This window comes from Symphalangus syndactylus, chromosome 3, assembly GCF_028878055.3.
Source record: "Symphalangus syndactylus isolate Jambi chromosome 3, NHGRI_mSymSyn1-v2.1_pri, whole genome shotgun sequence".
Classification (NCBI taxonomy): Eukaryota; Metazoa; Chordata; class Mammalia; order Primates; family Hylobatidae; genus Symphalangus; species Symphalangus syndactylus.
The window spans coordinates 105,429,249-105,492,456 of NC_072425.2; the positions used below are offsets into that span (position 1 = coordinate 105,429,249).

The window sequence follows — 63,208 nt, forward strand, 5'->3', positions numbered from 1 at the left end:
CTGAATCTTCATAAATTGCTGGTAAGAATGTAAAATTATACACTATGAGAAATAGTTTTGCAGTTTCTTAAAAAGACTAAACATGCAACAATCACAAGACCCAGCAAGTACACTCCTGGGCATTTATCCTAGAGAAATGAAAACAAATGTTTACACAAAAACTTACAAAGAATGTTTATAACAGCTTTATTTGGAATAGTTGCAAACTGGAAACAATCCAAATGTCCTTCAATGGATAAACAAACTGTGGTATATTCGTACTATGGAATTCTTCTCAGCAATGAATAGAAACAAAATATAAATATATGCAACAACTTGGATGGATCTCAAGAATATTATTCTGAGCAGAGAAAGTCAATCTCAAGGGAGTTAAAGACTCCCTTGAGATTCCATTTGCATAACATTCTCAAAGTGACAAACTAAGGGTACGGAGAACAGATCAGTGGTTTCCAGTGGTTACAGTAGGGGGAAATGTGTGACTATTAAGGAGTAACATGAAGAACTTTATTTGCTTCGATGGAACAGTTCTGTATCCTAGTTGTGGTAATAGTTATTTGAATCTATATGATAAAATGTTATAGCACTGTCTCCCCGTAAAAGCATATCCAGCATTATACATAATACCCAAAAAGTAGAAACAACCCAAATATCCATCAGCTGATGAATGGATACCCAAATGTGGTATATCAATACAATTAAATGTTATTTGACAACTTAAAAAATTGTGCATCCATATTGTGTATGAAAAGAAAAAGAAAAAAATGAAGTACTGATATGTGTTACAACATGGATGAAAACATTAGGCAAATCTATGGAGACAGAAGGTAAATTAGCAATTGCCTAGGGCTAGATGGTGTGGAATCAAGACTAACCACTAGTGGGTGCTGGTCTTCTTTTGGAGTTGATGAAAATGTTCTAAAATTAAATTGTATTGATGATTGCACAACTCTGTGAATATACTAAAAATTATTGAATCATACACTTTAAATGGATGAATTCAGTGGTATATGAATTGTTTGGCATGTGTATATGAATCATATCTCAATAAGGCAGGGGTTTTTTTAAGAGAATGTATATAAAAATTGATGGAGAGCCAGGTGCAGTGGCATATGCCTGCAGTCTCAGCTACTCAGAAGACTGAGGTGGGAGGATTCATTGAGCCCAGGAATTCAAGTCCAGCCTGGGCAATATAGTGAAAACCTCATCTGGAAAAAAAAAAAAGGAAAGAGAAAAGAGAGAGGAGGGGAGGATAGGGGAGGAGGGGGGAGGATAGTAGAGGGGGAGGAGAGGGGAGGATAGTGGAGGGGAAGGGAGGCGAAGGGAGGCGAAGGGAGGTGAAGGGAGGAGAAGGGAGGGGAGGAGAGGGGAAGGAAGAAAAGGGAAGAATAAGGGAAGAGAGGAAAAAAGCGTTAAAGGGAAGAAGGGAAGGGAGAAACTCTGGTGGAACCTGAATAAAGTCTGTACCTGGGCTGGGTGCGGTGGCTCATGCCTGTAATCCCAGCACTTTGGGAAGCCGAGGCAGGCAGATTGCTTGAGGCCAGGGATTTGAGACAAGCTTGGCCAACGTGGCAAAACCCCATCTCTACTAAAAATACAAAAATTAACCAGGTATGGTGGTGCACTCCTGTAATCCCAGCTATTCGAGATGTCGAGGCATGAGAATCGCTTGAACCCGGGAGGCAGATGTTGCAGTGAGCTGAGATTGCGCTACTGCACTCCAAACTGGGCAAGAGTGAAACTCTGCCTTGGAAAAAAAAAAAAAAAAAAATGTCTGTACCTGAATTAATAGTATTTTACCAACATGAGTTTTCTGGAGAGTACGTAGAAATTCTCTGTACTATTTTGCTGCTTCCTGCAAATCTTAAGCTATATCAAAATAAAAACGTTATTTTTAAGAAAATGGTACTGCTTCATGCACATAAGTAAAGGATATTTGAAGTAGGATGGAAACTTGGAGCCTTAGGGCAGTGAACAGAAAGATAGTGTGGTTATTAGAGTAGGAACAGACAAGTAGGTCAACCGCCCCATGCTTCCTTCTGCATAAAGCAACAAGCAAAAGTGGTACCTGCCTTTAGGCAGCAGTAACAAATGTAGGGGCCTCAATTGGAAAGGAAGGACTAGGGCCTTTAGAATAATGGTCACTGTCAGGACAATGAGGAGTATCTAGCCCAGAGACTAGCTATAGGTACACTCCAACCAGCAGCCTATTCTGCCTCTCCCCAAAAGCAGCTAGCGGCAGTCTGCTGGTCCACTCCAGCATGACTTTAAGAGTTTCTTCCATAAGCAGACTGGAGTGATTAGATTGAGCTTTCTTAGGATGGCCTGGCAGGGCCTCCCAAATACAAAAATGCGCACATGAATAATTGAGGCAAGCCATCATCATGAGAGAGAGGCACCAAATATGGAAGAATGAACACAAAAAGAAAGTTAATAGAGTAGGCAGCACTGGACTTTAGAAACACCATCATCACTTCATTCAACACATATTTCTTGAGCCTCTCTAATGTGTACCGGACACTCTTAATTTTGAGGGACACTGCAGTAAACAAAACAGGTAAGGTCTCTACCATCACGGACATTGCAATTTACTGATTGAGACAGGCAATGAAAAAATAAGCAAAACAAAATATCTGTAGGCAAAAAGTATTTTGGACAAAAATAAAGCACGGTAAGTAATGGGTGGGGGAAAGAGAATACATATGAGGATATGAAGTGCCACTTTGGGTAAGGTAGCCAGGGAATCCCTCTCTGCTGAGGAAATGAATGTTAAACAGAGACCTGAATAATGTGCCAGAGCAAGCTCCTATCATCCGGGGGAGACCACGGCAGCAAGGCTAGGAACAAGTGTATGTACTTAGAGGCTTTGAAATGTTGACAACAGCAGGGAGGCCAAAATGTTTGGAGCAGAATTGGAATGAGGGAAAAAGGTCAGAGAATGCACAGGGGGCCCTGTCATATAGGCCATTCTAGGCCATTAGATTTTTTATTTTATTCTAATTTAGGCCATTCTAGGCCATTAGACTTTTGATTTTATTCTAAGTTTAATTAATACAGTATGTTCCAAGAGACACAAGAGAGTATTTTCACCAGCAATTCTTTTAAAGGAATCAACTAGCAGGCTGGGCACGGTGGCTTATGCCTGTGTAATCCCAGCACTTTGGGAGGCCGAGGCGGGTGGATTACCTGAGGTTGGGAGTTCAAGACCCACCTGGCTAACATGATGAAACCCCATCTCTATCACAAAATTAGCTGGGTGTGGTGGCAGTTGCCTGTAATCCCAGCTACTGGGGAGGCTGAGGCAGGAGAATCACTTGAAGCCGGGAGGCAGAGGTTGCAGTGAGCCGGGATGGAGCCATTGCACTCCAGCCTGGGCAACAGAGTGAGACTCCATCTCAAAAAAAAACAAACAAAAACAACAACAACAACAAAAAAAAACAACCAGCAATCATGCAAAGTAAAGGTTTCATTTTTGAAATGAATCATTCAGTAGATGAGTAGAATAGCAGATGGGACACCAAAAAAAGAGCAAATTAGTGAGCTGTACAGAAAAAAAAAAAACATTTTCTCAGAATACAGGGCACTCACAAGAAAAAGATGTAAAGGAAGAAAAGGAAGACTTAAATGACCCATCCAGGAGATGCAAATTTATTTAATACAAGTGTTGAAAGAGACTATTAGAAAAGTCCATTTAGGAAAAATGAAGATGGAGCAATAATATTCAAAACAATATAAATATAAACATACGCTTGAATTTTCATTACAAACTTTAATTTATAGGAAACAGAAAAAAACTCCGTTATCTAATAAAGATACAAATACTTATCAAATACCCATTCATTATAATATTTGGTCATATACTATACCACAAAAGAAATCTCAACATTTTCAGAGAACAGTCATGATACCAATCATGGTTTTGGACCTTATTGCAATAAAATTTAAAACAAATAAATAGATTCCTTTTTTATATTCCATGAATTTATAAATAAAAAAAATTCTAAATAGTTTGAGTTAACAAAATCAAATGCCATTTTACATCCACCAGAATGGAAAAGGGAAAAAAAAGACAATACCAAGTATTAAAGAGTGTGGAGGGGCCTGGTGCAGTGGCTCATGCCTGTAATCCCAGCACTTTGGGAAGCCAAGCCGGGCAGATCACAAGATCAGAAGTTTGAGACCAGTCTGGCCAACATGGTGAAACCCCGTCTCTACTAAAAATACAAAAATTAGCCGGATGTGGTGGTGTGCACCTGTAATCCCAGCTACTCAGGAGGCTGAGGCAGGAGAATCGTGTGAACCTGGCAGGCAGAGGTTGCAGTGAGCCGAGATCGCACCATTTCACTACAGCCCAGGCAACAGTGTGAGACTCCGTCTAAAAAAAAAAAAAAAAAGTGTGGAGGGCAATAGGAATTCTCATAAGCTGCTGATAGGAATTCTCATAAGCTGCTGATGGGAATATAAGTTAGCACACCCTTTTTTATTTTTATTTTTTTCATAGAGACAGGGTCTTGCTCTGTTATCCAGGCTGGAATGCAATGGTGCAATCACAGCTTACTGCAGCCTCAACCTCCTGGGCTCAAGTGATCCTCCTGCCTTAGCCTCCCAGTAGCTGGGACTACAGGCACGTGCCACCAAACCCAGCTTTGTGTGTGTATGTGTGGAGATGGGTGGGTCTCACTATGTTTCCCAGGCTGCTCTTGAACTTGTGGGCTCAAGTGATCCTTCCACCTCGGCCTTCCAAAGTGCTGGGATTAGAGGTGTGGGCCACGGGGTCTAGCCAGCACAGCCATTTCAAAGAACAATTTAATATTATCTAGTATAGTTGGAGATGATTGTACCCTAGACTTACTTTTAGGTATACATCCTAGGAACTCTTGGTAAAGAAGCAAATGGACACTTGAATAAAAATATTCCTTAAGGTATTGTTTCTAATAATAAAAGTATAAAATCTGCTTAAAGGTAAGTCAGCAGCTAAGCAGATTAATAAAGTAACTTCATAGAAAGCAAATACTGTATGGCCTATATATATATCAACCTAAAAATAGTGAAATCTCACCAAGTTAGATACACTGTAACACTTACTTAAAGATTATAAACAAAAAACAATATAGTGCATTATCTATTAATAAATTCACAGAATAATACATATAAATTCTGGAAAATGATTACCTTGGGAGGGAGGGGGAAATGGAATGGAGTAGTTTAGAGGGGACTTCAATTGTATCTATATTTTATTAATTTAAACACTGGGGTGGGAACAAACATTTTAGAATGTAAGCTTCTCTCAAGGCTATTGACTGAATAGCTAAATCCACCTTTACAAAGACTTTAGTATTGGTATCTGAATACAGTAGTTCCCCCTTATACGTTGGGGATATATTCCAAAACCCCCAGTGGATGCCTGAAACCTTGCATAGTACTAAACACAATTGCTGTTCCTTGCAATATGTTTCTTTTCATGTCTTCTACCCACAAATTTAATACCTTTTCCATCTTAACTAAGCACTTACATCACACACTGTGGTCATAATTTTCCAGGTTTGAGGTGCAACAGCAAAACCAGCATGAATTTCTCTTTCCTTCTTCACAATTTCATGGATAGAAGATTTTTTCTTAGTGTAGATCTTAGCGACCTCAGCATATAGTTTTCTTTTGTCCTTAAGTTGAGACCTTCAACATTTTCACATAAAGAAAGCAGTTTACAGCATCTGTTTGGCATAACCAAATTGCTAGATCACTACCCTTGCACTTTGAGGCCATTATTAAGTAAACTAAGGGTTCCTTGAAAACAAGTACCATGTTCCCACCACAGTTGATGTGAGAACTGAAAAGGTTACTAGGTGGATAAGGGGCAGGTAGCATATACAATGTGGATAGGCTGAACCAAGGGGTGAGTCACATCCCAGGCAGGATGGAGCAGGACAGCTCGAGATTCCGTGATGCTACTCAGCATGATGCACAATTTAAAACTTATGAATTGTTTATTTATTTATTTATTTGTAAGATCTTGCTCTATCACCCAGGCTGGAATGCAGTGGCACAATCATAGCTCACTGCAGCCTCAAACTCCTGGCTCAAGCAATCCTCCCATCTCAGCCTCCTGAGTAGCTGGGACTACAGGTGCATGCTCCCACACCTGGCTAAGACTTTTTTGTAAAGATGAGGGTCTTGCTTTGTTGCCCAGGCAGGTCTCAAAGTCCTGGCTTCAAGCAAACGTCTTTTCTCGACCTCCCAAAATGCTGGCATTCCAAGCATGACCCACGGCACCCAGCAAAATGTTCAGAATTTTTAAACATCTGAATCATTATATATCAAAATTTACAGGATGCAGCTAAAGCCATATTTAAAAAATTTTTAACTCAAGAAACTGAAAATTAATGAACCAAGATTCAACTCAAAAAATAGACAAAAAAACTAGAATAAACCCAAAGAGAATAGAAAGGAACGTCAAAGCCTAAGAGGAAAATTTAATGACTTAAAACAAAAGAGAACCAGAGATGATCAACAAGCAAAACTTAATTATTTGAAAAATATTTTATTATTATTTATTTATTTTAGAGCTCAATCTCACAAGATTGAAGAATCTTTTAAAGTAGATAAACCTTTGGTCATACTGGTGAAGGAAACAAGAGAGAAGATAAAAGTAAACAGTAGCAGTCAAAAAATGGAACGAGGCCAGGCGCAGTGGCTCACACCTGTAATCCAGCACTTTGGGAGGCTGAGGCGGGCAGGTCACTTGAGACCAGCCTGGCCAACATGGTAAAACCCTGTCCCTACCAAAAATACAAAAAATTAGCTGGGCATGGTGACATGCACCTATAATCCCAGCTACTCAGGAGGCTGAGGCAGGAGAATCGCTTGAACCAGGGAGGCAGGGGTTGCAGTGAGCAGAGATTGCGCCACTGCACTCCAGCCTGGATGACAGGCGAGACTCCGTCAAAAAAAAAAAAAAAAAAAAAAAAGGAACGAAACTATAGATACGGTGAGCAGTTTTTAAAATTAGAAAATAAACTAGCTGGGTGTGGTGGTGTGCACCTGTGGTCTCAGCTGGAGGCTGAGGAGGGGATATCACTTGGGCCTGGGAAGTTGAGACTGCAATGAGCTGTGATCAAGCCACTGCACTCCAGCCTGGGTGACAGAGTGAGACCCTGTCTCGATAAAATGAAAAACAAAAGGAAAAGAAAAATTAGAAAATAATATAAGCAATTTCAAACCAATAAACTTAAAAACCTAGAGAAAATGGACAATTTTTCAGAAAATATTATTTTTTACTAAAAAAGACGTAAAGACTAGAATAGATAAGTAACCATTAAAGAAAATAAAGCCGACCAGGTGCAGTGGCTCATGCCTGTAATCCCAGCACTTTGGGAGGCCAAGGTGAGTGGATCACCTGAGGTCAGGAGTTCGAGACCAGCCTGCCTAACATGGCGAAACCCCGTCTCTACTAAAAATACAAAAAATTAGCTGGGCATGGTGACGTGCACCTGTAATCCCAGCTACTTGGGAGGCTGAGGCAGAATTGCTTGAACCCAGGAGGTGGAGGGTGCAGTGAGCCGAGATCACACCACTGCACTCCAGCCTGGGCGACAAGAGAGAAACTCTGTCTCAAGAAAAAGAAAAAAGAAAAGAAAGCCATAATCAAATCCCCATCCAACACAAGATATGAGGTCCAGATCTGCAAGGCTCAAGGAAAATTACCTATAAATTTTTCCACAAAATCAAAGAGAAGAAAAGATAAACGGTTATTTTATAAAGATAATATAATCTCGAAACAGAAACAAGGCAAATACTGCCCAAGAAATAAAATTAAGAGGCCAATCTCACTTAAGAAAATAGAGATGGATTCTTATCTCTATTAACGTTATATGCCAAGATTATTCACTATTAAAAAAAACTATATATGTAATTTACCATGCTAGGTTAAAGGTACAGCAATATGATCATGCCAAATAATGTAAGTAAAACTTGGGGCAGAATTCAACATTTATTTACATTTTTTATTTTATTTTTTAGGTAAAATAAAGAAACTTACTTATTAATGTGTCCCGGGAGACATCAGTAAGCGAATGTGAAAAACTCCGGAAAAGGGAAGAAGTTGAGCAAGGGTGTGATTTCATGTTAAGTCCCAGCCTCAGCCTGACCCTAGGGGAACTCTGGAGCATAAACTACTCTTAAGAGTATACTCTTCCTGGAGGTAAGGAAGCTGGACTTTTGGACTCCCAAAGCGGTCAGTCTCTGGCCTCAGGCCAAGGGAAGTGGTAGAGTAGGGCAGAAGGTCTGATGGCCAAAGGAGACATAAAACTCCCAGACACTGCTGGCCCTCCAGAGGGGCTGAACTGACTCCAGTCCAGGTCAGATGTCATCTTTTAATTGCAAAGTGCTTAGCTGGGGACTGAGCCCACGGAGGTGTTAAAAGATACCTACGAGGATCTGGGTGGCAAGCCAGCTTCCATCACAAGCTCCATGTCCAATACTGCCTGCTCCCCGCTGGTATTATGGGTCTTTCATCACGTTCTGTTGCAAGAAGAAATCAGTAATATCTTTGGAAGTCCTGAGGTTCGCTTTTCATCATCAAGAGACACACCATCTTCTCCTAGTAAGTAGAAGTGGGTGTCTCTGGAATGCCTCTGTAAGATTTAGCAGCCATCCTAGTGGAAGATGACCTGGACCATTTGAAAGCTGCACAGGGCCTTTAGTTCAGTGATTTTCTGAGACAGGCATTGGCAGACAGATGTGGCAAGTAGATTTCTAGAGGCCAGACATTTCATAGAATCTATCTAGGTATTCCTAAAGTCCATCATTTGGCCAAGCGCAGTGGCTCACACCTCTAATCTCAGCACTTTGGGAGCTCAAGGTGGGAGGATCGCTTGAGTTCAAGAGTTCAAGACCAGCCTGGGCAACATAGTGAGACCTTGTCATTACAAAATAAAAAAAATTAGCCAGGCATGGTAGCACACGCCTGTACTCCCAGCTACTTGGAAGGTTAAGGTAAGAGGATTGCTTGAGTTGAGGCTGCAGTGAGCAATGACAACACCACTGCATTCCAGCCTGAGCAACAGAACAAGACCCTGTCTCAAAAATAAGTAAGTAAATACATAAATAAAAAATTTTTAAAGTCCATCATCCTCTTCCTTGGTCTTTGGCTGGATTTTCACAGAAGAATTAAGCCAGAAGTTCTCAAAAGTCCAGGAATCATTTGTTCAGTATTTAGTTTAGTGGTGTCTTCATGTATTCATTCTCTAATGCTCTTCCTTTCTTTATGTAGATCTGAGTTTCTTACCTATATCATTTTCCTTCTCTCTAAAGAACTTTTTTTAACATTTCTTGCAAGGAAGGTCTACTAGCAACAAATTCTCCCCTTTTAGCTTTTTTGAGAAAGTCTTTATTTCTCTTTCACTTTTGAAAGACAATTTTACAAGGTACAGAATTCTAGGTTGGTAGGTTTCTTTTTCTTACCCCTTTAAATATTTCACTCTATTCTTGCTTGCGTGGTTTCTGAGGAAAAGTCATGTAACCCTTATCTTTGCTCTTCTATAGGTAAGGTATTCTTTTCCCCTCTAGCTTTTCCTTTTCAAGATTTTTTCTTTATCTTTGTTTTCTGAAGTTTAAATATGAAATGGCTAGGTATATATATATAGCCTATATACATATATATATATATACACACATATATATAGGCTATATATATACACACATATATATAGGCTATATGCATATATAGGCTATATATATACACACATATATATAGGCTATATGCATATATAGGCTATATATATACACACATATATATAGGCTATATACATATATAGGTATATATATATAGGCTATATACATATATATATATATTTAGGCTTTTATCCAGCTTGGTGTCCTCTGAGCTTTCTGAACTGGTGATTTAGTGTCTGATATTAATTTGGTAAAATTCTCAGTCATTTATAGCTTCAAATATTATTTCTGTTCCTTTCTCACTTCTGATATTACCATTACGCATATTTTACACCTTTTGTAGTTGTCCCACAGTTTTTGGATACTCTGTGTTTTTCCCCCAGTTTCATTTTCCTTTGCAATTTCAGTGTTGGTTGTTTTCATTGTCATATACTCACACTCAGAGATTCTTTTCCCAGCTGTGTCCATTCTACCAACATGCTCATCAAAGACATTCTTCATTACTGTTACAGTGTTTTTGATCTCTGGCATTTCTTTTTGATTCTTCCTTATAGTTCCATTTCTATGCTTACACTATCCATTTGTTCTTTCATGTTGTCTGTTTTTTCCCATTAAAGCCCTTAGCATATTAATCATAGCTTTTAAAAAATTTCTCCTCTTATAATTTCAATGCTCCTGCCATATTTGACTCCAGGTGTGATGCTTGTTCAGTCTCTTCAAACTACATTTTTTGCCTTTTAGCGTGTCTTGTAATTTTTGGTTGAAAGGTGTACATGAGGAACTGGGTAAGAGGAACTGTGGTAAATAGGCCTTTGCTGATATGGTGGTAAGGTGTTGGGGGCGGAAAATGGTTTTACAGTCTGAGTCTTTATGTGAGCCTGTGCACTTAACCAGCGCTTCTCAGTTTTTCCCCCAACTTAGGTAGAATGGGATGACTAGACTAGAGCTGTCACCGGGTATTTTTCTTCCTTAAGGTAGGTTAGGCTCTAATGAAACCCTAGTAGGTTAGGTTTTCATGAAATAGTTTCTTCTGAGGTCACACCTTCTTAAGAAGAGTAGAATGCAATGAAGTATTTCAGAATGGTTCCTTTTTCCCTCCCTCTACCAAAAGCAGGAGAGGATTTTTCTCTGATACTCACTATGAAGACTTGTCAGAGCTCCTGGAAGTAAAATTCACAAAAGCATGGGAATCTCCCTATGACTGGCTTTCCCTGGGGTTCGTAAACTCTCAGACTTGACCAAACTGCACCACCAGCAATTGTAATTCAGGTGTTCCTTCCCTGGCATTGGATGGTCTGGAGATTTCTGCTCTTGGGTTTCTGCTCCTGTAAGTTGTGGTGATTCTTCATAGTTGCCTATTTCTCTAATTTGGGGGGTGGTAGATTGCCCCGTGACCTGACTTCTCTGATGGATCTAAGAAGAGTTGCTGATTTTTCAGTTTGTTCATATTTTTATTAATACTTGTTGTTAGAACACAGTGGCAACTTCTAAGCTTATATGCCCTATACTTTATCTTTTTAAATAGTCTTAGCATAGTAAGTGTATAAGGAAACTTCTTTAACTTGAAAAAAGGTATCTATCAAAAACTTAGGCCAGGCTTGGTGGTGCACACCTGTAATCCCAAGACTTCGAAAGGCCAAGATGGGAGGATTGCTTGAGGCCAGGAGCTTGAGACCAGACTGGGGAACATAAGGAGAGCCCATCTTTCCAAAAACAAACAAACAAAAAAAATTAGCCTGGCATGGTGGCACACACATATGGTCCCAGTTTGAGCCCCAGAGGTTGAGTCTGCAGTGAGCTATAATTGTGCCACTGCACTCCAGCCCGAGCAAGAGAGCAAGACCTCATCTCAAAACAAAACAAAACAAACACAAAAAAAATTTTTTAACTGCATTTAATGAAAGAACTTCAAAAACATTCCAGTTAAAATAATTGTTTCTCTTTTTACTAATATTCAATGTATCTTGGAGAGCTTAGTAATGCAGAAAAAAAAGGAATACAGATATAAATACTGGAAAAGGAGAAAGAAAACTGTCTTTATTTACAGAAAATATTATTTTCTACTAGAAAATACAAAGGAATAAACTAACAAACTCTTCAAAGTACAAAGAGAGTTCAGTAAGGCTGTAAGATACAAGATCAGTTTTTCAAATAATGTATTTATATATTAGCAAAACCAAAGTAGAAAATACAAATTTTAAAGTATCCCTTTCACATAAGCAACAAAATCATAAAGCATTTAGAAATGAAATTGATTTCAATTATATGTAGGCCAGGCACAGCATCTCACACCTGTAATCCCAGAACTTTGGGAGGCCAAGGCAGGAAGATCACTTGAGGCCAGGAGTTTGAGAGCAGCCTGAGCAACAAGTGAGATCTCATCTCTACAAAAAAAAAAAAAAATTCTTTTAAATTAAAAATATATATATGAGTAAGATGTTTCTGGAGAAACTATGAAACTTGGTTGAAAGACATAAAAAAGACTTGAATAAATGTGGTTATATTTAATATTTTATTAGAAGTCCTAACCAAGGAAAAGAGATAGAGAAAACTAAGTATAAATTATATAAAGAAAGATTTAGAATTGGTCTTCTTGCAGTAAATAATATTGATTGCTCAAGAAATTAAAGTGAATCCAAGAAGACACTGGCAAGATGTTTTCTTGGATTTTCAGCAACAGAGCCTAGATGTATAATTTACATGTAAAAATTAATATCTTTTCTATATTATATTGGTTAGTTACCAGTCAGAATATATATCAGAAAAAAAGTTACTTCCTATTTGTAGTGTCCCCCTGAAATTCACGTTAACCCAGAACCTCAAAATGTGACTTTATTGGGAAATAGAGTCTTTGCACATGTAATTATTTAAGGATCTCAAGATAAAATCATCCTGGATTTAGGATAAGCCCTAAATCCAGTGACTGGCATCTCTACAGGAGAAAGACATGAAAATTTTAGGGACACAGGGAGGAAGGCCATGTGAAGATGAAGGCAGAGATTGGAGTTATGCAGCCACAAACCAAGGAATATGAGGAGCCAGCAGAAACTGAACAGGGCAAGGAAGAATCCACTTCTAGAGCCACTGGAGGGAGTGTAGCCCTATCTATACCTTGATTTTTAACCTTTGGCCTTCAGAACTATGATAAAATAAATCTCTGTTCTTTTAAGCCACTGATTTTGTGGTAATTTTGTTGTTTTGAGACAGGGTCTCATTCTATTACCCAGGCTGGAGTGTAGTAGCACAATCACGGCTCACTGCAGCCTCAAACTCCTGGGCTCAAGCAATTCTCCTGTCTCAGCCACCTGAATAGCTGGGACTACAAGCATGAACAATCATACCTGGCTAATAGTTTTATTTTGTAGAGACAGGGATCTCACATTGTTGCCCAGTCTGGGCTCGAACTCCTGGGCTCAAGCAATCCTCCAGCCTTGGCTTCTCAAAGAGTTGGGATTATAGGTGTGAGCCACCATGCCTGGCCTGTGGTAATTTTTTATGTCAGCCCTGGGAAACCAATATGCCATGATATCACAAAAAAACTATAAATTACCTAGGAATAAATAAATATGCACAATCTTTGTCAAAAAAATAACATTTTTTACATAAGGACAAAAAGAAGAACTAAATAAATGAAAAAATACCAAGTCCAAGGATGGGAACATCCACCATTTAAAAAAATGTCAATTCTCCAAAAATTAATCTATAAATTCAGTGTACACCATGTCTAAGGTCAAAATGATTTTTCATACTTTTACCTGGTGATTATAAAATTTTATGAAACTGTATATTTTTCAGAATAACCAAGATTTAAAACAAAATTGGGCTAGAACAATAAACTCATTCAACCTAATGTGAAGTTGTATTATAAATCTACAGTGATTAAAGTAGTGAGTTATTGATACAATAAGTAAAACAGCTCAATACCAAAAGGGACAAAAATTCCAGAAACAGATCCATGAATAGATAAGAAAGCCAATTGCAGAATTACAAATGGCAAATGAATATCCAAAAAGTTACTTAGCTTCACAAGAATTCAGAAGAATGCAAATAAAAAGGAAAATAAAATACTCTTTTTTAATGCAAGTCTGGCAAAATATAAAATTTTTAAATCATATCTACGTGTAAGAATGAGGGGAAGAGCTATTTTCATATTGCTTATGTATTAAATTTGTATAACTACTCTGGAGAGCAATTGGCAGTACAGTCATTGATTAGAAATAATATGTGCACCCCAGCAAATCTAATTCTAAGCATTTATTCTATAGAAACACGTGTACTGTTGTACAAGAAACCACATCCAGGATTATTTATTGAAGAATTATTTATGGTAGCAAAAATTAGAAACAATCTGAATGACTATTCATATAAGAATGTAAACTAAATAGGGAATCCTTTCCCCATTTCTTGTTTTTGTCAGGTCAGGTTTTTGTCTTGCTTTTGTCATTGTCAAAGATCAGATAGTTGTAGATATGCGGCATCATTTCTGAGGGCTCTGTTCTGTTCCATTGATCTATGTCCCTGTTGTGGTACCAGTACCATGCTGTTTTGGTTACTGTAGCCTTGTAGTATAGTTTGAAGTCAGGTAGCGTGATGCCTCCAGCTTTGTTCTTTTGGCTTAGGATTGACTTGGCGATGTGGGCTCTTTTTTGGTTCCATATGAACTTTAAAGTAGTTTTTTCCAATTCTGTGAAGAAAGTCATTGGTAGCTTGATGGGGATGGCATTGAATCTATAAATTACCTTGGGCAGTATGGCCATTTTCACGATATTGATTCTTCCAACCCATGAGTATGATGGAATGTTCTTCCATTTGTTTGTATCCTCTTTTATTTCATTGAGCAGTGGTTTGTAGTTCTCCTTGAAGAGGTCCTTCACATCCCTTGTAAGTTGGATTCCTAGGTATTTTATTCTCTTTGAAGCAATTGTGAATGGGAGTTCACTCATGATTTGGCTCTCTGTTTGTCTGTGATTGGTGTACAAGAATGCTTGTGATTTTTGTACATTGATTTTGTATCTTGAGACTTTGCTGAAGTTGCTAATCAGCTTAAGGAGATTTTGGGCTGAGATGATTGGGTTTTCTAGATATACAATCATGTCATCTGCAAACAGGGACAATTTGACTTCCTCTTTTCCTAATTGAATACCTTTTATTTCCTTCTCCTGCCTGATTGCCCTGGCCAGAACTTCCAGCACTATGTTGAATAGGAGTGGTGAGAGAGGGCATCGCTGTCCTGTGCCAGTTTTCAAAGGGAATGCTTTCAGTTTTTGCCCATTGAGTATGATATTGGCTGTGGGTTTGTCATAGATAGCTCTTATTATTTTGAGATACATCCCATCAATACCTAATTTATTGAGAGTTTTTAGCATGAAGGGTTGTTGAATTTTGTCAAAGGCCTTTTCTGCATCTATTGAGATAATCATGTGGTTTTTGTCTTTGTTTCTGTTTATATGCTGGATTACATTTAATAAATGGTGCTGGGAAAACTGGCTAGCCATATGTAGAAAGCTGAAACTGGATCCCTTCCTTACACCTTATACAAAAATTAATTCAAGATGGATTAAAGACTTAAATGTTAGACCTAAAACCATTAAAATCCTACAAGAAAACCTAGGCAATACCATTCAGGACATAGGCGTGGGCAAGGACTTCATGTCTAAAACACCAAAAGCAATGGCAACAAAAGCCAAAATCGACAAATGGGATCTAATTAAACTCAAGAGCTTCTGCACAGCAAAAGAAACTACCATCAGAGTGAACAGGCAACCTACAGAATGGGAGAAAATTTTTGCAACCTACTCATCTGACAAAGGGCTAATATCCAGAATCTACAATGAACTCAAACAAATTTACAAGAAAAAAACAAACAACCCCATCAAAAATGGGCAAAGGACATGAACAGACACTTCTCAAAAGAAGACATTTATGCAGCCAAAAAACACATGAAGAAATGCTCATCATCCCTGGCCATCAGAGAAATGCAAATCAAAACCACAGTGAGATACCATCTCACACCAGTTAGAATGGCCATCATCAAAAAATCAGGAAACAACAGGTGCTGGAGAGGATGTGGAGAAATAGGAACACTTTTACACTGTTGGTGGGACTGTAAACTAGTTCAACCATTGTGGAAGTCAGTGTCGGGATTCCTCAGGGATCTAGAACTAGAAATACCATTTGACCCAGCCATCCCATTACTGGGTATATACCCAAAGAACTATAAATCATGCTGCTATAAAGACACATGCACATGTATGTTTATTGTGGCACTATTCACAATAGCAAAGAGTTGGAATCAACCCACATGTCCAACAATGATAGACTGGATTAAGAAAATGTGGCACATATACACCATGGAATACTATGCAGCCATAAAAAATGATGAGTTCATGTCCTTTGTAGGGACATGGATGAAACAGGAAAACATCATTCTCAGTAAACTATCGCAAGGACAAAAAACCAAACACCGCATGTTCTCGCTCATAGGTGGGAATTGAACAATGAGAACTCATGGACACAGGAAGGGGAACATTACACTCCGGGGACTGTTGTGGGGTGGTGGGAGGGGGGAGGGACAGCATTAGGAGATATACCTAATTCTAAATGACGAATTAATGGGTGCAGCAAACCAACATGGCACATGGATACATATGTAACAAACCTGCACATTGTGCACATGTACCCTAAAACCTGAAGTATAATAATAATAATAAAAAAGAATGTAAACTATAAGATACACCTATAATATTTTATCAGTAAAATAAACTATGGTACATCCATGCAATGAAATATTATGCATCAAAAAATAAAGTACTATTAATACTCAATAATACTTTATTATATTTATATATTATATTAATAAAGTACTTTAATAATACTACTTAATCAAAGAACAAAGTACCATTAAAGTACTTTGTACTATTAAGTAAAATACCGAATACTCAAGTTTTAATATTTAGTATTAGTATTTTAAAGTACTATTAAATACAAATATAGTACTATTATGCATCAAAGAATAAAATACTAATAAAGAATTAGAACCAACAAGGATAGTATGCATAGGTGACCACATGCTCAGAGATAATACTTAAATATTTATAAGAGTTTTATAGGGCCTTAATGATAGACAGTATTGATAGTATAATAAAAGAGTTCAGGTAGGTTTTATGCAAGTTCAAAAGTCTTAATGGTTAGATGGAAATATATTTACTTTAAAATTTTTTTTGAAACAGGGTCTCACTCTGTCACCCAGGCTAATGTGCAGTGGTATAATCATGGCTCACTGCAGCCTCCACCTCCCAAGGTCCAAGCAATCTTCCTACCTTGGCCTCCTGAGTAGCTGGGACCGCAGGTATGCACCACCATGCCCAGCTAATTTTTAAATTATTTGTAGAGATGGCGTTTCGTGTGCTGCCCAGCCTGTTCTCAAACTTCTGAACTTTAGTGATCTTCCCTCCTTGGCCTCCCATAGCACTGGCATTATAGGTGTGAGCTACTGCTCCTGGCCAGATTTTCTTATTTTAGCCATAGAAACACAAAATTTAATCAAGTGATGTTGCCAACTGGGTGAAGAGTTCACATTCTGGCCGGGCGCGGTGGCTCACGCTTGTAATCCCAGCACTTTGGGAGGCCGAGGCGGGCGGATCACGAGGTCAGGAGATCGAGACCACGGTGAAACCCCGTCTCTACTAAAAAAAAAATACAAAAAATTAACCAGGCGTGGTGGCGGGCGCCTGTAGTCCCAGCTACTCGGAGAGGCTGAGGCAGGAGAATGGCGTGAACCCGGGAGGCGGAGCTTGCAGTGAGCCGAGATTGCGCCACTGCACTCCAGCCTGGGTGACAGAGCAAGACTCCGTCTCAAAAAAAAAAAAAAAAAAAGAGTTCACATTCTAACCTGATTTAAATTGTGAGTAACTGTGATGATCAGTTTTATATGTCAACTTGGTTAGGGCAGTGTGCTCAGATAGTTGGTCAAATGTTATTCTGGATGTTTCTGTGAAGGTGTTTTTTGGATAAGATTAACACTGAAATTCGTGGAGTTTAAGTAAAGCAAATTACTCTTCATAATTTAGGTAGGCCTCATCCAATCAACTGAAGGTCTTAATGGAACAAAGACTGACCTTTCCCAAGAGACAAGGAATGATGATGGCAGACTGCCTTTAGATTGAGACGGTACCTCTTCCCTGAGTCACCAGCCTGCAAGCCTTCCTTGCAGATTTTGGACTTACAAAGCCTCTGTAATTGCATGAGCAAGGTCTTTAAAATAAATGTCTCTTTCTATGTATAAATACTCTGTTACTTCTGTTTCTCTAGATAACCCAGTGCAGTGATGATATGGCTAAAATCCAGAGATAAAAGATAGGTATGTGGCTAGCTCACTCTTGAGACTGGTGCATATCATCATGGTCACAGTGGTTCACTCATATAACAGTTTATATTCTCTGTTTGCTAGGAAACACCATCAAGCAAAGAAAGCAACCTCAAAATTATATAGCAAAATAAGCTCAAAAATCATGTGAGATAACATAAGTTTTCTTTAGTAGGTAAGCATTTTTCAACCCCAAGAATATTTGAAATTAAGTGTATAAATGTCAAGATAAGTCTGTATTATCCATAATTTAGTATTAAGAATTTTATACATATTTATTTTCTATATAATTGTAATTATTTAGATTTGGTCTAGTAGAAGAATAGCTTATTTGAACAACAGTCTTGTGATTCTAATTTTAAATGTATTGTTAAGTAATGTATTTAGACTTGTGATTTTAATTTAGTATCTTTTCTTTATAAACATTAATGGAACATTAAGAAAACTTAAGAATCACCCCTTTGGCCAGGCTTGGGGACTCATGCCTGTAATCTCAGCACATTGGGAGGTTAAGGTGAGAGAATCACTTGATCCCAGGAGTTCAAGACCAGCCTGGGCAATATAGTGAGACCTCGTCTCTACAAATACAAAAAAATTAGCCAGGCTTGGTGGCACGTGCCTGTAGTCCCACCTACTCAGGAGACTGAGGTGGGAGGACTATTTGATTTTTTTAGCTCAGGAGGTCGAGGCTACAGTGAGCTGTGATTGCACCACTTTACTTCAGCCTGGGCAACAGAGAGAAAGACCTTGTTTCAAAAAAAAAAATCATCATCATCACTTTAATTTATTTGATATATGAGTTATTTAAGTACTCAAAAAGTTTTGTTAAATCACACAATGTACAGCTTAAAAAGGAAAAAGAATATGTCAGTTTTTGTGAATACAGCTTGACTTAAAGAAGTCTAGGTAACTACATTTATAAATTGGACTTAACATTAATCAAAGACTCTTACAAGTGATTGTTAAAATTTGGTTTCATAGCCTATACCTTTAATAAGCTACTAATTTTTAAAACCGAAGATAACCTTTGAAAAGTATTTTCTTTTTTTAATTTTTATTTTGAGACAGTTTCATTCTGTCACCCAGGCTGGAGTGCAGTGGCATGATCTTGGCTCACTGCAATATCTGCCTCCTGGGTTCAAGCAATTCCCCTGATTCAGCCTCCCGAGGCATGTAGCTGGGATTACAGGCATGCACCACCACATCCGGCTAATTTTTATATTTTTAGTACAGACAGGGTTTCACCATGTTGGCCAAGCTAGCCTCAAACTCCTGACCTCAGGTGATCTGCCTGCCTTGGCCTCCCAAAGTGTTGGGATTACAGGTGTGAGTCACTGCACCTGGCTGGTAGAGTATTTTCTATGGCAAAAAAAATCATGCTTGGGGCACCAAAAAATTAGTTGACAATATTGCTGAATACACACACACACACACACACAATAGTACCATATGTTTCTACAGGAACATATTTTTTTTAATTACACATATGAAAATAAGAGTATGATAATAAGTAAGAAAATAAGATGATAGATAGGAATACATCTTAAGCTGAAAATAGTGTTTTCTCCTAGAAGAAAGCCAGGGAGACTATAATTTTACCAGTAACCTTTGAATATTTTGCAATGCAAGAGCATTCATGTATTGCTTGTGTATGGAAAAATAAAGAAAGCACTTTATCAAGTTATGTGTACCTATTTTGGGTTCAATAATCTGGGTCAACATACTTCTGACTCTCTATCTTGTCTCAAAATGAGTCTGTGTCAAGGGGGTTAACCTTGCTCTTTTTATTAGCAACAGAAAGCTAATCTAGCATTACAGTTTCCAACCACCTTTCTGCTTGAGGAGCTTCACATAACGGGCAAAACTAAAAGGTACAAACTAGATTCGGAATGCAATTTTGGCACTAATGTTGAGAATTTAGTTTTATTTGATAATATGACTGTGGCAAGGAGTGAAACATCTTATAATGGTTTAGGGAATATTAATGAGAGAAGCAAAAAAGCATGCTTGAAAAGGGACACTAGGGTGGGAAGCTATTGTCAATAGAGACCATATTTTCCAAATATAGCCAGGAGAAAACACTTGTTATTTTCAAAGAACTAAAGGTAGAAATCTTCTTGAGGAACTAAGACTCTTGTTTGTTTGCTATATGTTGGTGCAAAAGTAATTGGGGTTCTTGCCATTACTTTTAATGGCAAAAGAACATGCAGGCAGGTTCCGTGTGAAATAATAGCCTTTAAGGCATGGTCTAGAAGAGAAGGCAGAACAGAGAGAAAGCTGAAATCCTTGGCATAAACCTTTCATCCTAGGGCAAAACTGGGAGGATCCTAATAGTGAAGCTGAGTGTTCTTTTTTAGAGACGGAGTCTCACTCTTGCCCAGGCTGGAGTACAATGGCGCAATCTCAGCCCACTGCAAACTCTGCCTCCTGAGTTCAAGCAATTCTCCTGCCTCAGTCTCCCAAGTAGCTGGAATTACAGGCATGTGCCTCCACGCCTGGCTAATTTTGTATTTTTAGTAGAGACAGGGTTTTGCCATGTTGGTCAGGCTGGTCTCGAACTCCTGACCTCATGTGATCCACCTGCCTTGGCCTCCCAAAGTGCTGGGATTACAGGCATGATCCTTTTAAAATTATCCTTTTTGATTTTGTCTTGAAGAAAAAATATAGGCAAAATAAAGTGGCATTACTAGAGCTTGTATACAAAGGTTTGTGGAAGATGGAATATTTAATTAAAATTATAGCTACCTGTTGAAAACCTGTGCTTACAAAATTCTATTAGGTTGTAAAATCATGAGGTTTTAATTTTATTTATTATTATTTTTCCTTAAGAAATAGATCAGTGATGCATATTGTCTTCCTTGATAATGCTTTAGTAATTATTTGTTAGGATTACTACCTTGTTGAATTTTTTTTTTTTTTTTGAGATAGGCTCTCACTCTGTCAACCAGGCTGGAGTGCAGTGGCATGAACACAGCTCACTACAGCCTTGACCTCCCATCTGGGCTCAAGTTATCCTCTCACCTAAGCCTCCTGAGTAGCTGGATCTACAGGCACGTACAACCACACCCGGCTAATTTTTTTTTTTTTTTTTTGGTAGAGACAGGGTCTCGCAATGTTGCCCAGGCTGGTCTCAAACTCCTGGGCTCAAGTGGTCCTCCTGTTTTAGCATCCCAAAGTGCTGGGACTACAGGCATGAGCCACTGCGCCCTGCTCCTTGCTGAAATTCTGTGTGAAAACTTGCCCAGCACAGGAGACGGCCCCACTCCGAGCTGGAAACCAGAGCTTGTTGCTGAAAGTTCTGATCCAACCTTCCTTTTTTCCCATGTGTTAAGCCTCAGAAGAACAAGAATCTCAGGCTTTCCAGGTGAGACACCCAACGGCTGAGCAGAGCTGAACTCTGCAGGACCCTCCAGGTGAGCATCAGCTCTCCTCTCCATGGCCCACCAGTGTCTCAGGGTGGCTGCAACCAAGATCATTTATTTTTCCACATAGTCAGGATGTTAGGTACAATTAATCAAGCAAAGACCAATTGGGATTATTTACAGAGAACAATTTTCAGTGCTTTTCTGGAACAATAAGTAAATGGAAAGGATTTTGATTTTGCCCTTTGGAGACAAAGAGGGGAAGAAAGGTGCTGGAGAAATGGATTGAACACAAGGTTTCAGTGAGGATACAAATCCAAACCATGTCAGTATACTTACAGTGTACTATCTCCAGAATTTTACTAAAAACCCATATTATAAAGAATCAGCACAGGCTGGGTGCGGTGGCTCACTCCTGTAATCCCAGCACTTTGGGAGGCCGAGGTGGGCAGATCACATGAGGTCGGGAGTTCGAGACCAGCCTGACCAACATGGAGAAAGCCTGTCTCTACTAAAAATACAAAATTAGCCGAGTGTGGTGGCGCATGCCTGTAAACTCAGCTACTTAGGAGGCTGAGATGGGAGAATTGCTTGAACCTGGGAGGTGGAGGTTGCAGTGAGCCAAGATCGCACCATTGCACACCAGCCTGGGCAACAAGAGCAAAACTCCAACTCAAAAAAAAAAAAAGAATCACCCAGCACTTTGGGAGGCCGAGGTGGGCGGATCACGAGGTCAGGAAATCAAGACCATCCTGGCTAACATGGTAAAACCCTGTCTCTACTAAAAAATACAAAAAATTAGCCAGGTGTGGTGGTGGACGCCTGTAGTCCCAGCTACTCAGGAGGCTGAGGAAGGAGAATGGCGTGAACCCAGGAGGCGGAGCTTGCAGTGAGCCGAGATAGCGCCACTGCATTCCAGCCTGGGCGACAGAGTGAGACTCCACCTCAAAAAATAAAAAAGGATCAGCACTGGACAAAGTAGAATAAAATGGAGTATGTGTGTAGTGAGAGGCAATAGTTCTCGCAGTCAGACATCAAAGCAGGGTCAAAAAGTTTCAAACATGGAGTACAAGAGGGAATGAGCTAAAAAAAATAAGAGGTGGTGATTGGAAGATGAGATCTTAAAATTGTGATTTTGGAGGTGTTGTCATTACCAGTAATGGAAAAGTCTTCAAGTATAACCACAGGAGTAGGTGTCACAGTGGAGTAGAGACAAGGTCATAAGAGAGGAGATTATGGAACTGAAAAGTTAGGTATAAAAAGGTGACACATGGATGCCAAAATCACCAGGAATTTTGATGGTGTGTTATAAAAGAGAATGACTGTAAGCCAGGAGTTAGAACCTTTTGGAACAGGTGGGAAAATGTCCTGGCATTGGGGGTCAGTAGATAACATGAAAGTTGAAGAGACTATTTAGAGATATTGTGAATATAAGGGATTTTGCTAATGATTGACTATGATTTCCAGGGGACATAAGGAAGGAGTTTGGGGAGTTGGGGGTGAATTGGGAGATGGGGAAAAGTACCCAACCACATAGGGAAGAGAATCTGGAAGATGAGGGTTGCTGGGGAGCCGCAACTTCTTTTGGGGACTGAAGAAATCTAGATCAAGGAGTACCACAAATATTGGAAGTGAGGCAGTAAGCGCTGAAGAAGAGAGCGATCTTGCCAGAAGCACACTCCAGGGCTTGCTAGTCACTCCTGCTGCTGGGGGTGTAGAGGCCAGGAGAGGGGCTGTCTTATGTCAAGCAAAACTAACTGGAGATTTCTTTCCAACCTCCTATCCCCATCCTCTTCTTCCAGTTGGTTTCCAGGCTCTGTGGAGGGATAGCAAATAAGGTTTCATTCTTCATAGACACAGAATGACTGCCTGGAGCCAGTATGAAGAATTTCAAGGTCATATATGCAGATTCAGGGGAAAGAGAAAAGGGCACCTTTATGTCAGCATCTGCTTTCCTTGGTTTAAGGTGATCCCTAAAGCTCAAATCAATTTCTAATTCTCCATTGTATTTCCCCACCTTTCCCCGCCTCCTAGCCACCTGCATACTGATAAAGCTCTTAGGAATTCTACTTACACCACTTCAGGCTACAGCCTCAAATCTTCCTGTAAGTCATTTACTCAGATTGCTACACTCTCGGTTAATGATTCCCAAGTCTCTATCTCCAGACAAGATCTCATTCCTGAGCAGCAGAAACTTGGCTGCAAATGTTTACTGCGCCTTGAGCACATCAAATGTGCTATGTCGCAGGCCGTACTCACATTTTGTCCTGTCCCTGCCACCCCAAACTGTTCCTCCCCCATCCCAGTTAATATGCCCCCATTCACTCATTTCCTTCCACATTTTTTCTCTTTTTTAAAAAACTCTAATCCCATAACAGATTAAACCCACATTTAAAAAAAAAAAAAAAAAAAAAAGAGTCTCATTATGTTGCTGAAACTGGACTGGAACTCCTGGGCTCAAGTGATCCTCCCAGCTCAGCCTGCAGAAGAGTCTCTGCCCACCCCCATTTTATTAGCCATTTCTATCCATTCAACCTTCAAAATTCCTTAAATCTGTTCCTCTCCACCATCCCCATACCTCTGCCTTGTACACATCTGTATCTTCTCTTGAATAGACTCCAGCCCACCTTCTCAATATCCCCAGAGCCATCGTAGTGACCTTTGAAAACACAAATGTGCCTCCCTTCCTAGAAAGTCATTAGTGGTTTTACATCATACACAGGATAGAGATCAAAGTCCTGAGCCCGTTACAACATTGCATGTTTGTCCAACTGCCTAGACTCTGACCGCCACCAAGGCAGGGAAGGTCTGCCTCCATTATCTTTGAATTCCCAGTAACTGCTTGGATACACAGAATATCATCAATATTAAGTGAATTACTATAAGCAGGCAGAGGAAAAGTATAAAAAGCAACCTAGTTTTAAACTGTCCCTCATGCAAGTTTATATGATGTAATTTTCTACAGCTCTCACTACCAGCTCATCCATCTCTGCTCTGACCATGAATAGCAAAGAAATGGGAATCATTTTTTATTTGACAATTAACAAAAGACATATCAAGGTGGGTATGTGGTCTCAGTATAAATTTTTTTATATTGGGTCCTGACCCTACCATTTCCAGGTGTATAACCCTGGGTCAGAGACTTAATCTCTGGCCTCAATTTCATCACTTATGAATTGGGGATAATAATAGTACCTAATTCAAATGGTTGTTAAATGAGGTAGTGTGTGGAATAAGAAGTGCTCAATAAATTATACCTGCAGTTGTTACTTCAGCGGACCCCTTCATTAAGCCTTTTCCATCAAGCCTTCTAAAAGGAGTAGAACGTATGGTTCATTCATGGAGAACTACAAACAATGCTGCTTTGGACAATGGAAAACATGCATGCATTTCCTAGAAGAGGATGTAACATGTCTACTTTTTCCATAGAGTTCAGCCCATCCAAAGTCAGCCTCACATGGAAGTTGGGGAGTTTTTGTATCTTTCTCTCCCTGCTCCCCTCTTCTCTCCCAGTGTTTTCTCCCTCTCTGTCCTCTTCCCCAGGGTTCAGTAGCTCCTGGAAGAGAGGCAGCAAAGCCTACAGCTCTCCAAATAAATAGGCTTGGGTCTCATGGGGATGGGCAAGCCAACTGGCCTAGACTTGAAGTTTACAAAGAGCCCTAAATGTTGACTTTCAACATTATCTCAGAATTCATTTATTCATACATCATAAAGATACATTGACACAACTGAAAACACTCATTCATTTTAAACTTGAGTTCCATGACTAGACCACTCTTCCTATAGTAAACCAGGAATAAATATTTTTTAGGAATTGCAAATTTGTTTTGTAACTAGAACATCACATTGTATTTTTATCTCTGTTTATTAATTTGACATCTACAAACAAGTTAATATCATTCAACTTATTATTTGAAGATGTTAATTTGTTGAACATAAATATTAAAAAAAAACTTTGTTTCTGTTAGGGCATTTCTTCACTTTTTAGTATGTTGGAATTCTCAGAAAATGGCCTGGCTGTGGGGAGGTTTCCTTTACTCTTTGAGAAGCCATGGAGTGAGGCATCTATAAGGCAAATCTTTCTTTTCTGATAATAACCATCTTTGATAGCATCCTTTCAATGCATTTTTGCTCCCTTTTTAAAACAGAGGTAAGGAGAGGAAGGGATAAAAGGAATATAGTGGGCCCAACTCCCTGTCACATATTATATAAAATTACAATAATCACGAGTCACGTATTTCACAAATTACTCTGAGCGTTACAATTAAGAATACACTGCATGGGAATTGAACAATGAGAACTCATGGACACAGGAAGGGGAACATCACGCTCCGGGGACTGTTGTGGGGTGGGGGGAGGGGGGAGGGACAGCATTAGGATACACCTAATGCTAAATGACGAGTTAATGGGTGCAGGAAATCAACATGGCACATGGATACATATGTAACAAACCTGCACATTGTGCACATGTACCCTAAAACCCTAAAGTATAATAAAAAAAAAATAAAAATAAAAAAAATAAAAAAAAAAAAAGAATACACTGCAAAGAACTTTAAAGAGTTAAAAGTACAATTATGAAAGGCAGTGTGCTCCAGGGACCATTTTCAATCTGTGAACTCTTTGTTTCTGGTCCATGGCTAGTTAAGTATAAAAAATTGAAAGTAAGCATTTAGAAACTGTTACAGAAATTTGACAAAGTAATTTTATGTCTGTTGAACCAAATAATAAAAGATTTGGGCTTGTATTTTGTATTTCTGGTTTTTTTACTTCCAGTAAGTCATTTTCATTGTATTTTACAAAGGCCAAGAAAAACCTGTCCTTCACTGCACATAGTTTGAGAAGCATTGATAAAAGGTATTATTATTTCTGAAATTTTGCTTAAAAACCACTTAATAACCACTAAATAAGTCCGAAGTCATTATCTGAGAAACACCGTTTCATGCCAAGTATAAGGAGTTGCCAGCACACAAGCAAGTTCCAGAACAAGTTTGTTTTGTATTGAGTAACTTGGTTATTTGGTAGTCAGAAACCACTTTCCCCAGGAAACAAACATAAACCAGGGGTTATGTTCTTGGTGTAGCCTATACATCCTAGTTATCTCAAAAGACAGCTAAACTATACTATACAATGTAATAACCACTATAACATTCTTACAATGGTTTCTGATTTCCAAATTAGAAAATATGCCTCATCTCTATCCCCATGTGAGGAATGACAGTTCCAGCCCTAGCATGGTGGTGGGGCTGGGGGTAAAGATTGATACTACTTCTGCAAAAGTTGCTTCAACTGCAACATTCAGAAAGAGAAAGAATATGGGGGTAGAAGATTCCTCACACAGATTATTGGGGGAACTCACTGGTCATGTTAATAAAGTTAAAATAAGGTTTCTGTTTCTCTTGATTCTCTGAGGGTGAGCTTAGGTAGGTTTTGGTGGACTTGAAAGTCCTAGCTCATTATCACAAATGCTTCCATGCTAAATCCCAAGGCCTTGTTCCTCCTGACCACTCAGCACCAAGATGGCAAATAAGTTTCATCCTGAACTGAAATCTGTTCCCTAGCTCAGGGATTCTTATTTCTCTTTTGTTGTTGTTTTAAAAAATTGTGAGGACAAGTCTGGGTGTGATGAGACACTTTGCCAAAATCAATTAGTGACGCCTACCATGGGCCAGGGAAGAAAGGAAAGTCAGCACAAAAGCTGGTTTTGGTTGTTGTTGTTTTTGCTATCCTGAGACTAGCCTAAAAGATGTAGACCTCCCACCCTTTAATGTCACCTGAAACCAGGTTGGAGAACATGACTATTAAGAACATGACTTTTTTCTCTTTTTAAAAAATTGGGAATAGCAAAAGGGAAATAGACATAGAGAATAGGATATACCTGGATATTCTTATTTGCCATCTATGTGGTTTCCTCATTTTGCGGAACCTGTGGAAAGACACGGTAGCCTGGCTCCTGACCCGGAATCCATGAGGCATAGTTGTACGTACTTCCCTTGGGGCCTAAGAGATTAAGAGAGAAGCCCAGACAATAGTCCAAGGCCCTCTGCTTTAGGTCTTTCTTCTAAATTCGGATTCTTTAATTTTTTTTTGTTAATTTTAATTTTTTTTTTTTTTTTTTTTGTAGAGATGGTTTCTCCCTATGTTGCCCACGATGGTCTTGAACTCCCCACCTCATGTGATCCTCCCACCTGGGCCTTTCAAAGTGCTGAGATTATAGGCAAGAGCTACCTTGTCAGGCCTAAATTCTGATTTTGTATCTGAGGCTCTTCTCTTCCTCAATAACTGACACCAAAAATAGTCCTAGAAAGGAGATTCCACCCTTCTCTAAACAGTCATAGCCTTAGCCTATGTCAGAGTTCTTAACCCAGTGGTCCATTGATAGTTCAGAGGAATTAATGAACTTGGATAAGAAAAAAAAATCTTGATTTCAAATGGAATTTAGCTTTTTCTTCAATTACAAAACTAGCAGACAAACCTCAGAAGCATTTGCAGTACTCGTGACTGTTACTAATGGAAATAACAGTTATTTTCATTATTTCATTACAGTTGTTTTCAGTATCATGAAAGAACATTTGCGCTCCTCTTCATTTAAAAGAGTGTTGCTAGATCTTGTTATTTAATATGTTAAATAATGTTGCACACATTACATTACCACATTACTATAGTAAAAAATTATGTTTTAGATATTTTAACAATTACATTTCAATTGTTGACCTTTAATTTTAAAGCTAAGGCAAAATTAATGTAAGTAGAGAGTTTATTTGGGCCAAGTTTGAGTACTGCAACCCAGAAGCATAGATTCAAGTTTCCCTAAATATACACTCTGATTAGCAGCAGTTACACATAGATTTTTAAGGGGAAGGAAGAGGCAGTTCCTAAATTCTTGCGTTAAAATAACATAAGCTGTGGATTGGTTATACTTTGTTCTTTGTATCATAAATTCCAGGAATATGAAGATAATGGGTGGGACAGCTACTCAGGAACAAAATGTCTTTAAACAACTGTCCCCGGGCATGGGTATTGGGGTGTGACTGAAGTCCCATACTCATGTCGCTCTGGGCCTGATAAATTTTGCCTACCTCACAGAGCTCAGACTGCTCTCAGCTATTTTTTTTTCCTTATAATGTAATTGATTTTCTTTGTAATCTATACATTTTATTCATTTATTTAAAATTTTTTTTTCTTTTCTTTCTTTTTTTCATGAATTGCACAGGAGAAAATCTATGCATTTTATTGTAAGCGTTTATAAACATTATTCTGAAAAGTTATCTACAGGCTCACCACTGCCAGAAGGGTCCACGACACAAAAAAGGTAATGCCTCACCGGCTTTCAAAGGACAACTTTTTACTTCTCTTTCTACCATCCAGTATAATCCAATATCCCTTAGGACGAAGCAGAGATACACACACAGAGGCAGAGAGAGGTGTTTTTTGTTTCTTTCTTTTTTGTTTTTTTTTTTTTGGTGAGAGGCAGGTGGGAAATTGGCATCCACTTTTATTTACTGGTTCTTTATAAAACTGATATTTGTTGAAAATTGTCAAGTGTGACCATTTCTGCCTACATATTGTAGGGTGGCAATTAAATACTGAAAACCATTAGAAGCTTATTTCAGATGTACTCATTTATTGTAATGGTATCAATCTTGATGGGTAAGTTTCATTTTATACTTTTAAAATTGTATTTTAAATTATTCATGTTACGGTTGTTAGAGTAAAAAAGGAAAAGAAAAAAACTACACTTCTTCCCTTTGAGTTTGGATGAAAAAGACGTGTCTAAGTCCTTAAGTCTGTAGTCTAGAAGTATTAATAGAGGCTGGGCATGGTGACTCATTCCTGTAATTCTAGCACTTTGGGAGGCTGAGGCAGGAGGATGGCTTGAGTCCAGGAGTTTGAGACCAACCTGGGCAACACAGCAAGACTCGGTCTCCACACATACACACACACACACACACACACACACACACAACTTACACACACTTAGCTAGGTGTAATGGTGCGTGCCTGCGGTCCCAGCCACTTAGGAGGCTGAGGCTGGAGGGTCCCTTGAGTCCGGGAGGTCCAGACTGCAGCGAGCTATGATTGTGCCAATGCACTCCAGCCTAGGCAACACAGAGAGACCCTGTTAAAAAAAAAAAAAAGTATTACGAGGCACAGGATGTTTATTTATTTGCAACTACGTCCTGTTATAAAAAGTAGTGATTCCAACGTGAAATATTTACAAGACACATCCCATTACTTTCCTTCCCTTGGCCACCGACCCCCACCCCCAAAAGCTGCTTTCTATGTAAGTTTCCCACTGGAATAGCGAGTGAGAAATGTGTTTGAAGACTAGGGAAACGAGAAAGGTATGCGGGCTGCTAGAGGGTTTCGGGTGGGTTGTTTGAAAAAGGAAGTGAAGGAATTCAAAGTTTCACGTCATGAGCCTAAAGTAAGGCGTGTCCGGGCCGTCCCGAAGGTGTTTAGGGAAATAGGTTTCTGCGGACAAAGACCAGGGCCAAGCCCAGGGCGGAGCCTCCGCGGCCCCGGCGCAGGGACTCGGCCTAGCCGGAGGACGGGGCGGAGCGCGGCCGGCACCGTCGAGCCGGCAAGATGGCACCGCCCACGGAGCTGCTGGCCAGGCCGGAGCGAGGCAGCGCGCCCGGCTCCCGCGCCATGCGGCGGCTGGTGGCTGTGGGCTTGCTGGGGATCGCGCTGGCGCTCCTGGGTGAGAGGCTCCTGGCACTCAGGTAGGTGGGACTCCCGCGCGCCCCTCCTCGGCGGTCCACAGGCTGGGGGTGGCCGCGTGGTGCGGGGAGGGCGCAGGCTGGGGGAGGGATTCCTGCGGGACCTGGCCCTGCGGCCGGGGGTGGAGAATTTTTGATTGCTGTCCCTCACCCAGCTAGTTGAACCCCCATCACCCCGACTCTCCGCTTCTAGTGAAAAAACTAGCAAAGTTTGGAGTGAATCGCGACACTTTCTTGAAAGTTTATAAGCCCTTGCTGCTAACAAAGTTCTCTTCTGCTTAGGCTGACAAGAGAATGCTTTGCAATTACTCAAGGGCCAAACCAGTGGTTTAAATCGAAAACAAAACTACTTATGCATTGAAACCTTAATTGTGAAGATTTATTTCAGGTCATTGGTGCTGTTTCTCCTTGTTGCCCAAACCAGACCCGTCTTTAATAAGTTGTTCTCCACCCGTTTCTGCATAGTTTGAGAAACTCTTCAGCTGTAGATCAAACACACTTGAAATATTCAGCTACTGTTCTTACTTCCTATTTATTCACCAGGGAAGCCTGAAGCCAGAATGCCAGACAGTGCAGACACTATTCCATCTCGTATTTTAGTTTTAATGAAAATCTCTGGTAGGTAGACATCATAGTTTATAAATTACCAACTCAAAGTTTGTTTTGTATTTTATTTTTTGTAGAGATGGGGTCTTGCTGTATTGCCCCGGCTGTTCCCTAACTCTTGCACTCAAGCAGTCCTCCAGCCTAGGCCTCCCGAGAGTGCTGGGATTACAGGTGTGAGCTGTTCTGCCCTGCCTCAACCAAAATTTTATAGGCCTCATGCAAACGAGTTCCAGAAATACTGAGCACCTGCTATGTGTAATGTTCTCTCTTAGGCTCCTGTAGTAGAGTACGACCCTTATGGAGTTTAATACAGGGGAAGAGAGAATTAAAATACAGTAAATGTATAAATTAGGATGTCCTAAAGGTTACAGACACAGACGAACCCCATAGGCTTAAAGAGGAAAGATTACATCCCCTGAAGGTGGAGTTCCAGAGGGAGGAAGAGACATTCGACCTGACCTTGAAGTGTGGGTGCAACACATATGGGCATGAAGGGGCCCATGTCAAATGTATAGTGCAGCAGGAGCAGAGGGGCTAAGGTGGGAAGTTGGAAGACTAGCAAATGGGCCAATTTGAAGGGAGCATAAAGTCTGGAGTTGAGAATAGTAGGGTGGTGGGAAGGATAGGTTTTGAGGCCATTAAATATAAGTTGAAAAATGGGGCCCCACTTTGATAGGCCCAATAGTCTTTCAAAAGGGAAATATTGGTGGGTTTTGCTTTTCAACAAGAGCTTAATATGACTAGTTGTGTTTTATAGAGATAAGCCTGGAAGGGGGGATTGGAGTAGAGCAATGGTTTTCTGTATATTAGAATCTCCTGGAGGGCTGGTGTCTGAGTGGCACCACTGAAGATTCTGATTCAGCTGGTCTGGATCAGAATCTACAGCTCACACCTGTAATCCCAGCACTGTGGGAGGCCTAAGCCGGAGGATTGCTTGAGCCCAGGAGTTAGTGACAGGCCTGGGCAACATAGCAAGATCCCACCTCTACAAAATGAATAAATAAATAAATAAAAAATTTTGAATTGGTAATTTATAAACTATGGTGTCTACCTACCAGAGATTTTTCATTATAACTAAAATGTGATATGGATTAATGTACTGTTTGGCAAGCTGGCTTCAGGGTTCCCAGGTAAATAGATAAATAAGGAAGTACATAATGTAAGAACAGTGGCTGACAGTAGCAGTGGCATTTATTTTTAAAAACACTCCTGATAATTCTAATGAGCAGTCAAGGTTGAGAACTACTAGAATAGAGAGCAGACATGGGGTAACTGGTTAAGGTATTGCAGTAGGTCAGAGAGGATAACAGGGACCCAAACTCTGGAACCCCAGGGATGAGGGAGAAGTCAAAGGTGCTATCAGAGTTTGTGCCACAGCTCCATTGTCTCATGGTTGTAGTTTCATCTTCTGATAAAGCAGTGCAAAGAGGAAGCGTGTGGTGGCTGAGATGGGAGTGAGAGTTGAGGAAAGAACGCTTATGGGTAGGAAATGGACATGTTGACCCTAATTTTCATGTTAGGTAATGCCCATTGTGCTCTACAGAACATTCATGAGTTGGATGACTTTGTATATGATCTGTCCTGCTCTCCATTTCAAAGGCAAGACCACCAAAATTCACAAGCTTATTATGTTGTCACTAATGTGTAAGCCACCAGTTTTTCTGCAAGTTGGAAGTTTTCTCAACAGTCAAATTTTCCCCCTTCTCACTAATCTTAAGGTTTTAAAGTTATAGCTGCAAATCTAAAAAAAATGTAAAAGTAAATAAAACTTATTGACAGAATGCACCTGATAGTTTATTTACAGGTTTTTGTTTGTTTGGTTTTTGTTTTTCTTTTTTATTTTGACACAAGGTCTTGCTCTGCCACCCAAGCCAGAGTACAGTGGTACATCAAAGCTCACTGCAACCTCAAACTCCTAGACACAAGCAGTCCTCCCTCCTCAGCCTCCTGAGTAGCTGGGACTACAGATGCATGCTACCATGCCCAGCTAATATTTTTATTTCTTGTAGAGACGGGGTCTCACTTTGTTGCCCAGGCTAATCTCAAACTCCCGGCCTCAAGTGATGCTCCTGCCTCGGCCTCCCAAAGTGGTAGGATTATACGCATGAGCCACCACCCTTGGCCTACTTTACAATTTGATGCACCTTTTCTTTACGTGACTGTGATGTACTTTATTGGGCAGTGACTTTATAAAGTGGTAACTTTATTGGATATGTGGAGCCCCAAATGGGCTGACGTGAGAATGTTGGGGTAGGTGGTGGGTGGCTGGATTTAGCAAAGAAAAATGTAGGCTACCCAGTTAACTTTGAATTTCACATAGATTTTTTTTAGTATAAGCATGAAATACTTATACCATACTTTTAGCATTAAGCGTGGAATTTGGGACATAATTATACTAAAATATCATTCATTGTTTATCTCAAATTAAAATATAACTGGGTACCCTGTATTTTATCATATGGTCGAGTGCCTTCTGTCAGAATTTGGTGACCCTTAGAGTCTATTTTAAAAAGGAGCAGGTTTGGCCGGACACAGTGGCTCACGTCTGTAATCCCAGCACTTTGGGAGGCTGAGGCGGGCAGATCACTAGAGGTCAGGAGTTCAAGACCAGCCTGGCCAACATGGTGAAACCCCGTCTCTAATAAAAATACAAAAATTAGCCAGGTGTGGTGGTGCATCCCTGTAATCCCAACTACTTGGGAGGCTGAGTCAGGAGAATTGCTTGAACCCCAGAGGTAGAGGTTGCAGTGAGCCAAGATTGAGCCACTGCACTCCAGCCTGGACAACAGAGCAAGACTCCCTCAAAAACAAGAAAAAAAGCATGTTCCCACCTCCCCATAAGGAAAGGCTCTTCAGAGGAAGTTGAAGGGATAGAGGCTTTATGTTTGATTTTTGCTTTAATCTGATGCCTACTGTTTGATTATTCAATATTTAGAGATGGTACTTTGGCAATCAAGTTATTTCTCTCCCCAGGTTGCCCACTTCAATTTTTAGTATAAGGATGTCCCAGAGGAATAAATGTCATCAATGTTGTCTTTCTTTGTCTGAACTGTAACTGGGATTCCACACCCTCCTTTTACACCCCTCCCTAGTTGAGCAATAAAGGGAAAAATAACAGTATACAAATATTCCCAGACCATTTCCTGGTGTCAAGGTACACAGCCGTGGATGAATCATGAGGCTTGAGTGCATCAGAGACCTAAGCGTGAGAAGGAACCCCCAGAGTACCCATGTGAATGTTCTCCTTGCTGCCTGGCACCTTTTATGACAATTCCCACAAGAAGCTATGTGGTCTCTTTCTACTTCTGAAGGAGCAGCCTTTTTCCCTTGTTTTTTTTTTTTAAACCACCATCCTTTAAATCATTTATTAGGTGACTCTTGTGTGCTGGTCAGTGTGTCAAAAGTGTAAAAACTTCTTTATTTTTAAATCTATCTTTTCAAAAATGTTTTCTTTCCTTTTTTTCTTTTCTTCAAGGCAGGGTCTTGCTCTGCCACCCAGGCTGGAGTGCAGCAGCACAATCATAGCTCATTGTAACCCAGAACACCTGGGCTCAAGCGGTCCTCCCACCTCAGCCTCCTAAGCAGTGAGGACTATAGGCATGCCCCACTACACCTGGCTAATTAAAAAAATATGGCCGGGCACAGTGGCTCATTACTATAATCCCAGCACTTTGGGAGGCTGAGGCGGGTGGATACCTGAGGTTGGGAGTTCAAGACCAGCCTGACCAACATGGTGAAACCCCATCTCTACTAAAAATACAAAATTAGCCAGGCATGGTGGCACATGCCTGTAATCCCACCTACTCAGGAGACTGAGGCAGGAGAATCACTTGAACCCGGGAGGCGGACGTTGCAGTGAGCCATTGCACTCCAGCCTGGCGACAGAGTGAGACTCTGTCTCAAAAAAAAAAAAAAAAATTTTTTTTTGTAGAGATGGGGGTCTTGCTGTGTTGCCCAGGCTGATCTCAAACTTCTAGCCACAAGTGATCCTACCGCATCAACTTCCCAAAGCACTGGGATTATGGGTGTGAGCTACTGAGCCCTGCCAAATTTCTGTATATTAAACCAAAATGTACATTTACTGATATTTGGAAAGAAAGTTCTTTTATGCCTTCATCCAGTCTTCATAGATATCTTCCGTTTTACTTTGTAACTGTAAATACTGAGGTTGGAGAGGTTAACTAGTTAGTTCAACAGAATAATATAATTATTGAATAATATAATTAATGAATAATTAGTGCTGAATCTGTCCCCTCAGCCAGGTCTCCTGATTCCAAATACAGTTTGCCCCAGCTCCCCACAGTCTTCTAGCTTCTCTGCCAGTGGAGCAAATTTTCCCTAGGTTTACAGGCCTAAGCACAAATTCTTAGTTACTTAGTGCAAGTATTGCCAGAGCCCAAGGGGTGAATTCCAAAGGGTTTTTACAAGGCTGTACATAAAAGATAAAGCCCTGACTTGTATATCACTTGCACATAGGAGATAAAGCCCCAGCAGTTGTATGTCAATTCAAAAGCAGAGAAGTATGGCACAAAGAAACTCCTGATAGTAACACTGTGTTCCCACTTTGCTTAGGGGCATATTGGCACCATAGCATGGTGCACCCTTACTGCTACCTGCCATGAGGCCAAATAATAGCTAGTAGCCCCTGGTCTCATTCTACTCTGGATGGGTACTGCTGTTTCCTGAATGAAAGACACTGAGATTGATTTCATGCTAATGACTGTTAGTAAAGAGTTCATGCTTTCTATTCACTATAGCAAAGACTTGGAACCAACCCAAATGTCCATCAATGATAGACTGGATTAAGAAAACATGGCACGGCCGGGCACGGTGGCTCACGCTTGTAATCCCAGCACTTTGGGAGGCCGAGGCGGGCGGATCACGAGGTCAGGAGATCGAGACCATGGTGAAACCCCGTCTCTACTAAAAATACAAAAAATTAGCCAGGCGTGGTGGTGGGTGCCTGTAGTCCCAGCTACTCGGAGAGGCTGAGGCAGGAGAATGGCGTGAACTCGGGAGGTGGAGCTTGCAGTGAGCCAAGATTGCGCCACTGCACTCCAGCCTGGGTGACAGAGCAAGACTCGGTCTCAAAAAAAAAAAAAAAAAAGAAAACATGGCACATATACACCATGGAATATTATGCAGCCATAAAAAAGGATGAGTTCATGTCCTTTGTAGGGACATGGATGAAGCTGGAAACCATCATTCTTAGCAAACTATCGCAAGGACAGAAAACCAAACACCACGTGTTATCGCTCATAGGTGGGAATTGAACAATGAGAACACTTGGATACAGAGTGGGGAACATCACACACCGGGGCCTCTTGTGAGGTAGGGGGACGGGGGAGGGATAGCATTAGGAGATATTCCTGATGTAAATGACGAGTTAATGGGTGCAGCACACCAACATGGCACATGCATACATATGTAACAAATCTGCCCATTGTGCACATGTACCCTAGAACTTAAAGTATAATAAAAAAAAAAAGTTCATGCTTTGTGGACAGGTAGCCTGAGTTCATTCATAGCTCTACTATTTACCTGAAACCTTGGACTAATTATTTCACTTTTCTGTGCCCCAGTGTTCTAATCTGTAGGATGGGGTACTACCTGCTCCACAGTGGGACTATGAGAATGCTTAAAATAATGCCAGGCACACAGTCAGCTCAATAAATGTCATCTATGTAGACAATGAAATTCAAGTGTAATTCCTTAAACCTTTGTGCCATACATCCCTTTGGCAGTCTGGTGAAGCCTTCATTCCTTCTCAGCATCATGTTTTTAAATGAGTAAAATAAAATATATAGGATTACAAAGGAAGCCAATTATATTTAAATACTGCTACCAAGCTATTTTAAAATCTGTGATATAATACGCTATTTTAATTAAACCCTTAAGTGGATCTAGAGGTAGGTAAATGTCAAACAGAAGGTATTTTGAAGTTGCGATGAATGTAAATGGCACTTTGAGCTATCTACAACTGAAATGCGATAGAAAAGTATAATTTCTATTAGTGACAGTCACAAATACTACTAATAGTATTGTGGTTTGTTGCTTACACTCGTCATCAAAGGAAATAATTTGAGTTAAAGGTTTAAATAAAGATGTATTTTTCCCCCATCCTAGTTCATGGATCCCTGAATTCTACCCATGGATTCCTTGGTCACTGGACTCCATAGGGGTCACTTGGGGAATGATTGTGACACCAATGAAGGAAGCCAGTGGATACTGTTTGCTGTATTATACCTACCATAGGCTCATGATGAGGAAATAATAAAATAACTGTAATGAAAAAGAAAGGGAAACAAAAGGAACCTAAAACAGAGAAGGCAAATAGCTTTCCTTTTGAGTGTCAATTTTAACAGACTCCCTGTGGTTGCGAAAAAATGTGTCTGAGGCTGGCTCTGGGTTAAAGGGAGAGTGCTGTTATTGATTAGCGGTTCCTGCATGACAGCAGAATGGCAATAGCCATGCATCTCTGACCTAGCACAGTCATAAGCATGTTATAAAGTATTAGGGAACAAATAGGCTCTAGCAAAAGTAAAGAGTGTTCCTCCTCTCATATCATCACTTATATGTGTTTATACCATTTATGTTGTACTTTTTTACATGAATACTTTTAGGTTTATTAATCTAATCCAGAAAGGTTTGTATAGCTTTCTCTATATTGAGAGAAATATGTGTATTTCTTAAATACACAAACTTCTTAAATCTGATGCCAGTGAGGATTGCTTCCAGCCACAAGTAACATACATCAGATTAATAGTAGTTCATTCAAAGACGGATTTATTTTCCTCACATGACAAACACCTCTGTAGGTGACCCAATATAGAGCTTGCTCGTTGAGCTGGTGATTATATCAAGGAACTGGGTTCTTCATATATTTTCATTCTTTGATCTCTCCCTATTGACTTTATAGCTGTATCTTTCTCAAGGATGCAGAATGGCTGCCGCAGTCTCAAGCACTGTGTGTGTGTTCAAATCATGAAGAAAGGAGATTGAGTGATGCTAGCTAGCTCTCTTCTCATGACTCTCCTTTGTATCAGAACACAGTGTCTTTCCCCAAAACCTGGGTCATATGATTACACCTCAATACAGGGGAATCTGGGAAAGCAAATATTTGCTTTGCCCACCACTACAATAGAAACAGCAAGGGAGAAAGAAAGGGGGTTGAGCATGGCATTAATTTTGTCAGCCACCAGGGTCTGCCACCCAGAAAACAGAAGTCCACTAACAAGCAGGGAACTGATTGTTCTGCCAGGGAAAAAGTCTGGCAGTTTCCTACTGAAGAAATTTGGAAGTCTTGATGGTCCAGGAAGGATAGAAGCAAAACCTTCATTTTCTTTTATCAAAAAGGAAAGCCAAGAAAAAAATTAGTTAAGTAGAAGTTATGCATAACCCTCGTGTAACTCTTCCATGTTAATAGCAGGTAAGCTGCATATGAAAACATGATATTGTACAAGAAAACTAGTTGACGAAGATTGCCCTATTTTGCATCAATTACTTATGCAAACCTAAGTTGACTCTGAAACAGAATCATATTAAAGCCCATATTAAACTTTTCAAACAATCAGAATGTGTTACTTTGAACAGATTTTATTTAATTCAAAGAGATTATCTTTGAAAAAGGTAGATGGTAAACATCGTTATCCCTATTTTTGTATAGTCAAATAGACATAGTATAGTAAGTTGTGTAAATTTGACATCCAAACCAATGCATGATACTAAAACTTGGTGTACAAACAGCAGTTATAACCTATTGCTTTGTATCTGCATCTGTTTCTGGAGTCATATAACATTAGTAGAATCTTGGAGGTGTTTTAGGCTCATCCTTATTTTATCCATAAAGAAGACTGACACCTATAGAGATTAACTGACCTGCCAAGGGTCATGGCAGTTTCACTGCTAAGACAAGAACACAGATCCCCTTACTTCTTTCTGAGAAAAGTACAAAGTAGTTTAAAGCAAAAGCTTCCCTGCTTCCAGCACTTCTGGCTAAGTTGTACCTTGGGAAAATTGTTTTGACTGATTCAATTTTCTCATCTTTAAAACTGGAATAATGCTACCTAATTTATAGTGTTGTTTGAAGAATTAAATGAATGCGTGGAGGTAAATCACTTAGAACAGCGGTAAATTATACCTGTTTTTATTATTTATTTCCTTTGACCACCCACGATTATCATCAGTGTCATCCTCATCATCACAATTAAGATTACTACCACATTAGGCTACATAAACTTTTTTTTTCTCTCTTTGTTTTATAATTTCAATTTTATTTTAGATTCAAGGGGTACATGTGCAGGTTTTACATGGATATATTGTGTGATGCTGAGGTTTGGGGAACAATTGATGCCATCACCCAGGTAGTGAGCATAGTACCCTATAGTTTTTCAGCCCTCGTCCACTTCTCTCCCTTCCCCTTCTAGTAGTCCCCAGTGCCTACCATCGTCATCTTTATGTTCATGTGCACCATTGTTTAGTTCCCAGTTAAAGTGAGAACATGTAGTATTTGGTTTTCTAGCTTATTTTTCCTTTCTTAAATCACTTCTGTGACACGTAGGCCATGAGATTTATTGTATTTTTTAATGCTTTATTTAAAAATTTGTATTATACATTTAATGCATTTTTTATTATATTTAAATATTTATTTTTACTTTTTGCCTTGTTGCTATATTGTTTCAAAAAATTTAACATTATTTGAGTTACATGATTTCAAATACATACTGATTAACATTTTAATTAGAAACTTTATGTATGATATGAATTGCCAAAATGTGTAGTTGGTACAACCTATGAGTCCTTCTGGGTTATCTAGAAGAAACTGGTAGCCTGCCCCATACTCTAGAAGCCTTCCCCAGTGTCTAGACCTCAGAAGCTGTCAGGGATATGCACAGGAGAAGGACACATGGCAAATAGCTATTTTGTCTCTTAAATGTATGGTATGTGGGAACCACTGAAAAATGTAAAGTTTCTACAAGGTTCTATTTTTATTATTTATGGCTCTAGAGAACAGAGAAGGTGAAAAATGTGAGAGAGAAGGGAAAAGCCAATAGTATGTGGCCTTCAAAACAAAAGATCCCACAGATACTGCCCCAAACTGCTTCCTGGCCCTCTAGAGTGGAGAGGGAGGGGGAAGACAGCCTATTAGAGTTCAACATTCTCTTATTATTTCCTCCTTTTAATTTTCTGGGTATACAACAGCAAATAGTTTTGCTAAAGTAGTTACAAAACTAGTTGGTGTTCTCCAACCTTCCTATTCCAATACATACTGTCATGGATGGGTACACTAAAATCTCAGAATTCACTGCTGTATCACTCATCCATGTAACCAAAAACCACTTGTACCCCCAAAAGCTATTGAAATAAGATAAACAAATTCTTATTTAAAAAAATACTGTCATAGGGATGCTACGTTCTTTTCTTTTTTGTTAGTAACTATTTGTGGGATGTCTTTGGTGTGTCAGGCTCTGAGCAATGCCGTTTTCTCTTGGCTTCTTTGCAGTCTCTGTGTGAGGCTTACAGTCATTTTTCACTGTTTGACTCTTCAGAAGGAAGACAGGGCTTCTGGTTCTACATCTGGAACTCTTTTCCCACAACACCAACACTGAGAAATGTGACGTGGTGCTCTGTTTACATTTGCATAGGAACTTGCATTATAAGTTTTATTTGTTGAGTTATTGGCTTTTTTTTTTTAAATAACCCACATCAGTATATAGAACTTTGCAATAGGCATTTTTGTTTTAACTTCATTTCTGGTGCAGTTTTATGTTCCTACCCTTGTTTTTCTATTTTCTCTTTCATCTGCTTTAGACTTACACTGTGTTTTATGTATTGCTGTAAGCCTCTTTAAACCCTTTCTAAAACAAAGCAGGGAATACATAAACAAATAGATTTTTTTTTTTTTTTTTTTTAACAGAAATCGACTTAAAGCCTCCAGAGAAGTAGAATCTGTAGACCTTCCAAACTGCCACCTGATTAAAGGAATCGGTATGTACATGAAAATGCTTGTTGGGCACATTGCATTTTTTGGCCATTAACATTAAAACACTCATTAATGGCATTTTAGCATGAAATTACTGCTTTTCAGTGGGTAAATCACATTAGATCAACAAAAACCTCTTTAGTCAACCTCTTGATCTCATGCACCCTGTATTTATTCTTCTTTCCTACCCTCTATTAGTTTAGCATTTGATTTCTTGCTTGTTTTGTGACTTCTCTGAACTATTTTTGTCAAGTCTGTATTGTTTGTCAGGTATGGCCACTGCAGTCTGTTCTGTGAGCCTTGTGGTCAGCTACTGAAGGAAGCTTTATGTAGGCAGTGACAGCGTTTACCCTGCTCACTACTCTATAACTAGGATCTGATCTTATGGCTAACATGTAACTGACCAATATGGTTTGGTTGTGTCCCCACCCAAATCTCATCTTGAATTGAGGTTCCCATAATCCCCATGTGTCGTGGGAGGGACCCAATGAGAGGTCATTGAATCATGAGGTGGTTACCCTGTGCTGCTGTTCTCGTGATAATGAATGAGTTCTCATGAGATCTGATGGTTTTATAAGGGCTTTTCCCCTTTTGCTCGGCACTTCTCCTTGCTGCCGCCATGTGAAGAAGGGTGTGTTTTCTTCCCCTTCCACCAAGATTGTAAGTTTCCTGAGGCCTCCCCAGCCACACGGAACTGTGAGTCAATTAAACCTCTTTCCTTTATAAATTACCCGGTCTCAGGTATGTCTTTATTAGCAGCCTGAGAACGGACTAATGTACCGGCACTTCACAATATGTATTGTAAAAACTCGTTTTTATTTTCTTTTCTAAGCTATGACTGCAGAGGGGGAGTCTCCCTCTTCCCTTGACTTTATGTAGGATGTATTGTGGAGTCTGAGTCTTTGAGGAGGGGTTCCTAAGAGCAAGCCCCAGTTTTGCTATAGAAAGGAGGGATCTGTCCAGATTCTTCTCCAGCACTGAGGGTCTCTCTGGTGTGTTTGCAGTTTTTCTCCAAGGTAGAGTCCGTGTCTTGCTGTCTTTTATCCTTTATCATCTAAGTACATGTCCCTAGTACATAATAGACTAGTAGTTAGTAACTATTGTTAAATTATCAATGAACAGTAAATATTGGCTTTCCTTTTTTTTTAATTTTAATTTTTTTTTTTTTTTTTGAGAGGTGGCCTCACTTTGTCACCCAGGCCAGAATGCAGTAGCGCAATCTTGGCTCACTGCAGCCCTGATCTCCTGGGCTCAAGCGATCCTCCCGCCTCATCCTCCCAGGTAGCTGAGACTACAGGCACATGCCACCACTCATGGCTAGTTTTTTATTTTTGTAGAGATAGGGTCTCGTTATGTTGTCCAGGCTGGTCTTGAACTCCTGGCCTCAAGCAATCCTCCCAACTTGGTCTCCCAAAGTGCTGAGATTACAGGCATGAGGCACTGAGCCCAGCCAATATTGGCTTTCCTTAGATATGGTTCATGGTATGATTAGAAACAAAAAGAATTAGAAGTCAAAACACCTAGTTTCTAGTTCTGTTCTGCCACAATGTAACCTTAGGCAAAGTTGGTTTTTGTATTTGTCACCTATAATGATGAGTTTGTGATTAGACTAATGGTTTTTAGACTTTAAAAAGCCTGGGACCATTTATTTATAATCTTACTCTGAGAGCCACAGTGTGGAAATAACTAGACTGTCATTGAGTCCCTTCTAGTCCTTTACAACAACATCCTTCTCTAGAGGTAGGAGAGACAATTTAATATTTTGTTTTACTCTTTAGAAATTAAAACTCAGGTTACATGGAAATGTTCTCCTCTCCGAATAGGTAACATTGTTAAAAAAGTTTTGAGTGTCCTTCCATCTTTTTCTTTTTATGAATACTCCTGTACATAATTTTTAAAAACATAAATGGGGTCAAATTATGCATAATATTTCAAAACTAGCTTTTTGTACTTAATACTAGGTTTTGGAAACTTATGTTTGTACATAGAGTTATCTTTTCTTCACAACTGCACAGTATTTTTTGTGCAAAGTTCATATAAACAGTGTATGTGCAAACAATGTAGAAAGATATAAAATGGAAAGTAAATAAAAATCAAAATCTCCCATCAAACTCTTCATCACCCCCAACAGAAATAACCCCAAGGATAAAGCTTCCTTTTTGATCTTTCCTGATAGTTTCAGTGCATATGCAAACAAATATATTGACTCTTTTTTCGCAAATAGAATTTTAGTGTAAATATTTCACAACCTTCTTCATTCCTAAAACAGTGTGAGCAGCTTTCCACATCAGCATAGTTACTTTGTTCTTTTTAATATTTTCACATTCCATGATTTATTTAACCAGTCCCCTTTTAATGTACATTTGGGTTGTTACAGTTTTTTGCAACTATGAACAAATCAGTGAACATCATTGCTGTTACGTTTGTGTGTCTGTAGAATACATCCTTAACAATGGGATTGTTGTTCCCTTAGAATATGTGTTTAAAGTTTTGACAGTCATTGCTAAATTGCTCTCAATTTGGCAACAGTAATAAACTCAGTACCTCATAGTTGTAACCACATTCACTCCAGACAGGGTTCTCAGCACTCTTTTAGTAAAAATAAACCATCAGTTGACAGTGCAACCTTCACAGTTTCTCTACAAATACCTTGCTTGCCTCCCTTTCTTTTTTTCTTCTTTTAAATCCACTTCCTCAGGTTGATCTGCCTCTCATTCCTTAGGCCTCTGTTTCCTATGTGTTCTTTCTCCTTTTTTTCATTGATACTTTTGTATTTCCCCAGTTCTACCTCCCCTCCCCTAGACTGGTTGGCTGTTCTGGAATTTCCCTTCTTTCTTTCAATTGCCCAAACACTTAGTGGGAGGAGACAAACTCATATCAAATAGCAGATTGACTCCATCTGTGCTGGATCATGCAGACAGTTCAAGAGTCCCAAGTAACTTAGCAGCTTCATCTTGCCTTCCAGCTGCAATCAAGAGGAGCCCTCTCAGAACTGGTCACTCAGCAAAAGCCAGATGGCATTAGTAAAAGATGTTGGGCAAGGTTGGGAGTTTGGGCCAGTCATCTCTTAGGTTACTTTTGCTGCTGAGTTAATAATTGTCACATTATTAAACAGCCCTTGGCCCTGGGAAGCCCACCTTCTGTGAATACAAGTCTCAGAGTAGACAATAGGGCACAACCAGCCATGTTACATGACAGACTGCCAAGTGCATTCCTCTTACAACTCACTGGCATGGAGCGCTCCTCAGAGAAAAACAAGCCCAGCAACATTTATATTCTGAACAGGCATCTGTCTATGTTTGTGACCTTTATGTTGTGATGTGTGTGAGCTGCTGTCTGGAATTGGAAAGAATGAGGAAATATGTCACCTATGGCCCCTCTTGTGAAGTGTTAAATGCCTCTGAGGCACTTCAAAAGGCAACAGAGCGGAGAGGATGAGTGATTAGAAGCACATTTGGGATACATTTTTAGATCTAATTAGAATTGTGCTTTTTTTTTCTTTTTTGATTTTGCCCTGTGGTTAGCACACACCATATGAACGTTTGTCGAATGCTACGTTAGTGATGCATAATGGTTAATAATAACTTGTGGTTATATATCTTTAACAACAGTTGCTTATTCACAGGTCTTTGATAATAAGGAATAACAATGTGCTGGACACACATTTCTATACAGGCAAAAGCGACTTTTTATGATAGAGAGGGCTGTTTCTTATTTTCTGTTTTGAAAACAGTAGTAGCTATGCACTTGAGGCCAACTAATCCCTCTAAGAGGTGAACCCTCCTTCCCCCTTGCCCTTGATTTCCATCAACACACACATACATATGCACACACTACAGTGCTTCAGTCACCATCACTGGAAGTGAACTATGTGCAACTTTTGGGTGCTTTATATATATCATATCATATTGTGTCTGTTTTAATAAATCATAGTTATTGACTACATATCTACAGGATGTGTGCCTTCTGTGGGTCAGAAAGTAAGTTCACTATTTAGTCCTTTTTAAAAATTCCTTCCCGATCTATCTTATAGACAGAAACTAAGCTTTTATACACCCAAGATTTGGCAGATTAACATCTGCATATTAAAATGTCAAGAGGTAGTTAACTTTATTTGAGGCTTAAAAGTTAAAAAATCTTATTTTCTAAATGTCTGGCCTTCAAAATTTGAATGGACAGTCTTTCTCAAGATAACTAACAATTTTATGCACTTGGCAGTCAAGACCTTTACAATAACTGCTGCTTGGGAGATTGGGAGAAAAAACGCATTAAAGTTTGTGGCCCTTATAATCAAGTACTTTACAGTCTACTGATGGGAGAAAAGGAAAACAAAACAAAACAAAACAAAAAACCACTGTGAGATATAGATATGTCTTTTCTTTTTCTAACAGATAAGTACCTGAGGCTCAAGGAGGTTAAGCAACTTTTGCAAATTCACTTTCCAATATAGTGTCTTTTCCCAGGGGGATTAATGTATATACTTGATGAGTGAACCAGAAAAGTAGAAAATAATATGTTACATTACATATGGGATGCTCTATTGGGTATAGTAAAGGATGCATTGCTGTTATAAAATTATAGTCACTTAGAGAAGAGATGTTTATTTTTATTTTTCTCTCGTCAGTCTTAAGGTAAGCGAATGGCCTAGGGTAGTTAGGTGACTGTGTTCCATATGGTCATTCAGGGACAAATGCTGATAAAGCAACACAGCTATCTTCATCTAAGACTAGAACTCTGCTTGTTGCCATTTCCCAGCAGGAAGGGGTTGAAAGAAAATTTATATAGACTTTTTTTCTACCCAGTAGTTGCATATATATTGTATTCTCACATCCTATTGACCTAAACTTAGATATATGGCCACATCTGTCAGCCAGAAAGGGTGGGAAATGTTATCTATAACTATGTTGCTACATGCCTATTGCTAAAAAGGCTAAAAAGGAAGAAGGGGAACGTGGATGCTGGTGAACACTTGGCCACCTCTGACACAGATAATTGCTAAAGCAATAAGAAGAGATAGAAATTAAATGTGCTAAGCTAGGAGACTTTATAAAGAAAGGGTTTGTCATGCTACGCTGTGCCATTCATGCGTTTTTGCTCATGCTGTTCCTTGTGCCTGGAAATTCTCCCTCTAATTCCCCTGAGCAGTGGATGCGATGGATACCCTCCCCAGATCCCCCCCCAACTTCCCTGAGGGTTGGCTACCAAAAACTCTGAGTGCACCCAGGGAGCTAAGTCCTCCTGCCTACAGGCAATAACGGACTGACACGGGGCAGATTAAAAGAAATAAGGGACACATCAATCAATTGAAATGTGTGGGACCTTACCTGGACTCTGAATTAAACAAACTGTAAATTTTTTAAAGCTACACCTTTTAAAAACGATTGGCTATTTGAACACTAACTAGATATTTGATGATATTGAGGAATTATTGTGAATTTTTAGTGTAATAATGATATTGTGGTTTGTATAAATATATTTAGGGATAATATGATGCCTGAGATTTGCTTTAAAATGACACAGGATGAAGATAAGTGGTAGGGCTGCAAGGGAAACAAGACTGGCCATGAGCTGATAACTGTTGAAGGTGGGTACTGGGTATATAAGGGTTCACCACACCGTTCTCTTGATTTGTGTCTATTTCCCATAATAAAAAGTTTAAAGAGAGAGAACCGATGAAGGGGAGGGAGAGAGTCAAGCACACAATAAGAGTGACAAAACAGTGCCATATCAGCCCACAGTATTAAGTTTTCACATATTTACATAAATATCACCTGGAATGCAATATTGAAATTAATGTATATCACTAGAATAAAAAAAGTAAAGATTTATTAAATTTGTTTTGAAATTAAGTTGAAATACGAAAAAGACAGAAAAGGTTTTGAAAGAGGTTTTAAAGAAAAGTGCCAGATATTCATTGGTAAAGATGTTGGTGAGAGGCTTGGAAGCAAAACTTCACGGGAAAAAGACAACATATGGAATGGACCACAATTGAATTTACAAGTGAAGTGGCTTTACAGAGGAATCAGGGGATGTTTCTGAGAGAGGAAATTCATTAAATTCTAACTTGAATATTTTCTGTTTGCTTTTAAGTCAGACCAAAGGCTTTGAGTCCCAGCTTCCCAGTTCGTGACCTTGAGCAATTGCTTAACTTTTCCAAATCCTCCATAGTCTCACTCTAAAATAAAAGATAATCATACTGCCTCTTAGTATTATGAAATCGTATGAGATACTGTATGCAGGGTATTTACAAGGAGCCTGGTGCTTGGTGTACCTAATGTATGTTAGTTATTATTATTAAATTAGAGGAGCAAAAATTTCTCTGGCATTGACTGCTCTTGACATAATCACACCAAAGAGGGGATATGCGATGATAAAACCTTCCTGTAGTAGTGGCTATAGAAATGATGACGGGGAGACGATCTGGAAAATATTCCAAAGAAGGCTACAGATAGATACATTTTTTCCATTGGAATTAGGCAATGGAGTTAAACAGAAGTTACAATATGGTTGAAATAAATGTATTTTTTTAAAAAAGATTTCTCTTTCCTTAATTATTAAAAAATATACAATTTTGTAGAAAATTTTAAACAAAGTATAAAGAAAAAATAAAAATCATTCATAATCCTATCAAAGAAGCATTGTTAATTTTTTCTATATATCCTCTTTTTCCATGTGTGTAAGCATTGTATACTTGGAAATTAAATTTTCTAAAATAATTTTCGGGAAAAACAAATTTTAATTAATTGAGTGTCTGCTAAATAGGACTGAAAAGCAAAACCTGGACTAGAATTCTCTCTCTCTCGGTGTGTGTGTGTTTGTGTGTGTGTGTGTGTGTGTTCATGTGTATGTGCTGTGTATACATGTGTATGTGGTGTAGCGTTCCCCTGATTCTTAACTTATTACCAGTGGACAACCACCATGGAACTAGAGTCTTCGTTCTTAACCTTTTTGGGGGAATCACAGTCTCTTTTTTGAATATGATGAAAATCAAGGACCGTTTTTACAGAAACGTTCTCATCTGTGCATACATGAGACATTTGGCATTGCATAGAATTTCCGAGGGTTCACAGATACGTTGAAGCCCAAAAGTGATCCATGGACCCCAGATTGAGAACCCCTCCACTATGCCATGCTTAAGCTTATTTCCATGTATCTTCTTTCTGAGGAACAGGCAGATGGGTCATCTTTACAATGTGAAGTTCTTGGCATTTTTATTTTGTTTTGTTTTTCTGCACTACGATGGAGCAAGCAACACTGGAGGCAACTGGCTAAATGCAAACTCATGAAGCAAGACCAAAATGGCTGGATAGATAGATGCTGTTTGGTTTTGACAACCTAGAAATAATATTGAAGAAATCCTATGGAGAAGTCTTAAAGAGGAAGATTGGATTTTGTAGACTCAAAGAATGTGTCATGGTTTGGCTTAATCTAAGCCATTTTTATTCTTCTTTTCTTGTGTTTGGGTCTATTATCTGTCTGTAGAATTTATACAGTGAGACTGCTGGGAAAGTCTTCTGTCTAATTATTTGCTGTGCTGTGTGGAGTGTACTGCAGACAATCAATAAACAATCAATAGTAATTGTAGCCTGCCTCAGAGACAGGAGTTAGAAGCTTCAACTGGCGTAGGTGCATGGTATTTTTCATTAATTTTCTTCTGCTAGTTTTTTTTCTCTAATTTAAAGCCTAAATTTAAAGATTAAATAGAAAAGCTTTCTTTGCTGATGAGAACAAGTAGGCACTGTTTTTAAAAGAAGGAATATATAATCCCAGGTGTTTTACCTCTGTTAATGAGAAAGATGTCTGTTTGCTTCAGATTGAATGAGCAAGGAAGAGGACAAGGATATTTGCATGGTTAAATGCCTATGAGCCCTTCCTTCAGAAAGTAATATTCCCCTGATGTCAATTACTTTTATACGGACATCTGGATGTTTATCATGAGAGTGTACAGATGTCAACTTTTTCTGTATTATAGCTGGAAATGTGGTGATAACTTGACTTTGATTTGAGTAAACATAAAATATCTAACATTTAAAGTCAGAAGTTCACTTCAGGAAGGGGTTTAAACTGACATTTATTAAAAAGAATGGTTCCTTGGAAAAAACATCAGAACCATCCCTAAAGATACAGTCACTCTGATAAAGTAAACAGAGTCCCAGTTATGCTCTATGTAACAAATAACAGAACTTGAACATGACATTTATCTGTTCCTTAAACTTACAGAAGCTGGCTCTGAAGATATTGACATACTTCCCAATGGTCTGGCTTTTTTTAGTGTGGTGAGTGTCTTCTTCCTTCCCCAAATTCAGCAGAGGAGATACAAGGGTATTTGATGAGGGCTGCAGAACAGTAAGTTGCTCTTAAAATTCATTTTCCAAAATGCATTCTGAAGAAAAGAGAGGTCAAACAGGATCTTGGAAAACTTCCTCCAGCTTTTCTAAACGTAGAGATGAAGACTCTTTGCCCTTTGAGATAGTGTTCTTTATTTCCCCACTGCATTGCACTAAAATATTCCAATGCAATCTGTGTTTTGTTTTGTTTTTCCTTTTTTAATTTTTTTTTATTTTTTGAGACGGAGTCTTGTTCTGGTTGCCCCAGCTGGAGTGCAGTGGCACGATCTCAGCTCACTGCAACCTCCGCCTCCCGGGTTCAAGCAATTCTTTTGCCTCAGCCTCCCGAGTAGCTGGGATTACAGGCGCCCGCCACCATGCCCGGCTAATTTTTGTATTTTTGGTAGAGACGGGGTTTCACCAAGTTGGCCAGGCTGGTCTCAAACACCTGACCTCATGTGATCTCCGCCTCAGCCTCCCAAAGTGCTGGCATTACGGGAGTGAGCCACCACGCCCAGCGCAATCTGTGTTTTAAATGTGCATTATTAAAAGGGATGTTTGAGGTCTTACTGTGGATACTGAATACTAACATTATACTATTTTAAATATAGCATCTACTCATCTTTCTATTGCATATTCAACTTGAAGCAAATATTCTTGCCATTATTATTTATTTTCAAATATTATACCAACCTTGCCCTTTTGCTTTCTTTCTTTTTTCCCCCGAATAGCCAATCACAAGTGGAAAGTCATTGAGTTTATTTACAGCCTTCATTTTGCCTTGATTCTTGTAAGCTGAAAAACAATATCCTTTCTGGGTATACAATAGAAAGACTTTAAAAACAATTGACTTGTGAATATTGTTGAAACTAGCTTGTAACAATATCCATTCTAATTGGAAATCCAGATAAGGGGACAGATCAGGAGGTTCTGACCACTTACCTCCCTGGCTTGAGCAGACATAGGAGTTCTTGGCATCTTCATAGGTCCAGTTTTTCTGGAGGAAGAAGTAACCAACTCTGAAGCCTGACTGTAATTATTCTATTTCCTCTCAACATCCATTATTTTCAGGCTCTGAGACTCAAGAGGGATGTGAAATACTGGGAGATACTTCGAAGGGAGTCACCACACTAATAAAATAGTTATTAAACTTATGAGAAAGGTGAGAGAACTCAGCTTGGAGTAGAATGAGAATTAGAATACTCTTCAGCTTCCTGATGGTTTTTATGTGAAAGACAGTGAGCAGCTGGTTATTACCACTGAGGAAATAAAGAAATACTACGGCTTTAGTAGAAACACCAATATATATATTTAATTTTAAAAATAAGGTTTTAAAAGGAAGGTTTTATTTAATTGCCTACACAGAATGAATAAAGTGATATTTATAGTAGGACTCTGGGTTTGTTTAGGAGCACATGCTTGCACATGTGTGGCTTAGGAAAAACCACTGGGACCACTAGTCCAAAATATTCATAAGTAAAGATGCAAACATTCTGAATAAAGTAGAAGGCAGTTGCATTGATTTTTTTATTTGTTTATTTGTGCTTTTTGTTGTTGTTTTGCAAGGATGTGTTCTTGGAGATTTTTATAATCTAGAAGTCACCTATTTCAATATTTCTCTCCAGCCCCCATAGTAATAAATCCGAAGTAGGAGGGATGAGGTCTCCAAGCACATAAATCTACAGCCATTTTAGCTTGGGGGCATATTATAGTTACAAAGATCTTATAGCCATGTCAGTAGAACTTTTTCTGCTTTTCTTCTGTTACCCTCCTTTGCTTATTTGACTTTTTTTAAAATTTAGAAACATTCCCAGTCTCTAATAAAACCCAGAGTGTACTCTCTTCTACATAAAGGGGTCCTACATTGTGGAGGTTATTCATTCTTCTGCCTAGCTTTTTAGCTCATCTAACCCAACCTATTTTACAGTTATGGGTTGAGGGTCACCTCAAAACTAATGTCACACTTCATGAAGAATTGGATGACATAGAATAAAATATAAAAAATGTAAACAATGTGAGTGTGCTTAACACCACTGAACTGTACACTTAAAAATGATGAAAGTGATGAATATTATATGTATTTTATCACAATTAAAATACATTTTTAAAAAGAGAAAAAATACTTAAATAAATAAGGAGTGCGAACATAACCATGACTAGTTATCACCATCTGATAGTGCTTCCTTTGCATGTAAATCATGCTTTTGTTTTGGGGACATTCATAAAGAATAGAGATTATTAAGAACTGAAGTGGCACTGCCATGTAACAATAGCATAATTCCAGTTTGTTCTGCTTACCAGGCCTGCCCTCCATGAAAATATACAATTGTAGATAATCTTTTTTAATTGGAGAGATTTCCTCTTATGTCGAATTTTATACATAAAGTAAGACTTTTTTATTGTGCGCCTAAATTTGTGTAAATATGACTGCATCGTATTAGTAAACTGAATTAGGTAGTGCATTCACATAAAATTTAACATCACCAAGAAGGCTTTACCTTAAGAATGTAATGATGAATCACCATTTTAGATAGACTGATAGGTAATTTATTAACTGATTTAAAAGAGAAAAGACCTAGATCATCTCAGTGAGTACCAAAAAAGCATTTAATAAAATTCAATACTCATTCCTAAAGTTCCAAGCAAACTAGAAAGATAAGGAAAATTCCCAAAAAACTACAGCAAACATCATTCTTGATGGTGAAGCATTGGCTGCATTTGCGTTAATGTTCAGAACAGGAAGAAAATACCCAACAATACCACAAACATCAGTAATCTACTAGAGTTCTTAGTAATTTAGTAAAATGAGGAAAAAGAAATGTGAGATAGAAAAGAAAAAGACAAAACTGTCATTAGAGACAGTAGGGACTGGCTCAGTTGCCCAGGCTGGTGTGCAGTAGTGCAATCATAGCTCACTGCAGCCTGGACTCCTAAACTCCTGTGCTCAAGAGGTCCTTCCGCCTCAGCCTTCCGAGTAGCTAGGACTACAAGTGCTCACCACAACACTCAGCTATTTTTTTTTTTTTTTGTAGAGACAGGGTCTTGCTATGTTGCCCAGGCTGATCTCAAACTGCTGGCCTCAAGCAATCCTCCCATGTCAGCCTCCCAAAGTGCTGGGATTATAGACATGAGCCACCAGGCCCGACCTAAAGCTGTAGTAATTTAAAAAGTGTTATATTGGCACAGGAATAGACATGAGACATTAAAAGAACAAAACAGAGAGTCCCTAAATAGACCAATATGTAAATGTCAGAGATCTAGCACATGATAAAGGTGACATTTTGAATCAGTGGGAGAAGGATGGACTGTATGCCAGGCACTGTTCCAGACACTGGGATCTAGCAGTGAACAAATTTCCACAGTCAGTATGTAGATGTCACTTTTCTCCACCCTCAGCTCTCCCTGGAATCACCTAGTCCACCAACCTTCTGATTACCCTCTGAAGAGAATAAATCCCTGATCTTCTGTATCAACTAAACAAAATCAGTTATTTTCAGGCTTTCAGTATTCCACCTCCCCGTTATTATTTTTTCTGTTATCTTTTCTCTGTTTTTTGAGTTTTTGTGGCTTTATGCCACTACTTTAACAACAATCTCTATTTATCCTTCATGTACAGTTCTCATGTTCATCCATAAAAATACTTAAGCTTTTGTATTTAACATTTTTCACCATTTTGGAAAGGGTTTAAAATTCCCAGGACTCCACAGCTTTGCACCAGATAAGCCTGGAGGAATACTAATGATGGATCTAAAAGAAGAAAAACCAAGGGCACGGGAATTAAGAATCAGCCGTGGGTTTGATTTGGCCTCATTCAATCCACATGGCATCAGCACTTTCATAGACAACGGTAAGAGCCAATGGGCTACCAACGTGTGATGGTTCACAAAGGACTGTGAAAAATAGATTCAGATCATATTTATAGGAAGAGAAGAACAATTAACTCATGAGTGATTTCTGTATTCTTCATTACAAAGAACTTGTTCATTTGCCTCCTCAGCTGGCAGTAAGTTATGCTACATTTTGAAATTCCTAACAGGTAACACCTGAAAGAATGTTTAGATTTCATAATCTTTTCATATACCTATGATCATTGCATTTAAAAAAGAACTGTATTTTTGAATTAAAGTAGAAACAGATTATGCATGAATTCTGTATATGGAGTAGGAAACACTTTCTTAAAGGTCAGGGAACCAGTGATCAGAAATAACACCAGACAGACAGCAATAGGAAAGACAGAGAATGATCTGTTAGGTCGTCTAACAGCTCATACATGCAACCTTTCCTTGCCCACGGTATTTAAATGTCAGTGCCTGCCCAGAGGTCCCGTGGTTATGTCTTGTAAATTAACTCTGTTCTTTCAATTCTTTAGATGACACAGTTTATCTCTTTGTTGTAAACCACCCAGAATTCAAGAATACAGTGGAAATTTTTAAATTTGAAGAAGCAGAAAATTCTCTGTTGCATCTGAAAACAGTCAAACATGAGCTTCTTCCAAGGTACTTCCTCATTTTCTTCCTTCTCTAATTTATCCCCAGCATTTTCAAACAATCCCCATGGTGGGTTGTCCTGTCATCTTTTATAAGCGCTAATGTATTATTAGCTAATATGTAAGAGCTAAAGAGCTTATATTTCCTTATTTATAAATGTGTGTGTATAGTTTCCTTATAAACCAGGGCGAGCTTGGCATATGAAAGTTGATGTCACTCATTAATACTATTCACTGTTCTATGCGGACTCCTTTGAGAAATGATGAAGTGCCCGACTACAGGGTGATGCTCTTCAGGCCCATCTTGAGGGTAGAAGGCAAACCCTAACATTTTTTTCCTGCTGTCACCCTCCATCTTAGATGACTCATCACCCAGATGGGTGTCTTGCCAAGGAAGAGTGGCCTGTTTTTTATTGGGTTTGTATGCTTTGCATGGGATTTTATACCAATAGCTTTCATAGGGTTAGTGATGGTTGCATGCTAGTAATCCCACAGAATTAGAGCCACTCAAGTTGAGAGTGAGTCGTTACACTTCAAGAACATAAAGCTGGTTGAAAAGGTGGCTAAAAGAGAATCATGTGTACCCCCACCCCCAGTTCAGTGTGTATTAGCCTACTGCTTCTTTTAGTTTAAACTTGATGAATATTTTTAATTTCTAATGAAATTTTATTTCTAATGAAATTAAAAATATTGCCTATCTAGGGCCTATCTATGCCTATCTAGGGCATAAGCATGTCACTTCCAATCATTCCTTCCAAAAATGCACTGATAAAAAAAAAATAGGAGCATAAATACCATCCAAGCATTATGGTGCTCTTTCAGAAAAAGGAGACCTACCTTCCCTGTAGCTCTATATTTTTCATTTAGCAAAGAATAAAGCAGCTCTTTCAGAAATTTTTGTATAGAGTAATTGGAATTTAAATTTAATAACACCCTCACCTAACTGGTCTTAAAATTGAAATTGTTTTTAGCATATAAATCTCTCATCTGAAGCATTATACTATGGCAATTTTATCATCCATCTCTCTGCAAGTGTTTATTGAGTGCCTGTTCATTCTCGGCATGTCAGTTTTGTGAGGCAGGTAGAAATTGAACAGTCAACCTTAGTTTGACTAATAACTAAGCAAGGGAAATTAGAAAAATCCAGGAACTGAGTAAATGGAAGCTAGGTAAAATGTTACTGACTGCCTAACCAGCTCACCAGCCAATCAGGCTCTCTCCAGCTCTGTACTGTGGACAGCTCTGTCCTTACGTATAATTGTTAAACCCTACATTTCTTGCTGTCAAAAAACAGGCCCTGATGTCACTAAGTTCTTTCTTCTCTTATGGTAATCCTGCCATAATTGCTAAATGACCTGTGTTCAGATTACCTGGTACCATACAAAATTGTTCTCTGGCAACAATATTATAGTATAGTGTATATGACTATAGTCATGTGATTTTAGCTCGTCTTTTCCTCTTACCAAAAATTTAAAGCACATGTTGCGTAAATCTTATGAGTACTTAATATGGAGACCAACAGGCCTTTTATTTCCTCTCACATGCTATTTTTCTTTTTCAGTGTGAATGACATCACAGCTGTTGGACCAGCACATTTCTATGCCACAAATGACCACTACTTCTCTGATCCTTTCTTAAAGTATTTAGAAACATACTTGAACTTACACTGGGCAAATGTTGTTTACTACAGTCCAAATGAAGTTAAAGTGGTAGCAGAAGGATTTGATTCAGCAAATGGGATCAATATTTCACCTGATAATAAGTATGGCCCCTTATAGAATATCTTCATTTTTCTTCAGTTGTGGTGCTGGCCAAATTCTTTGCTTTCTTTGTCAATGTGAAAATAATTTTCTTGATATTTATGGTATATTATACATATATGTAGATACACTATATATATAATTATATATAGTTTGTATATATATTTACATATACTTAGTCACATGTAAGTATTTATATGCAAATACAATACCATATTTAAATATACTATATAATATGATAATATATATTTACATATAATATATAAAGTTTGGAATACATCATTCTCAAATTTAATTTTATAAATACAAATTTTAAAGTGTGATCATACTGATGCATACATATTGAAGTAACAGGTATTTCCTTTTAAATGTATTATTTTTATTGGCTATACATTATTCCATTATAAGGATGATCTTAAACTAATTTAACCAATTCTCTATTGATGGATATGTGTATGGGGGTGGGGAGTTCTACATAAAAAATATTTTATACTTCTTATTTACCATGGAATTTTAAACAAGTTTTTTTTTTTTTTTTTAAAGAAAAAGTCCCTAAGAGAGTTTTTTGTTTTGTTTTGTTTTTTTGGAGATGGAGTCTCACTCCGTTGCCCAGGCTGGAGTGCAATGGCGTGATCTCAGCTCACTGCAACCTCCGCCTCCTGGGTTCAAGCGATTCTCCTGCCTCAGCCTCCCGAGTAGCTGGGATTACAGGCATGCACCACCATGCCTGGCTAATTTTGTATTTTTAGTAGAGATGAGGTTTCTCCATGTTGATCAGGCTAGTCTTGAACCTCCGACCTCAGGTGATCCTCCCACCTCAGCCCCCCAAAGTGCTTGGATTACAGGCATAAGCCACCATACCCGGCCCTAAGAGAGTATTATAACATAATGGATAAACTTGCAGATTTTGGACTCATACAGGCCTGGGTTCAAATGCCACCCAGGGCACTGGCTAAATGGTTCTATGAGCTACTTTTCTGTAGAACAGACCCCTGGAAATAGAACTATTTGCTCAAACAGTGTGATTCTTTTAAATGTTAACTTTAATAGATATTGCCAAATTGTCCTCCAAAATTATCTCATTATTTTTATATGCACAGCCACAACCTATAAGAGAAGATATTAAATTCTTGATTAGCTTTCTTATCTACTGCCTCAGCACACTGGAAAATTTAAACTACAACAAATACAACATAAAATAAATTTGGCACTCCTTGACAACTAAATGCCCTTATTTTTGTAATCCAATTTCTCTTCCTTTCTTGTTGACTATAGAAAAAGAACGTAGAATCATTTAATTTAAATTGTCTCTAACTAACCTGATCCAACCTCTGTAGCCAAATCTGTTTTTCACTCTTATATTTCCATTATGAGAGTCAAACGTTCCAGTCACCCAAGCTAACAAAAAAATAACAATAATGAAAAGGGAGAATCAGCTTTTACTCCTCTTTCACCATTCCTATCCAGCCTGTAGGCAGGTCCTGTTGGTTCTACCTGTGCCTCCTTCCTCTACCCCCAAACTCCTTTCCCTTTGAGTGAGACCTGCCTAGTTTAGGTTCTCATCCTCTTTGACTAGCATATGAGACTTTCTTCCAATTTGTTTTCTGTCTACTTGGATTTTTTGCACTCTTGCCAATTTTGTCTTTCTATGTCTATTAGCCTTGAAGGGCTCCCCAAAGAGGGAACTCTGCCTTCCTCACCTTTGACTCCTTATGCCAGCACAGTGCCAGGCACAAAGCAAATGCTCAGGAATTGTGGAACAGAACTGACCATTTGTTGCCACTCTATTATTCTAAGATTTCAGTGGAATCCAATTGCTTATCCAATCAAGGCAGGGTAAAGGGTTGGACTTTGTAATGCTCAGGAATTGGGGAACAGAACTGACCATTTGTTGCCACTTTATTATTCTAAGATTTCAGTGGAATCCAATTGCTTATCAAATCAAGGCAGGGTAAAGGGTTGGACTTTGTTTAACAGGCCAGCTCCAACCTCCCTTTTCTACTGTTTCCATGCTTTCTATGCTTTAGACAAAGAACTCATTGTTTTAAACATTCCTTCCTCTGTGATTCTGCTCTTGTGCTTGCTTCTGCCTGGGAAGTGCCTCCTCTGTCCTCATCTCCTCAATCCTCATCTCTCTTTACATAGCCACTGCAGATGCCCCTTCCTTGGTGAGCCTTTCTGTGTCCTCGGAAGTTAGCTATTTCTAGACCTGAACTATTTCTCATGCTTATTAGGTGTTTAATGTGTACAAACCAGTGAGATTGTTCCAACACACTATAAACTTTCAAGGAGACAGGCTGTGTCTTCTTCATGTTTATATCTGCTACAACACTGAGTTCATGGCTTTTCACACATAATTGCTCAATAGAACAGGTGCCATGGAACAGTCAATTCAATGAGTAAAATTACCTCAAAATAGTCCGTTAATTCACTTACGTTTGACGTAGACAGATTATTCTGAGTTGATACTTATCTCTTACTCTTAAAATTCTCTATGTATTAATAAATATTTTATTGAATATTAAGGAATAATCATTATTTTAATAAGATGTTCTTTACCATATATTTCTATATGTACATGATACTTAGAAATATCAAATTATACTGTGGAATGTAAAAGGTTTTCTTGTGAAGCCAAGCGTTTGTTTTATTGTCATTTCAGTGGCAAATATGGACTTCATATTCAAAATGATTTTCTATATTATTTTTCCTTACAAGCTTTTTGAAAAACAATTTAATAATTCCATGATTGTTGTAGCACCACTGAATTGATTCTGAAAGCTTACTTTTTTTTTTTTTTTTTTTTTTTTTTTATGAGACGGAGTCTTGCTTTTTAAATAAAAATTGACCTTTATCAAGCATTCCATGAGGGCCCATGATTGATTAACTTCTTGGCAGGTTATTAAGACTTATTCTTTCATACTGTATTAATGAAGCTTTATATTGGCATGGAGCTCTAACCACTGTGTCCTTTCTGCAAAGGTATATCTATGTTGCTGACATATTGGCTCATGAAATTCATGTTTTGGAAAAACACCCTAATATGAATTTAACTCAATTGAAGGTAAAATATTTATTTTTACATATAGACAGTAATCTATTATGCTTTGCAATGACACAGTTTTTCTATAAGAGTACCACACGTAGAACAAAATATGGATGCCAATGTAGCTATTCTGGGTTTTTAAATACTCCCTACAACTAGAGAAAGCTCCTGTTTCCAGCGATCACAAGGACTGACCATGATTACATGCAGCAGCAGGTTGAGAGTGATATTTGCATCACATTTAGGGCCCATTCCATGAAGTATTGATGGCAGTGGAAGAATTCCAATAAGAATTTTCACAATTGAAATCACTAATAGATGCATTCTCAAATGAAGATTTATGCACAGTGTCAGCTCTTTCAATAATAAATGAAGGTAGAAATTGGGTTCCACACCATTATTATTTTCTTCCTACTCAACAACACATATTTTAGGTTAAGAATTTCCTATCTTGCTTTGATTGAGTTCCTTGAGCTAAATGATCATTGTGCATCTTTTAAGGGAAAAGGAGTTCAGTTTTTAAGAGAGATTTTTAGAGAGACTGATTATCATCCTAACTTTCTTAATTTCAGGGAAGAAGAAAAGTGGCTCCAAAGTAGTTTTTAATACATTCCTTTTAAGCAATATTGGTGTTAGAAGGTGGAAGCAGGGCGATGTGTAATTTCCTCACATGCATAGAGGCAGGAAGGTTACCTCTAAATTATTTAATCAAGTTTCTCATGTCATTTAGATATTGACTATTTCTCATTTGGAAGGTACTTGAGCTGGATACACTGGTGGATAATTTATCTATTGATCCTTCCTCTGGGGACATCTGGGTAGGCTGTCATCCTAATGGCCAGAAGCTCTTCGTGTATGACCCGAACAATCCTCCCTCGTCAGAGGTTTTTATATTTTTCGTTTTTCAAACTTAATTATTCAAGTCCTTTTGAACTAATAATACAATAAATTGTCACAGGGATGATTTGTTTATTTATTTTAAAGCAATAATATAATAAACTTATGTCGTGGTTTTGTAATTGCTTTAAGCCAATAATTGGCAGAATGTTACATTGTTCAAATACTTTAAGAAAGGTAATCTTTTGATGTATTAAATTATGGTGGAAACTAGTCAAAAGGCATTTTTATAAAGACATGTGCCCTTCTTGGGTGGTATACTGGCAATTTTTAAAATATCTGATTTATTGTCAGCTCACCACATGATGTGATATTTGTTCATGTTGAAGTAGTGTGAAAGTAGGCACATTAGTATGAAAGTATTTCTATTAAAGCTGAATTGCTATAATAACACTAAATCCTGTGTTGGCATGGAATAACTAGATGGTTTTAAGAAAGTACTTTCTTTGAAGATTGGAGAAAGTACTTTAATTTAAACATTAAAAAGATTGGTAACTGCTATTTTCAACAGCATGTCCCCTTAATCAGTGTGTCATTGTGGAAAACAGGGCTTATTGATGATTGAGTGACATGCATGTACGGTGGTCTTATATTAATACTTTGTATCCCCTGAATAGGTTCTCCGCATCCAGAACATTCTATCTGAGAAGCCTGCAGTGACTACAGTTTATGCCAACAATGGGTCTGTTCTCCAAGGAAGTTCTGTAGCCTCAGTGTATGATGGGAAGCTGCTCATAGGCACTTTATACCACAGAGCCTTGTATTGTGAACTTTAAATTGTACTTTTGGCATGAAAGTGCGATAACTTAACAATTAATTTTCTATGAATTGCTAATTCTGAGGAAATTTAACCAGCATCATTGACCCAGAAATGTATGGCATGTGTAGTTAATTTTATTCCAGTAAGGAATGGCCCTTTTAGTCCTTAGAGCACTTTTAACAAAAAAGGAAAATGAACAGGTTCTTTAAAATGCCAAGCAAGGGAGAGAAAAGAAAGCTGCTTTCGAATAAAGTGAATACATTTTGCACAAAACAAGCCTCACCTTTGCCTTCCAACTGCCAGAACATGGATTCCACTGAAATAGAGTGAATTATATTTCCTTAAAATGTGAGTGACCTCAGTTCTGGCACTGTGACCACTATGGCTGTTTAGAACTACTGATAATAACGTATTTTGATGTTTTGTACTTACATCTTTGTTTACCATTAAAAAGTTGGAGTTATATTAAAGACTAACTAAAATCCCAGTTTTGTCTGTGTTTAATTCTCAAGGCATATGGCTAGGAGAAATGGGAAAGCAGCTGCTTCCTTATGGAGTTTGGATAAGCAGTCATGGCCGTATTTCTCTTGTGGAAAGCTGAAAGTGAATGGACTCTTAATTTGAAACAACAACAACAAAAATCAATGAAATATCGAAACTCAAATTCCCAGTTCCTAAGGAGGTTTCCATCAGCTCTCTTCCTTAATGGGAGTCCACTTTAGATACAAAGAGGAAATAAGGGTTTCGACAGGAAGGTCTTGCCACCTCCTCATTGAACAGAACTGTGAACTAAAGCCAGGAGAATGAAATCAGTTGTCCGTGACCACATGGTTAAGCAGCAGCAATGCTAGGATCAGGGCTGCATGCCCAGCTCACAGAGGGAGAGTTTTTCTGCTCACTGTACCTCCTATAAAATCATCATAAGCCCTAGAGAGAGACTTTCATGTGTTTCTTTCCGTTGTAATTTATCAAAGCACTTTACTTCACTTCTCATACTTTTTACCTATCATCATCATGAAAATATTTGTCAGTTAATTACAATATGCCAAACAATGCACTGAAAGTATTACATTCGTTATCTTATTTAATCCTAATTGCAGCCTGGAGTAAGTATTGATATTATATCACTGTTAACATTTCACAGATAGTCTATTTCTGATGCCAGAGCCTGTACTGCTAATCACTACATGATGCTACTGCCATAGAACGAACTAGTATTTTGTTACTCTTTTTCCTAATGTATACAGTTTCTTCGTGTTTTGTAGATATGTTTGAGTTCTACTTTTAGATGGATCATTTAATGGATTTTAAATTTCAGTAGTATTCTTAAATTTGGGCTGTATCCATTTGGCCTATGTTGTTATTTATATATTTAAATAGTTTGTTACATATTGTATTGGATTTATTTCATGCTAAAATAATTATTTTCTTTTTTGTTTACATTGTCCATGGGAAAATGCTAAGTCACAGATGAATATAGCAAGATTAAATATTGCAGACCTAGGGATCCAAATGAAGAACTAGATGTTTTAGATTTTATGAGATTATATCAGACTACCTAAAAAGCTACATTTATAAAAAGTACTGGAATACAGTAGGCATAAAACAATCTTGGTTTCTATTGCATTTATTACAAATTTTAGAACGAAACCATGTCCTTCACAGCAACATGGATGCAGCTGGAGGTCATCCTAAGCAAATTAATGCAAGAACAGAAAACCAAATATTGCATGTCCTCACTTACAAGTGGGAGCTAAACACAATACACATAGACAAAGATGGGAACAACAGACACTGGGGACCACTAGACAGGAGGGAGAATGAGGCTATGGGCTGAAAAACTATCGGGTACTATGCTCATCACTTGGGTGACAGGACCATCCATATCCCAAACCTCAGCATCATGCAGTATACCCAGATAACAACTCTACACCTGTACTCTTTCACTACCCCCTCAGAAAATACTGGGGAGTACAATTTGCTGGATCATATGGTAGAAGTATGTTTAATTTTGAAGGAAACTGCCAAACTATTCCAAGTGGCTACACTGTTTTGCATTTGCACCAAGCAGTGAATGAGAGTTCCTATTACTCCACACCCTGGCCAGCATTTGGTGTTGTCAGTATTTTAGGTTATACTATTATGAAGTGGTATCTCATTTTGATTTCCAATTCCCTGATGACATAAAATGTTGAACATTATTATGCTTGTTTGCTATCTGTATGTCTTCTCTGATAAGGTGACCGTTTATACCATTGGCCCATTTTAAAATCTTTTGTTGTTGTTTTCATATTAAGTTTTAAGAGTGCTTTGAATATTTGGAATAACAATCTTTTGTTAGGTATGTCTCTTGCAAATATTTTCTCCCAGTCTGTTGCTTGTCTTCTCATTCTCTCGACAGTGTGTTCTGCAGAGGATATTTATTTTTAAAAACAAAATCAGGGCACCTCTATAAGATAATATAGTCACTTCAAATGATACTGCAGAATATTAGCATAGACATGTACTCACAGTGTATTTTGAATAAAGCATGCAAGTATTTAAAAAAAATTTATTTGGACAAAAGTATATGTAAGTTAATAAGAACATGTATGGCCAGCCACGGTGGCTCACGCCTGTAATCCCAGCACTTTGGGAGGTTGAGGTGGGCGGATCACCTGAGGTCGGGAGTTTGAGACCAGCCTGACCAACGTGGAGAAACCCTGTCTCTACTAAAAATACAAAAATTAGCCGGGCGTGGTGGTGCATGCCTGTAATCCCAGCTACTCGGGAGGCTGAGGTAGGAGAATCCTTTGAACCCGGGAGGCAGAGGTAGGTTGCGGTGAGCCAAGATAACACCACTGCACTCCAGCCTGGGCAACAAGAGTGAAACTCTGTCTCAAACAACAACAACAACAACAAAAAAGCACATGTATTATTTATCTTAGAAATTAAAAAATGAATAATCTCTGATTTTTGGCTTCTCTCGACCATGAGGAATTCTATCAAACTCAGTATATTGTGCACTTATTTATGGTGTCCTCTCTCTGATCTTATACTGAGCTGAACAATTGAAAACAACTGAGACTGTAATTGGGATATGACACCATGAGGTGAATATAGGTCTTACAGGTGTCTGAGTATGTGTTAATTCTTTTTACTCCAAGATTCCATTTAGTGACAATAATTGTTTTTTACTTTTTACAAAATCTCAGCTCTTTTATAACAAATGTGAACATGAATACTTAATAC

The 63,208-nt window shown here is 38.6% G+C and overlaps 1 protein-coding gene across 2 annotated transcripts; it reads left to right on the forward strand.

Annotated features, from left to right (window-relative positions):
• Positions 1-29,794: 29,794 nt before the first annotated feature.
• On the forward strand, positions 29,795-60,464 carry PON2 (paraoxonase 2). Of its 2 annotated transcripts, none has more exons than XM_055272654.2 (9): positions 29,795-30,116; positions 40,636-40,706; positions 48,922-48,977; positions 52,710-52,875; positions 53,398-53,524; positions 55,076-55,276; positions 58,257-58,338; positions 59,076-59,204; positions 59,835-60,464. In XM_055272654.2, exons 1-9 carry the CDS (start codon positions 29,980-29,982, stop codon positions 59,991-59,993), a joined length of 1,128 nt encoding a protein of 375 aa, XP_055128629.1. In that variant the 5' UTR covers positions 29,795-29,979; the 3' UTR covers positions 59,994-60,464. The 2 variants fall into 2 exon arrangements, with proteins under 2 accessions (XP_055128629.1, XP_055128630.1); XM_055272655.2 differs by having other exon boundaries at positions 53,434-53,524.
• Positions 60,465-63,208: the final 2,744 nt, after the last annotated feature.

What these genes read in the sequence shown, in the direction of transcription:
- PON2 (XM_055272654.2), top strand. Translation starts at nt 29,980, where the DNA reads ATGGCACCGCCCACGGAGCTGCTGGCCAGGCCGGAGCGAGGCAGCGCG. An exon ending in GTCTGGCTTTTTTTAGTGTG is followed by an intron (nt 48,978 to 52,709) that starts GTGAGTGTCTTC and finishes CATTTTGGAAAG; the next exon opens with GGTTTAAAATTCCCAGGACT. An exon ending in CAGCACTTTCATAGACAACG is followed by an intron (nt 52,876 to 53,397) that starts GTAAGAGCCAAT and finishes TCAATTCTTTAG; the next exon opens with ATGACACAGTTTATCTCTTT.